The sequence below is a fragment of the Oryx dammah genome, unplaced genomic scaffold (assembly GCF_014754425.2).
Source record: "Oryx dammah isolate SB20612 unplaced genomic scaffold, SCBI_Odam_1.1 HiC_scaffold_9, whole genome shotgun sequence".
NCBI classification, from domain to species: Eukaryota; Metazoa; Chordata; class Mammalia; order Artiodactyla; family Bovidae; genus Oryx; species Oryx dammah.
Genome location: NW_024070193.1, coordinates 3,019,249 through 3,090,807, shown reverse-complemented (window position 1 = coordinate 3,090,807; position 71,559 = coordinate 3,019,249). Strand labels below are relative to the sequence as shown.

At 49.2% G+C, this 71,559-nt stretch overlaps 1 protein-coding gene across 1 annotated transcript; it reads right to left on the bottom strand.

Moving 5' to 3' along the window:
• Positions 1-18,795: 18,795 nt before the first annotated feature.
• On the bottom strand, positions 18,796-69,172 carry CUNH3orf20 (chromosome unknown C3orf20 homolog). Its single transcript, XM_040247265.1, has 15 exons — positions 68,271-69,172; positions 67,247-67,387; positions 63,099-63,218; positions 53,505-53,643; positions 52,234-52,518; positions 45,680-45,832; positions 44,792-44,912; positions 40,813-40,944; positions 35,555-35,678; positions 33,987-34,239; positions 29,169-29,472; positions 27,061-27,168; positions 25,840-25,982; positions 19,514-19,648; positions 18,796-18,892 (listed from the first exon to the last, which is right to left on the bottom strand). The coding sequence occupies exons 1-15, from the start codon at positions 68,740-68,742 to the stop codon at positions 18,796-18,798; spliced, it is 2,727 nt and encodes a 908-aa protein (XP_040103199.1). The 5' UTR covers positions 68,743-69,172.
• Between the last annotated feature and the right edge of the window lie 2,387 nt (positions 69,173-71,559).

Genomic DNA, 71,559 nt, shown 5'->3' with positions numbered 1-71,559 from the left:
CTCGATGGACATGAGTTTGGGTGAACTCCGGGAGTTGGTGATGGACAGGGAGCACTCGGGTGCTGCAGTCCATGGGGTCGCAGAGCTCTCTGAGTGCAGACATCTATATCTATTTTGTTCACCACTGTGTCCCCTCCAAAAGTAACTTTATTGTTTCTCCCAGCCTGAGTTGTGCAGAAATGGGTTAGGCTGACCCATAGGTAGTGAGCTCCCCATCAGAAGAGGTGAGCAAGCAGAACCTGCCTGGCCACCTAGAGCTTTCTGTGCAGGAGACCCCAGCATTCATGTGTGGTCCTCTCCTCAAGGTGAGATCCAGAAGGGCCTCTGGATCAATGGGAGACCTCCCGGGGCTCCCAGGGCTGCGAGGGGCCTGCACCTCAGCCAGCTGGGACACCAGAGCGCTCCAACTGGGTCAGCTTCTGTTTATGTCCTCGTCCTGGCCCATCTTGAGCCTGGCCCCACCCCTAGTCAACTCCAGTCCAACCTCAACTCCCCCCACCAGCATGAGGTCCTCATGTTTTGGAAAATCCACGGGCATCACACCAGACTGAAAATATCTCAGAATATCGTTTTCGACTTCCTCCCGCCCCCGAGGCCCCCAGCCTGGGCGGGCAGCAACCTTTCCCTAGCTGTTGACTTTCAAGAAAGGCTTTTCCATCGCTGCGACACAGGGAATTTCCAGTATTTTTCTTCCTCTGCTCTATATTTTTTTTCCCTTGGCGTTTAGACGCTTACATTGTGTTGTCCTGACACAGCTCAGGCAGTGTTTGGCCCCTGAGGCCTGGGCTGGGTCAGCGAGGCTGGACTAGCAACCCCGGCTCCTTGGGCGCAGGGACAATGCCTCCATAATTCACTGAAAACTCCCCTCGGATGACTTTTTCCTGTTGCTGATTGTCTCCGCGGTCCAGGCCCACACAAACTGCTTTTTCCTGCAGCTAAATTTAAAAGAGCCAGACCCTGGAAACAGTGCACCAGGCTGGCCTCGCCGTGGGGGCAAAGTCGGGGGGAGGCTGAGTGGAAGTGGAGCCCACCGCCTGGAACGTACACACAGACAGGTGGCCGCAGCCCATGATAATTTCATCCTTGGAGCCTCTCGGGCATGAGTCACAGACCTTGGGGTTCAGAGGAGCCTCTTGGTTCTGCAGCAGTCAGAGAGGCCCCCTCTGGGCTGTCCCAGGGCAGGGCAGTGGGCAGGGCTGGGGTCCACAGGGCAGTGTCAGACCCCAGCCAGCCCTGGATTCACAGGTCTCAGGAGGAGTGGAGCAGGGGGCCCTGGGCGACCAGGATGGGTGAGCCCCTCTCCACTGGGGGTATGCAAGCAGAGGGGGCATGGCTCCCACCAGGGAGGCTCTCAAGGGGTGATGGGCTGGGTGGGAGGCAGGGAGACCAGGGCCCTTCCGACCTCTGGAGCTCTGGCCTTGACCCTTCTGCATCAGCGGCCTTGGAGGGTCAAGCAGGAGTGGAGGCCACAGCGTGGCTCATGCCTTTTCTTTTTAAACACTTATTTACTTGGCTGTATTGGGTCTTAGTTGCAGCGCTGGGGATCTTTCACTGCGGTGTGCAGGCTCAGTAGGAGGCGTGCATGGGCTCAGTCGCCTTGCAGCGTGCGGGGTCTTAGTTCCCCGATCAGGGATCGAATCTGTGGCCCCCGAGCTGCAAGGCGGATTCCTCACTGCTGGGAAAGTCCCTGACCTGTGACTTTTGACAAGCGGGGAAGCCAAACTCTCTAGCTTTGATTTCCGGCTCCGCCGCAGACCTGCTGTGAGATCTCTGGCAAGGTTTTTTGCCTAATGGTGCCTCGGTGTCCCTATCGTCAAAAGGGGAATCATAAAAGCACCTGTATCACAGGGTTATCAGGAGAAGTAAGCACATTAATACCTGGAAGTTGCTCAGAATAGTGCCTGATGCAGAGTAAATGTGGGGGAAAAAAAAAAAAAAGATGAATATCAAGGGATTTTGAGCAGAGCCTTCACCTTTCAGAGGCCAGAAATGGCAGCCCTACGTCCCAAGCACGACCCTCTCTGTGATTCCCAGTAAGTCCCCAGTGCCTGGGGACCTGGGTTGGGCTTTAACAGGCTAGATGTGTGGTGGGGCAGCTGCAGGGCTGGCAAGAGGCCCCGTCCCGAGCCCCCCGCCCCATGAAGCCCTGCTTCCTCCTGCCCCCTTTCCCACGTGGCCCTTTCGTGGGGCCTGGGAGCCCAGCCTGGCTCTGCTATCCCTGTGCCACCCTGGATCGCCCGCCCGGCCACCTCGCAGCCCCGTCACTTCTCAGGGTTGGTCCCTGGGTCCCAGGGCTGCTGAGGGGCAGAGGGCAAACAGACGGCGCTGCGAGCCCTCACGCAAGATCGGGGTGGCCGGCGTGAGGTCAGTGCGGGTGCGGGCAGGTTGGGCCTCATGGAGACGCCCCCCAGTGGACTGGGGACCGCAGGACACCAACCCAAGGTTCTCGGACGGAGAAGAGCCTGCCGAGATTGGAGGGCCGGGAGCAAAGGCTGGATCCCACTTCCTAGAGGAAATGGCCAGGGAATGAGAAGAAGGGCACAAGTGTCACAGACAGAGGCAGACTCAGCGACAAACCTCTCAGCCACCCTACACACGTGCCAACTAAGGGACCCTCCCCAATAGCTGGAGAGCGACGCATCACTGCCAAGATGTCTGCAACATTTATTTATCAAATCTCTATCTAGTAGACCCATTCACATTTTCAGCTGAGATGGAATGAAGAGAAACTTCGATCACTGTTTGGATTTGCCATTCATACAAGGTCACCGCAGACTGCGGAGACGGAATGTAGAGTGACCCTGTTAAATTCTAGCCAAACACTGTTGCTTGCAAAGACCCTGAGCTTCAGGCCAAAGTCCCTTGGTTAAGAAGGCAGAAGCAAGTGTGACAGAAGTGTTAAAGATGGGGTCGCCCACTGGAGACTGGTGTTGTAATGGGAGGGCGGGAACAGCAGGGAAGGAGTTGCTTTCTCCCTCTGTGCTTTGACCCAAAATAAACTGCTTACAGCTGGTGACACAGCTGAGAAGCGTCCTTGAAAGCACTGGCGAGGTGAAGACTGCAGTCATCCTCAGGGAGTCCCCTCCTGAACTCCCACCCCACGTGACCGGCAGGCCAGCTTAGGGGAAGGGTCCTGGGCCTCAGGCTGGGAGACCCCGGGGTCTGAGCACGCCCTCCTTTACAGCCTGCAGCTCCAGGGCTTCACGTCCCCTGAAAGCTCCTCCTGAGCGGAGAGGCCCCCTTGCTCCCTCTTCACCTGCGGAGGCGACGCACGCCACCGGACCCGGGAGAGGTGGCCTCAGCCCATTCCCCTGTGCGGCTACAGGGCACAGTCCCTCACCCTCGCCCCCAGACAGCCTCTCCACTGGAACGGCACCCCCATCCTTCCAGAACACTGGAGTCACACCGAATCCCCTTCTCCTCTCTGCAGCCCAAACCCAGCCTGTTAGGAAATCCTGTTGGCTTCATCTTCAAAACACATCCACACTCTCCCAGACTCCTCCTCGACCCCAGACTGTTCTTCCCAGCACTGGAGGAGGAGGGACTCACGTTAGTATTTCTGGGGGAAATTGTTGCTTCTTCTTCTTCTGACATTCTCCTCTCCTTCCCTCTTTTCTTTCCTCTTTCCCCTCTGAGTCTCTTTTCCCATTTCCAGCATTTTAATCTCATGTGAAGAGTTGACTCATTGGAAAAGACTCTGATGCTGGGAAGGACTGGGGGCAGGAGGAGAAGGAGACGACAGAGGATGAGATGGCTGGATGGCGTCACAGACTCGATGGACGTGAGTCTGAGTGAACTCCGGGAGCTGGTGATGGACAGGGAGGCCTGGTGTGCTGTGATTCATGGGGTCGCAAAGAGTCGGACACGACTGAGCGACTAAACTGAACTGAACTGAATTTCTGTCCTAAGCACAAACTTTGTATTCAAAAGGCTTGAGTCCAAATCCTGGCTCTGCTGTGTACTGTGCAACTTTGGGCAAGTTATTTAACTTTTCGGTGTTTCAATTTCCACTTCTGAAAAATGGAGAGGCTAGAAAAGTAAAGTCAGAGATACTACCTGAGGTCAACACTTAGTTACTCTAAAGCTAATCAGATCAAGACAGGAAGGTACTGGCAAAAGAATAGACAGATTGGTGCAACAGAAAGGAGAGCCCGGAACAGACCCACAAAGATATAATCAACTGACCCTGTCAAAACAGCGAAGCAACACAATGGGGGAAAGACAGTCTCTTCAACAAATGGTGCTGGGAGACAACTGACCGCCTACACGCAAAAAACCAACTAGACCCAGACCTCACAGCCTTCTACAAGAACTAACTCAAAACGGGCACTTCCCTGATGGTCCAGTGACTTAGACTTGAGCTCCCAATGCAGGGGGCCTGGGTGCGATCCCTGGTCACGGAACCAGATTTCACACACCACAACTCAAACTAAAGATCCCACGTGCCACCAGTGAGACCCAGTGCAGCCAAATAAATAAATACACAAAAAACAAACATTAAAAAAGGAATGAACTCACAACGGGTGACCGACCTGAATATAAACTGCCAACTATAAAACTCTTAGAAGGTAACAGAGCGGAAAATCGGAAAGACCCTGCGTACGGTGATATCTTTCTAGATACAACACAAAAGGCACCATTCCTGAAAGAAAGAACTGATAGGCTAGGTTTCACTCAAATTAAAAACTTTCACTCTGCAAAAGACAGTGTCAAGACAATGAAAAGGGACACTGGGAGAAAACAATTTGGAAAAGACACCTAAAAAAGACTTATTCAGAATACGCAAACAACTCTTAAAACATAACAACAAATCAGCAACCTGATTGAATAATAGGCAAAGGGGGCTTTCCTGGTGGTCCAGTGGTTAGAAGTCCGTCTTGCAATGTAGGACACATGGGCTCGATCCCTGGTCTGGAAAGATCCCAGCGGCCACAGAGCAGCTGAGTCCATGGCCCACATCCTCCGAGCCCACACTCCAGAGCCTGCGAGCCACAACCACGGAGCCCTCTGCTGCAACTCCTGAAGCCTGCACGGTAGAACCTGCGCTCTGCGACAAGAGGAGTCACCGCCACGGGGAGCCCCCGCCCCACAAGCAGAGTGTAGCTCCTGCTCGCCACAACTAGAGAAAACCCGAGCACAGCAACAGACACCCAGCAGTCAAAGTAGATAAAATGACAAAAGCAGGGGAAAAATATAGGCAAAACATCTAAATCAACACCTCACCAAAAAAGATACACAGATGGCGAGTAAGCATATGAAGAGATGCCCAAGATCGTACACCATGATGAAAGCGTAAGTTAAAACAACGAGATAATACTGCGCCCTGGTAGCATGGCCCAAATCGGGGCACCAACACCACCAACGTGGAGCGACAGGAGCAACCAGCCCCTTGCTGGCGGGAGGGCAAAGTGCTTCGACCACTTTGTAAGACAGGTGGTGGCTTCCTACAGAACTGAACACACTTAGCGACTTAGCAATCGCCTTCCTTGGTGTTTACACAAATGAGTTGAAAAACTGTTTTCAAAACATAAATGAAAACCTGCACATGGATATTTCAGCAGCTTTATTGCTCATAGCTGCCCGAATAAATAAACTGTGGCCCATCCAATGACGACATATTATTCTGTGCTAAAATGAAGTGAAGCACTGAAGAACTGATGCTCTTGAACTGTGCTATTGGAGAAGACTCTGGAGAGTCCCTTGGACTGCAAGGAGATCCAACCAGTCCATCCTGAAGGAAATCAATCCTGAATATTCGTTGGAAGGACTGATACTGAAGTTGAAGCTCTAATACTTTGGCCACCTGATAGGAAGAGCTGACTCACTGGAAAAGACCCTGATGCTGGGAAAGACTGAAGGCGGGAGGAGAAGGGGACAACAGAGGGTGAGATGGTTGGATGGCATCGCCGACTCAAAAGACTCAATCAGTTTGCGTCAACTCCGGGAGAAGGTGATGGACAGGGAAGCCTGGCGTGCTGCAGTCCATGGGGTCGCAGAGGCAGACAGGACTTAGTGACAACAACAAAAAGAAATGAGCTACCAAGCTATGAAAAGACAGGGAGAAACCCTACATGCGTATAATCGAGTGAAAGCAGCCGATCTGAAAATGTTACAAACTGTATGATTCCAACCACATGACATCCTGGAAAGGAAAAAACCCTGGATGTGAGGCTCGAGGGCAAGGAGCACAGACGGTGCTCTGTGAAACTACTCTGTGATACTATATGGTGGATTCAGCATCACGACGTCTTCGTCCAAACCCGCAGACTGTACATCACTGAGAGTGAACCCTAATGTCAACTACTGGCTGGTGTGATACAGGCGTGGCAGTGTAGGTTCACCAGTTGTAACAAGTACACCTCTCTGGGGTGTGGGGGTCGTGGGGCTGGGGGTGCAACATTGATGGGGAGGAAGGCTGTGCCTGTGTGTGTGGTGGGGACTGGGAGAGAGTCGGGAGTAAATGCGAACTGTCTGTGCTTTCTGCTCAGTTTTGCTGTGAACCTAAAACTGCTCTAAAAAATAAAGCTTATCTTTAAAAAAAAAATTAGAAAGAGTTCCTTCCTTCTGGCTCTAACGTCACGCCTGAACGGGGGCACATGAGGACAGCTCCTAGTGCAGAGTCTGAAAGAAGTGTTCATTAATTCGAAGACCAAACGGTGGGGGCTTCTGATTGGGCTGTGGAGCACTGTGCACACAGGCCTGCCTCTGGGAACTCTGGCTCGTCCTTTTCCCCCAAGAAACCATCTCTGCTCTTTGCTATGAGCAGCCCCCCTGCTCAAGCCTGCACCCCAAATTCTCACTGTAGACGGGTCCTGTCCCCAGTCCTCAAATCCAGTGGCTTTCAACTTTGTGTGACTCATCTCCCAGGGAAGAAAGGTTTTACACAGTGAGGACAAAGAGCCCGCAGCCATGGTGGCTGCACGGCTCCTGAGCACTCCAGAGCTCCTCCTGCGTTTCTCCCGACGACGGAGGCATGGGACAGACAGGGAAACCGAGGCCGGAAGGTGGCGCGATGTGTTCGCGGTCACAGGCCCGGGCTGGGCCTAGGCTTCTGACCCCTATACTCGAGGTGACTGAGATAAAGCTTGTGGCTTCACTAGCCACTATGAACCGTTTCCTATCCCAGCTCTCTTTTTAAAAATGCGGATCACAGCCCCATAAATGGATTTCGCAGCTCACTCGTGGGTCGTCGCCTGCAGGTCCCCAGCAGGATGTGCTGCTTGCTGAGACTCCGAGGACCGGGGGCCCGTGCCCACTGGGTCCTCCCCAGCCTACCAGCACCCGCTCCCTGCTCCACTCATGCTATTTCACTTTCCTCCAGCCCCACAGGGCCAGGAACGGAAAGACCCCATTTCTCTCCCACATGTGAGCTGACAGCTCCGGGCAGCTCCCGTCCCTGAAGCCCCAGAACTGAGGAAACAGCGGAGGGCCCACCCCCATCTCCCCAGTGGGGAAAGTCATTGTGATGCAGCCTGCAGAGGAGTCTCATCTAGAGGGGCTTTCATTTCCGCAGGCTGAGCTGGGGGGCAGGAGGAGATGGCTCACAGATAGGGAGCGATGCTGGGCTGGAGCTTCAGTCCTGCTTCCAGCAGCCAGCCAAGCTCATTAACCCTTGACGGAGCTGGCGGCTGGGAGGCAGCTGGCACGCCGGCCCCGCCGCGGCCCCCGGCGCGGGGGCCCTTCAATTACTTATTTATTAGTAAATAGTTACTCTCAGCCACGTGCACTGAGCACGAGCTGAGCCTTTCCTCCACATTATCACATGGAATCCACCCACAGCCCTGGAAGGCTGCAACTGGGATCGTCCCCACTTTACAGAGGGGAAAGTGGAGGCCCACAGTCCAAAGGCCTGGATGGGAGGAGTGCAGGGTTTTGTTTTCTGGAGGGGGGAGACACTTTCGGGTTCCCAGGGAGGGATGTCAGGACCTCAGAGAACTCCCCCCACCCAACCACAACCTCTCTCAGGCGAGCTCCCCGCTCTGTCTCCCACCTCTCTGTACTCCTGGCATTAATGCTGCTGTGCTGTGCATCTCAAGAGGTTCTCATCCACTCCCGCTGCGCTTTATGACCTGCACTGCTGCGCGGGCAGCCTGGCCCACTGCTCCTCACTGCACCTCTGTGAAGCCATACTGGGTCTGTTATTTGTCTATCGATTCTTGGTTGGCTGTTCTACGCAGATGAGTGACCACCTGCAAACAGTGATCATTTCATGATTTCCTTTCACACCCGTGTAACTCTTTGCTATGGACGTTTGTGCTTCTCCTCAAAGTTTATATAATGGAGCCCTAACCTACAATGTGGTGGTATTTGGAGGTGGGCCTCTTAGAGGCAACCAGATTTAGATGGGGCTTCCCAGGGGGCCCGAGTGGAAAAGAACCTGCCTGCCGATGCAGGAGACGTAAGACATGCAGGTTCGATCCCTGGGTCAGGAAGATCCCCCTGGAGAAGGGAATGGCACCCCACTCCAGTCTGCTTGCCTGGAGAATCCTGTGGACAGAGGAGCCTGGGGGGCGACAGTCCACGGGGTCGCAGAGAGTCGGACACGACTGAGCAACTTAGCACAGCACATCGCACAGGTTTCAGATGGGGTCATGGGGGCGGAGCCCCATCAGGAGACTAGGGCCCATAAGAGAGGAGACCAGCGATGTCTCTCTGCATGCACACACCGAGGAAAGCCAGGCCCAGGGAGAGGAGCCTCGCCAAGAGCAAGAAATGGCACCCACTCCAGGATGCTTGCCTGAGAAATACCAGGGACAGAGGACCCTGGTGGGCTGCAGTCCACGGGGTCACAAAGAGTCGGACACGACTGAGGGCTGAGCACCGAGCGCACGGAGGTTTTGACAGTAGTATACTCAGCTTGCTCCTAACTTCACAGAGCAGCAGTTAGAATTGGACATGGAACAAGTGACTGGACAAAACAGGGAAAGGCGTGCATCAAGGCAATATCCTGTCACCTAGCTTATTTAACTTCCATGCAGAGTGCACCATGCAAAACGCTGGGCTGGATGACTCCCAAGCTGGAATCAGGATTGCTGGGAGAAACATCAACAACTTTAGATATGCAGATGACACACACCACCCTAAAGGCAGAAACTAAAGAGGAACTAAAGAGCCTCTTGATGAGGGTGAAAGAGGAGAGTGAAAAAGCTGGCATAATCGCCAGTCTAGGTTCAATGCAGGATACAGGATGCTTGGAGCTGGTGCACTGGGATGACCCAGAGAGATGGTATAGGGAGGGAGGTGTGAGGGGGGTTCAGGATTGGGAACTCATGTACACCCGTGGCGGATTCATGTTGATGTATGGCAAAACCAATACAGTATTGTAAAGTAAAATAAGGTTAAAAAAAAAAAAAACAATTCAACATTCAAAACATTAAGATCATGGCATCCAGTCCCATCACTTCACGATAAACAGGTGGGGTAAAAGTGGAAATAGTGACAGACTTTATTTTCCTCAATCACTGCAGACAGTGACTACAGACATGAAATTAAAAGACACTTCCTCCTTGGAAGAAAAGCTATGACCAACCTAGACAGAATATTAAAAAGCAGACATCACTTTGCCGACAAAGGTCCATCTAGTCAAACCTGTGGTTTTTCCAGTAGTCGTTCATGGACATGAGAGTTGGAGCATAACAAGGCTGAGTGCCAAAGAATTGATGCTTTCGAACTGTGGTGTTGGAGAAGACTCTTGAGAGTCCCTTGGACAGCAAGGAGATCAAACCAGTCAATCTTAAAGGAAATCGACCCTGAAAGTTCATTGGAAGCACTGATGCTGAAGCTGAAGCTCCAATACTTTGGCCACCTGATGCAAAGAGCCAAGTCACTGGAAAAGACCCTGATCCTGGGAAAGACTGAGGGCAGGAGAAGTGGGCAGTAATGGTTGAGACGGATTCATCAACTCAATGGACATGAGTTTGAGCAAACTCTGGGAGATAGTGAAGGGCAGGGAAGCCTGGCGTTTTGTAGTCCATGGGGTCGCAAAGAGTCAGACACAACTGAATGACTGAACAGCAGCAACAACATGCTAACGTCTCAGTTCAGTTCAGTTCAGTCGCTCAGTCGTGTGCAACTCTTTGCGACCCCATGATTCGTAGCACGCCAGGCAATGGTAAGAAGCTGAAAGCCTTTTCTGTAAATTCAGGAAAAAGACAAGGATGCCCACTCTCACCACTTCCATTTAACACAGCATTGGAAGTCCTAGCCACAGCAATCTGATATGTGAATTCAGTGAAGTTGTGGGATACAAGATCAATATACATAAATCTGTTGATTTTTTAAATATATTCTAATAATAAGTTCCTTTGCTATTTGCTTCTCTGCTTTTCACAGCTATTTGTGAGGCCTCCCCAGACAGCCATTTTGTTTTTTTGCATTTCGTTTCCATGGGGATGGTCTTGATCCCTGTCTCCTGTACAATGTCACGAACCTCATTCCATACTTCATCAGGCACTCTATCAGATCTAGGCCCTTAAATCTATTTCTCACCTCCACTGTATAATCATAAGGGGTTTGATTTAGGTCATACCTGAATGGTCTAGTGGTTTTCCCTACTGTCTTCAATTTAAGTTTGAATTTGGCAATAAGGAGTTCATGATCTGAGCCACAGTCAGCTCCCAGTCTTGATTTTGCTGACTGTATGGAGCTTCTCCATCTTTGGCTGCAAAGAATATAATCAATCTGATTTCGGTGTTGACCATCTGGTGATGTCCATGTGTAGAGTCTTCTCTTGTGATGTTGGAAGAGGGTGTTTGCTATGACCAGTGCATTGTCTTGGCAAAACTCTATTAGCCTTTGCCCTGCTTCATTCCGCATTCCAAGGCCAAATTTGCCTGTTACTCCAGGTGTTTCTTGACTTCCTACTTTCACATTCCAGTCCCCTATAATGAAAAGGACATCTTTTTTGGGTGTTAGTTCTAAAAGGTCTTGTAGGTCTTCATAGAACCGATCAACTTCAGCTTCTTCAGCGTTACTGGCTGGGGCATAGGCTTGGATTACTGTATTGAATGGTTTGCCTTGGAAACGAACAGAGATCATTCTGTCGTTTTTGAGACTGGATCCAGGTACTGCATTTCAGACTCTTTTGTTGACCATAATGGCTATTCCATTTCTTCTAAGGGATTCCTGCCCACAGTAGTAGATATAATGGTCACCTGAGTTAAATTCACCCATTCCAGAATAGCAAGAAGAGATAAGAAAGCCTTTCTCAGCAATCAATGCAAAGAAATAGAGGAAAACAACAGAATGGGAAAGACTAGAGATCTCTTCAAGAAAATCGGAGATACCAAGGGAACATTTCATGCAAAGATGGGCTTGATAAAGGACAGAAATGGTATGGACCTAACAGAAGCAGAAGATATTAAGAAGAGGTGGCAAGAATACACAGATTTGTACAAAAAAGATCTTCATGACCCGGATAATCACGATGGTGTGATGATCACTCACCTAGAGCCAGACATCCTGCAATGTGAAGTCAAGTGGGCCTTAGAAAGCATCACTACGAACAAAGCTAGTGGAGGTGATGGAATTCCAGTTGAGCTATTTCAAATCCTGAAAGATGATGCTGTGAAAGTGCTGCACTCAATATGCCAGCAAATTTGGAAAACTCAGCAGTGGCCACAGGACTGGAAAAGGTCAGTTTTCATTCCAATCCCAAAGAAAGGCAATGCCAAAGAATGCTCAAACTACCGCACAGTTGCACTCATCTCACACGCCAGTAAAGTAATGCTCAAAATTCTCCAAGCCAGGCTTCAGCAATATGTGAACCGTGAACTTCCAGATGTTCAAGCTGGTTTTAGAAAAAGCAGAGGAACCAGAGATCAAATTGCCAACATCTGCTGGATCATCGAAAAAGCAAGAGAGTTCCAGAAAAACATCATTTCTGCTTTATTGACTATGCCAAAGCCTTTGACTGTGTGGATCACAATAAACTGTGGGAAATTCTGAAAGAGATGGGAATACCAGACCACCTAACCTGCCTCTTGAGAAACCTATATGCAGGTCAGGAAGCAACAGTTAGAACTGGACATGGAACAACAGACTGGTTCCAAATAGGAAAAGGAGTCCGTCAAGGCTGTATACTGTCACCCTGCTTATTTAACTTATATGCAGAGTACATCATGAGAAATGCTGGGCTGGAAGAAGCACAGCTGGAATCAAGACTGCTGGGAGAAATATCAATAACCTCAAATATGCAGATGACACCACCCTTATGGTAGACAGTGAAGAGGAACTAAAAAGCCTCTTGATGAAAGTGAAAGAGGAAAAGTGAAAAAGTTGGCTTAAAGCTCAAGATTCAGAAAACGAAGATCATGGCATCTGGTCCCGTCACTTCATGAGAAATAGATGGGAAAACAGTGGAAACAGTGTCAGACTTTATTTTGGGGGGCTCCAAAATCACTGCAGATGGTGATTGCAGCCATGAAATTAAAAGACGCTTACTCCTTGGAAGGAAAGTTATGACCAACCTAGACAGCATATTAAAAAGCAGAGACATTACTTTGTCAGCAAAGGTCCATCTAGTCAAGACTATGGTTTTTCCAGTAGTCTTGTATGGATATGAGAGTTGGACTGTGAAGAAGGCTGAGCACTGAAGAATTGATGCTTTTGAACTGTGGTGCTGGAGAAGATTCTTGAGAGTCCCTTGGACTGCAAGGAGATCCAACCAGTCCATTTTAAAGGAGATCAGTCCTGGGTGTTCTTTGGAAGGAATGATGCTAAAGCTTAAACTCCAGTACTTTGGCCACCTCATGTGAAGCACTGACTCATTGGAAAAGACTCTGTTGCTGGGAGGGATTAGGAGCAGGAGGAGAAGGGGACGACAGAGGATGAGATGGCTGGATGGCATCACCAACTTGACAGACGTGAGTCTGAGTGAATTCCAGGAGCTGGTGATGGACAGAGAGGCTTGGCATGCTGCGATTCATGGGGTCGCAAAGAGTTGGACACGACTGAGCGACTGAACTGAACTGAATAATGAGTTATCAGATAAAGATCTTTTTTCTTTTCTTTTTTTTTTCAGAAAAAGAAAGTAAAAAAAGCAAGTTCATTTAAAATCACATGAAAAAGAATAAAATACCTAGCAATAAACTTAAACAAGGAGGTGAAAGATCTATACTCTGAAAACTATAAAAAACTGAAGATGATACAAAGAAATGAAAACATATCCTGTGCTCTTGGATTGGAAGAATTAATATTAAAATGGACAGACCACCCAAAGCCATCTACAGATTTAATGCAATCTCATTAGAATACTCATGACATTTCTCACAGAACTAGAACAAACAATCCTAAAATTCATATGGAACCACGAAAGACCCTGAATTGCCAAAGCAATCTTGATGAAAAAGAACAAAGCTGGAGGTATCCACTCCCAGACTACAAAGCTGCAGTCATCAAAACAGCGTGGCAGTGGCAGAAAACCAGCCAGATAGATCAGTGGCGCAGAATAGGCAGCCCAGAGATAAAGCGATGCACCCACGGTCAATTCTTCCACTCCAAGGGAGGCAAGAATATACAGTGGGGAAAAGACAGTCTCTTCAAAAAGTGGTGCTGGGCAGCTCCATGTAAAATAAGAAGATGAGAACATTTCTCAAACAATATACAGAAATAAATTCAAAATAGATTAAAGTCCTGAATGGAAGACTGAAAACATAAAACTCCTAAAAGAGAACATAAGCAAAATACTCTGACATAAACTACAGCAATATTTTTGGGGTCCATTTCCTAAGGCAAAAGAATTAAGAACAAATATAACAAATGGACCTAACTAAACTTAAAAGCTTTTGCACTGCAAAGGGAACCATTGACAAAACAAAAGACAACCTACAGAATGGGAGAAGCTATGTGACCAACAAGGAGTAAAAATCCAAAATACATAAACAGCTCTTACAACACAATATAAAATAAAATAAAATAATTTTCCAAATGGGAAGATTTGAATGGACCTTTTCCCAAAGAATATAGATACCAAGCACATAAAAAGATCCTCAATATGCTAACAGAGACATGCAGGTCAAAGCCACAATGTGGTATCACCTCACGCCTGTCAGAAGAGCTAACATCAAGAAGTCTACAAATAACACATGCTGGAGAGGATATGGAAAAAGGGAACCTTAGTACACTGTTGGTGGGACTATAAATTTGGGCAGTCACTATGTAAAACAGTATGCTGCTGCTGCTGCTGAGTCGCTTCAGTCGTGTCCGACTCCGTGCGACCCCGTAGACGGCAGCCCACCAGGCTCCCCCGTCCCTGGGATTCTCCAGGCAAGAACACTGGAGTGGGTTGCCCTTTCCTTCTCCAATGCATGAAAGTGAAAAGTAAAAGTGAAGTCGCTCAGTCGTGTCCGACTGTTCACGACCCCGTAGACGACAGCCCACCAGGCTCCCCCGTCCCTGGGATTCTCCAGGCAAGAACACTGGAGTGGGGTGCTATCGCCTTCTCTGGTATGAGGTTCTTTAAAACACTAAAAATAGAAATCCCATATGATTCAGCAATGCCACTCCTGGGTCTATATCTGGAAAAAATGAAAACACTAATTTGAAAAGAGACATGCGCCCCAACATTCACAGCAGCGCTATTTACAACAGTCAAGACACGGGAGCCACCCAAGGGCTCATGAATGGACACAGATGCCACACACACACACACACACACACACACAGAGGAGTATTACTCAGCCATAAAAAGGAACAGAATTCTGCCACTGGCAACAATGCAGATGGACCTAGAGAATATTATGCTTAGTGAAATAAGTCAGAGAATGATAAATACTGTGTATCATTTATATGTGAAATCTAGAAAACAGGAATGAATGTATGGGGGGGGTGGGGACAGCCTCACACAGGAAACAAGCTAGCAGTTTACCAAAGGGGAGGGAAAGGGGAGGGCAAAGGACAGGAAGGAGAGCAGGAGATACAAACTACCACATGTAAAGTAGGTAAGGAATAAGGATATACTGTATAGCACAGGGAATTATAGGCATTATCTTTTAATAACTTTTAATGGAGTATAATCCGTAAAAATACTGAATCACTGTACTGTACACTGGAAATTAATATTGTAAATCAACTATACTTCAATAAAATTAAATTTAAAAAAATACTGAGTCTTCTACTACACAAATTATATATTTCTATTTATTTGCCTTTAATTGTTCCTGTTTTTAATAAAATTGAAGTAAAATTCGCAGTTTTTACCACTTTAAAGTATACAGTCCAGTGGCTTTCAGTATCTCGAATGTTAGGCAAGCACAGCACTAATTCCAGAACATGCCTATCACCCCCCAGAAGCAGCCCATACTTTTTACGCAGGCAGCCTTCATGCTACATCCCCTAGTCCCTGGCAACCACTAATCTGCTCTCTGTCTCCAGCGATTTGTCTACTGTGTATATTTAATGAGTGTGGATCCATACAATATGTGGCTTTTGGGGTTTGGCATAATGTATTTGACGTTCCTCCACGTGAACCTTGATCCTTTCAAGGTTTGTTTTCTTATATTTCTAAAATTAAGGTGCAGTTTATATATAGTAAAAAAAAAAAATCACCGCTTTAGGTGTATACTTCCATGAGTTCGGACAAATGCATACAATCAGGGAACCTCTGCCATCATTAAGATATAAAGTAATCCCATCACTGCCCCCTTCCGAAATTCCCTCCTGTCTTTTGATGTTATCCCCTTCCAACCACTTATCTATTTTTTCTTTCCCTATATATATATAATTTATTTTTTATTTTACTTTACAATTCTGTATTGGTTTTGCCATACACTGACATGAATCCACCACGGGTGTTTCTTAGTTTATTCCCATCCCGACTGCCTGGCTTTTCTGGGGTCTCCAGGTCTTCTGATTGGTTAGAACTTGAGTATCTCTCAGTGGTCTGTTCACAGTGCCCTGGAGTTCTTTTTGTTGTTGTTGTTTTTTAATTTATTTAATTGGAGGCTAATTATTTTACAATATCGTAGTGGTTTTTGCCATACAGTGACATGAATCAGCCATGGGTGGACATGTGTTCCCCATCCTGGAGTTACCTGGCTTCATGAAGCCACGCCCTCATCGTGTGCAGTTTAGCTTTCTGTGGAGATTCAAGGAAACCTCTGTGCAGACTCCTAGAGCCCTCTCTGCATAGCTAGCTCCCTTTGATAAGCCTGCACCCAAATTTCAGCCCCTCCTGTCTGCCCAAACTCTCATCTCTCTCCTCAGCTTGGCAATACTGGCGCACTGTGCCTGAATTCTCCTTCCCTAGACCGTGATCTGGAAAGCATCTTTGGCAGAAAGCTGGAATGTGGTGGGGGGGGGGGGCGCGGTGGGGGGGGGAGAGACACTGTAGAAGTGACTTCCTCTTGTCCTGGTTGGTTGTGCCAGAAGGACCTCTATCAGTTACTCCAATGTGTCTGGAGGCAACAATCAGTCATACCTTTTTTTTTTTTCACTTTTTAAGAAAAGACTTATTTATTCTTATCTTTTGGCTGTGGTGGGTCTTTGCTGCTACACACGGGCTTTCTTTAGTTGTGGCGAGCAGGGCCTCTTCTTTGCTGCAGCGCGGAGGCTTCTCATTGCAGTGGCTTCTCTGGAGCAGATCGGGCTCTGCCGCTCTGGCGCAGCAGTTGTGCACAGGCTGAGCTACTCCACAGGGCTGAGCTGCTCCGAGCCACGCGGGATCTTCCCAGAGCAGGGATCCAACCGGTACCCCTTGCACTGCAAGGTGGGTTCTTAACCACTGGACCACCGGTGCTGGAAGCCCCCACCTCTTTCTGTTTCATAATATCTTGGTCCTTGCGTACATTTTCAGATCCTTCTGTTTATTTAAACGTTGACATGTATTCACTTTATGTTGCCGACACTTCCAGCGTCCAGAGTCTTGGGTGTTTTGGTGTCTGGTATTTCTTGTCACTCACTTTGGCTGCATTTTTAGAGTTTGGATTATGAGCTCACATTCAGCTGGTCTCTCTGAGGAAGCCTGAAGAAAATACCTTCTATTCTAGTCACACAAGAGCTACGACTTCCTCAGATAGTCTCACACCTTCCCACCACACCTGATTTGTGGACTGCACTGCTGTGGGCATGATGCCGTAGCCCCCTCCCCTGCTGTTTCCGTGGAGAAAGGGGGCTTCCCCTTTCCTGCCTCCTCCCTAGGAGACGGCTGGATTGGGTAGCACTGGACAATTCTTTGAATGTCTGGGCAATCCCCTTATTAACCTTATTAAGAGGTTAAATTCAAAGAAGGTTCTAACTTTCTGTATTCAATTCTTGTCTCCACACCTCTTCCTAGTAGAGTTACCAGAGGCAAGTTACCCATTCCACCAGTGGAAGGCACCCCTGCTCACGCCAGCTCACTTTTGGCCCGATTTCAGCGTGGCCAGCACCCTGCGTGGGGCCCGGGGCCACCCTTTACAGACGGGTGTGTGTCTCCTGTGCAAGCAGCCCTGAAGCGCACAGCTGAGCATGCCGGCCCCGAGGGCGCATCTGCGGTGGAAGTTATGTGGTGAGCTGACCTCTCCACTAACCCTCCCCTGGAGTCCTGCCTGAGAGGCTGGAGGGCCCTCTGCGCCAGGACAGGGGCTGACGGTGCCTCCCCGTGCCTTTGGGTCCTCCTGCGTTCTTGTGCTCAGGAGGGGAGGAGCGGGGAGCGGCAAGACGCCAGGGACCCCTGACAACTACCAGGCCCTTAAGGTCAGAGGATGCAGGCAGAACACAGAACACAGAACATAATTTCAAATCCATTCTTAGGGGAACAAATGTATAATTCAAAAAGGTCTTTGACTGATACAAAGGATAAAAATTAAACGTCAAAGAATCGAACGTAAACAGCATCTATTCACAGAGGGGCGCAAAGAGCTACACGTGGAGCTCGCCCGGACCAGGGCCTGAGGTCTCTTCTGGGCTTGCAGAGCAAGGCAGAGCCTCTGGAGTCCTCGCCCTGCTGGGGAGTGGCTCTTAAGAGCCTGTGACAAGTGGACCCACAGCTGCTGTCACATCGGCCCCACTCAGGGACCACCAAGAAGGAATCGGAACCACAGAGGGGGCTGCCATCTCTGAGCTCAGGGGAGGAGGATCCAGTCCATAAACGGGTACCGGGGCTGGGCTCACGGGACGCCCGCACGTGGAGGCCATGGGGCTCTGGCTGTCCCTGTGCCACCAGGGGCCCCAGGGTGCATCCCGTCCCTGCCCTGTCACCTCCCCCCAGGCTCCTCTCCTCCCCACCCCCGCCCCTCAGCCCGCCTCCTCCCTTGTTTCTCCACACACACACACCCCCGCCCTACTCTCCCTTCTCAGGCGCTCCGTCCCTTCCTCTGTCTCTTCTCCCACCCGCCTGGCTTTCTCTCTCTCTCTCTCTCTCTCTCTCTGCTCCTTCTTCTTCTTCTCACCCTGTTTTCCACCTGGGCCAGAACCTGGGCCCTTCCCTACCCAGCAAAGGCCACTCGGCCCCACACTAAGCAAGGCTTAGTCCCACCTGAGAGCTCCCCAGGGTTTACGTGTCATCGGCTCAGCCCCCTGGAGACCTTCGCTTCCCTGGGAGGCTCCTGGGCCGACTGCACCGGCCACAGAGGAAGCGCTGGGTCGAAGCGCCGTATCTCTAAGGCCTTGGCCTGGAAAGGGCCGTCAGGGCCTCCGGCTTCGTAGGAGCCAGCGCGTCCCACGGCCGCACCCTGATGCTGGCGGCACGCTCGTTTATTAGGCTGAGTTCAGAGAAGGGGTGGGAGGCTGGAGAGGCAGGGCGGGGGTGGGGGGGCCCAGGAGGAGCGTGGGAGGGGCTGCATCTGGGCTGCGCTCCGGGTGGCCACGGGGGTGGCATCACTTCTTGGAGGCCTGCTTCTTCCAGGTGGCTGTCTTCTTATTGCTCTTCCAGGCTTTGTTGAGAGCACGCAGATCCCAATCAGCCTGGATCATTCTAGAAACCAAAGCAGAGAGAAGCAGGCGCTGGGTGACGGGTGGAGAGGGCTGGTCTGCCAGCACCCGGACCTCCCTGCCTGAGCCGGGGGGCGGGCCCCGCCGCCTCGCAGCTGAGGCCCCTGGGTGTTGCTCCGGTCGGGGGTCCTGGTGACACCTGTGACCTTCCTGGTGCTCAGTTTGGCTTTTCTGTCTTCATGAAAAATAAGAGGTTTTCACGCAGAACACGATTTGCTTCACCGTTACCATGGCCAGTGCGCTGGATCTTGAAGGCCTAGGATGTTTCTTGCCAGGAGGCAGCAGGCAGTCTCAGAGCAATGGGCCTGGGCCGTGGGGCTTTGCCAAAAAGTCTACCAAAGGCCTTCATCTCCACCATCCAGAGCACTGCCAGCAGCACCAGGGAGCCACCTCCAGGGCCAGCTGGACATCATGCTGATAAAAAGGGCCAGACGTCCTGGATTCCTGGAGGACCCACGCCCGGGGGGGCAATGACCTGCCCAAGGTCACTTGGGCCCACGTGGCCTCTGCGGCCTGTGGTGGAGCCGGGAGGCCTTCCATGAGCCACACCCATTCTGCAGACCACAGGAGGGTCCCTGAGCCCTGGGCCGGGGTGGCCACCTACTTCCTCTCAGCTTCGGTGGAGGGCTCCTCCAACTTGTCCCCCAAGGCCAACGAGGAGAGGCTTCCTTGGACGTCCCCCAAGACCGCTTTCTTGGATGAGGCGGGGTCTTCCAGGCTCTGGACGGAGGCTGAAACGCTGTGGGGGAGGCAGGGAGGGAGGGAGCACTCAGTGGAGGCACAGCGGGGGGAGGGGCCCAGGCAGCCGCCCTGGCTCTTCGCCAGCCTGTCAAGGTTCCGGGTCCGAGAAAAGGGCGCTGGAGCTTCTCCTCCCAAGGTGGATGGAGGGAGGACCCCCTGGGACCCGAGACTCCCTGGAGCTCAGTTTCCCTGGCTTCTGTTTACAGCTGGACCTGCCCTTAACCCTGTGTCTGCCACATCGGGTACACCCAACGCTGACTACTGGAAGTCGGCCAAGGGGGCTCCGCAGGGCAAGCAGAGAGAGGCAAGGAGGCCCAGCAAGTTGGTCCCCATGTACCGGGTTAAGGGCTGACTGCGTCCCCCCTGATCCTCAGGCTGGAGTCCTAACCGCTGGGACCCCCAGAACGTGACTTCATTTGGAGATGAGGAGAGACAGAGCCACACCGGAGCAGTGTGACCTCTCATCTACCTGGGGTCCTCACAAAGCGGGGAGTGTGGACGCAGACATGCCTGGCAGACGCCTCGTGAGGACAGCCGTGCAGCCCGGCCCGGGAGCCCCCAGGAGCGGGAGCGGGGCATGAACAGACCCGTCCCTGGTGCCCACGGAGGGAGCCCGGCGGCCACGCCTCCGTCTGACCTCCGGCCTCCTGAGACTCCGGATGGCACCTGCTCAGGCCTATACAGTGCTCACCCCTCAGCGCACCTCAAGGCTCTGCAGCCATCACGGATGATGCACACTCCCCTCGGAGAGCCCAGCCTCCAGAGGCGGCTCCCTGGTGGGCTCCCCTGGGCTGAGGGCAGATGGCGTGAACGGAGGGGGCCCTCCCTCCTGGCAGCTTCAGGGAAGGCCTGGCGGGGGCGGGCTTCTCCCTGGCACTGGGCCCCACCCTTCACGGCGCCCTCCTTGGACCGAGCCTGGGGGTGCAGCTGAGGAGGAGAGGCTCCCCATACCGGGCCCGGCCTGCTGCCAGCTGCCCCTCCTTCCACTGGGGCTCCTCCGCCTCTTCCGATGTAAGCATGCTGTCAAGCGGCACAGCCGGGAAGCGCAGCCCCTCATGGACGGTGGCACTTCACAGTTTACAAGCCTCTGCTTCAGTTTATACGGAACACTACAGTTTATAGAGCCTGGTGAGGATTTCATGGGCGCTTACAGCACTGTGCTCCCTGTTGGAAACGCACTCTTCACAGACAGCTGGTGAGCTGAGAAGGGGTTCTGGCATTTACGAGTGTCTTGTGGTCGACAGAGAGCTTCACAGGGTGCCTGGTACCTTACAGTTTGTGAAGCACGTTCCTAGCTCCCAGCTCAAGGCCATCTCCAAGTCTGGGTCGAGGGCACGTGGAGTTGCAGGACGCTCTGGAGTCCACGGGGCACGTCAGTGTTCACAGCCCCTGTGGCTGGTGGGGCAGGCGACACCTGGCAAAGGGCTCGACCTTTCAGATTTCACCTGAGTCTGCACAGTGCTCCCGGGCTTACGGGGCACACGGCAGTTTACAAAGCAGGCTGTCATCGCAGAGCACATCACCTCTTAGAGCTTCTTGTTCTCTTGACTCCCTGCTCCGAGACGGTCCTGGGAGCACGGGGTCTCCTCCCTACTGGTAGCGGGCAGGTGGCTGTCTGATGCCGTGTACAGGGCACTGCCCGGCCCCGCCTCTCCTGGCACCTGCCTGCCTTCTCTGCTCCCTACGCCAATGGAAGGGCTGCAGGAGGGGGTCCTCGCCTGCCAGGCCTCTGTAGGGGGCTCACCTCCTGGAACATCACCCAGCGGCTGGGAAGAGCCGCAGCTTCACTGTCCTCTCCCCACCGCCCCCTGCCAGGCCCTGTGGGCAGGCCCAGGTGGCAGCAACCACAACAGCGGTGGGCGGATCTGTGTCTGTGGCCCCGAGTGTGGGCCGAGCTGCCTCCCTGGGCCCACGCCCTCTGAATCCGGGTGGCAGCAGAGCTTCCCTGGTGGCTCAGGCAGTAAAGAATCTGCCTGTGATGCAGGAGACCCAGGCTCAACCCCTGGGTCAGGAAGACCCCCTTGGAGAAGCAAATGGCAACCCATTCCAGTATTCTTGCCTGGAGAATCCCGTGGACAGGTGGCGGGCTACAGTCCATGGGGTTGCAAAGAGTCAGACATGCTTAGCAACTAAACCACCACAGACAGAGGTGGCAGGAAAGCAGAGCCCAGTGGGTACGTCTCCTGAGACTTCCTGTGCTAGACACATGGCGGGGTCCCCACGCCCCCACCCAACCTGCCCCTGTGCCACGGAAGGGCTGTGGCTCGTCATGTCTTAGGAACTCAAAGCACCACCAAGTGGAGAGGCGGAGTCAGGCAGAACAGGAAGGACCCTGGGTGAGGGGTGACCAGCGGAGGAGTCACAAGAGTGGGGGTAACCCTGATGGGGAGGCGCCCCCACCCGAGCCCTCCACAGCCCCCAGCCACGGAGCTCACCTTGAGGAGGCCTTAGCGCCTGGGGCCTATCAAGGGCTCCACCTCCTTTGGCCTTGCCCCTCAAAGCTGCCTGGGCTACCCTCCTGCTCAGACCACCCCCGCCCCTGGCTGCCAGCTGCACCCGCGGTCTGGGAATCTGGTGGCCCAGCCTCCATCACCCCCACCCTGGGGGGTGTCCTTCCTGCCCCAGGTCGTGTCACCACCCTGCCCTGGTCCTCTCTGCAGCCCAGCGTGCCTCTGCCCACAGGTACCCATAGCAGGGCCTGCCAGCAGCACAGCCTGCCGTGGCCACAAGGAGGCCTGCCCGAGCCTCATGAGGGTGGTGGGAAGAGCAGCCGGCGAACACCCAGGTGGCAGCAGCTCAGACTCGTGAGGCACCACCTCCGCAGGACGCCACCCTGCATCCTCCCAGCTGTCCTTCTGACCCAGCTGCTGTCTCCCGGCCCCGGGGTCTCGTGACCGTGCCAGCCTGCTGAGCCCTCCTGCAGTGGGGGGCCCTCTGTGCCTCCCATCAGGAGCCCCCTCACATGCCGAGCTCCTTGTGCCACTGCCTGAACCCCACCGCAGAGCCGCAGTGTGTCAAAGAGAAGCCAAGGGGGTGAGGAGAGGGCGGGCCAGTGCGGAGGCGTGCTGAGTACAAGGCTGCCGGGGCCAGAGGCTCACCATCTGCTGGCTGTCTGTGGTCTCCAGGCTGGCCCTGGCTCCCAGCTGCGGCTCTGGGTACTGGGCCAGGAGCCTTCACTGGGCCCTGTGTAGGTGGCCCTGTCCTGGGGGTCAGAGATGACAGCTGGGGCCATGCCCGCAGCGTGATGCTCCTCCCCTGCCTCCACTCAGCCTGGGTGGCTGTGTGCTGAGGGGCCTGGGGAGGCTCCCTCCTGGGTGGGCCTGTGTGGGAGGAAGGAGCCGCAGCACGGAGCAACCCAGAGACCTCCTGAGGGAAGGCAGGCTCACCCTGCGGTGCGGGCTGCGGGACTGATGTGGACCGGTTGGTGGGGCATGGAGGGGATGATCCAGTGGCCGGAGGGAGAACGGGGTCTGGTGCTATCGGAGCGGAAAGCAGAGGGGGGCTTTGAGACCAAAGCAGCGCTCACCCCCAGGAGCCCACGAGCTGAGGAAGACAGCCCCTTCCTCCCCGCTGCGGCAAGCACCCACAGAGCGTCTCCATTCCCCTCTTTTAAAACTGTGAAAAGTAACATAAGATTTACCACCTTAACAGTTGTTCAGTGTACAGTTCAATAGTATGATGTATATAGCATGATGGACGTTCACATTGTTGGGCAACAGATCTCTTGAACTTTTTCATCCTGCAAAGTTGAACCTGTCCCTGTTAAACAAGCCTCCCCACCCCCCGGCCCTGGGCAATCACCACTCTACTCTGTCTCTACGGACCTGACTGCTGTAGGGGCCTCACGTAAGTGCAATCGTACAGTATTTGTGGTGTGTCTGGCCTATTTCACAAAGAAATAAGCGTCCCGCTTCATCCACGTTGCAGCAGGAGTCACAGTTTCCTTCCTTTTTAAGGCCGAATAATACTCCACTGTGTGGACAGACCACGCTTTGTTCATCCACTCATCCATCGATCGGGCGGCTTCTCCAATGCTTAGTGCACTTCACTCCCTTTCACGCCAGTTTCCGGCCCTATGGATGAGCAACGGTAGTGCAGACCCAGGTCTTGTCCACCTCCAAATCCCTAGGGCCAAGCGCAAGGCTGGGCAAGCGGCAGCTGATTAGAAACTGACCGAGTGGCTTGACGTTCAGGCTGCAAAGAGGTGGCCTCTGGAGAGAGGGCTCTCCCATCATTGGAGGCGTGCAGAGGTGGCTGATCATCAGCAGACACCCTGTTTGCCAGCCTCTTCTTGCTCTGACCCGGCCTCTGACGCCCTGGGACAAAATCAGCCCTCGGTCTTCATTCAACAGACATTTCCCAAGGGCCTCCTTTGTGCTGGGCCCTGAGAAGAGGATGTGAAGACAAGAAAGCGGGGGTCCAGGGCTGCTGGGGCAGAGCTCCCAGCCCTCTGACGGCTCACACAGGCCGAGACCTGCAGCCACTTCCCACACACTGCCTGGGCCTCACGGAAGGGCCGGCCTCTGGTGGCCCTGCCCCCCAGGGCTGTAGGAGCCTGGGGCCTTCCCGGGAGCCCTGCAGCACCCCCTCACTGACCATGCCCTGGGCACCCCCACTCTTGTGCTGTTTGTCACAGTCAGCCTCTGAGAGGACCCAGCTCCAGCCATGGTCTGACTGCAAGATGCGAGAGACCCCAGGCAAGAACCACGGGGCTGAGCCCAGTCAGAGACAGTAACAAACGATTCTCTGGCTTCACACAGCTAAGCTGGGGTGATTTGTTTCGAAGATACAGACAGTAGGAACTGTTGTCATGGCAACGTCTTCTGGTAGAGATTCCATTCCCTTTTCCCCTGAGCGCTTTAAAACTGTCAACGATAACAGGCCTTTCGAGAATTAGGAGGCGTCCTACTGGTTTATAACATTTTCAGGAATCTGCCCCTTTCCAATTGCAAGAACCTGGACTGTGTGCATGTTGGGGGGGGCGTCGGGTGTGAGTACGCACACATGAGTGCACACCTGTATGACTTCCCCATCATTTCTCAAAAAGTGTTGTAAACACGCCATCGATTCCCTTCAGAGCCCTTGAACATAGCAAAGTAGGGACCTGGCACTCATTTTAGCACTAACAGCAGCGCTGGGCACTGTCGCTTGCAGCCTCTCAGGAAATGCGGGGGAGCGTCTGGCCGCCGCCGTCCAGGACAGGGAGCAGCGTGCTTCTCCTCACCTTCCCACTTGACAGACACACAAGCAGAGGCCGAGGGAGCCTAAGCGCTTGGCCCAGATCACACAGAGAGGTGGTCTTTCTCCTGCCTCCCCCGCTCCTTTCTATCTTAGGCATACGCAACGTCTTCCCTCTGTAGCTCATCCTTTCGAGGACGGCTATCCCTTGTGTAACAGTCTTTGGCAGCTCCAACACCCCTCAGTGGAGGACCGGCCTTCTGAGCGTTTCTGAAAGTGCCTCCGCCCCATGGCCTTGGCTCATCTTCTGTTTGGCCCCTCCAGCCGTGTCTCCCCTCCTCCTTCTATCTCGGCGTTATTTTTACTTACACCTCGCAGCCCCACTGCCTCCATCCTCCCTTCACCTGGGATTCCCGATGAGCTTGTCTCCAAGGACCTCCAAGCCCCCCACTTTGAGTTTCAGCCACAGCTTTCCTCTCCGCACCGTCAGTGTCTGCCCTTCCACCGGCTCCTCCAGCTCCTGCCTTCCCCACTAAGCACCCCAGGATTCTGGGGTCGCGGGCTGACCTCCAGGTCCCTCCAGGAGTGGATTTCTCCCCAGACCTCTGTAGGGTCAGGCAGACATTCTGACAAGGCCCAAACTCAGCGCCCTGGGGAGACACTGGCGTCAGGACTAGAAAACTGAGGGCCTACTAGGAGGAGCGGGCTACCGGACTCAGCACGTCGGGGGTGCAGTCAGAGGCAGGCCCGTGATGGCGGGCAGGCAATGCTTCTTAGGCAGGTGCTGCCCGAGCACTCAAGAATCCGTGCAGACTCCCAATACCATCGTCAGCAGCGTCATAACCCCAGGCTTGTCCCTGGACCAGGCGATACGCTCTTGCCGCCGAGACACCTACCTTTGTTTGTTCCTCCCGTGCCAAGGGGGCCCAGGCACCTCCCACAGTGCCAGCCCCTCCCTCCCAGCCACCCTGCCCTGCGCCCAACCCTCACCCCACATGTTTCATGCTTTACCTGAATTTGTAGTTCTCAGGCAGGAAGTAGCCCATCTTGCAGTCCTGTCGAGCCTGGAAGATCTGTTTCAGCAGATTCTGCCTGCTGAAGCCATAGCCGTTCAAAACGCAGCCCCCAAAAAGTAGCTTTCCCCCAGCGAACATCTGTTGACACACAAGAAGGACCCAGTGCAAGCTGCCCTCAGCGCTAAATCTCAGGATGGGCCGCTGGCTCTCAGAGCCTGTTCCCGGATCCGAGCCTCCCTTTGGTGGCTCCAGGGAAGGGTGTGCTCTTGCCCAAGTGCCCCAGTGAGTGTGGCCGAGCCTGTTCCCTAGCCAGACCTCTGGGTCAGAGGGCGGCCGCACCATCCCAACCTTTGCTCCCTGCAGGCCTGACCGGCTAAATGCCCCTTCGCAGAGCCCTGGGGCGAGAAAGTGTCTTTCTTCTCAGAGGCCCCCGACCTGCTCTGCCTCTAAGCCACTTATCCCGTATGGCTGATCATCTGGTCCTGGCGGACGGGGGCCCCCTGAGGGCAGGAAACGTAGTTTCTCCTACTGTTCTCTGAACCCCTACCCTCTGTGTGTCAGTCTCAACAAGAGAGGCCTGTCTGAGGTTTCTGTGCAAGGGTACCTGTTTGCTGCAGCCCAAACCAACAAGGAAACAACAAGCATTCAACAGAAGGAACACAAGTAGAGAAACAGAGAGATTCTTGTGCTGCAGGTAAAAATCGTAATTAAAAAGCAGGATCTCAAAGTCAGAACATTCTTGGACAGGCCAGATACCAAAATGAGAGCAGGGTGTGCCCCAGGGCTCCCCACAGCGGCGGTGCCGGCAGGCACCCAGTGCGAACAATGAGGCCATCTGGGGGAGATGATGGAGTGATTCTTTTTCTAAACTGCATTTTCCAAAATCTCTACAACGAATACACATGCTTATACGATATCCTGTATTTAGAAAAACAGTACTTAAAAGTAAACAGGTGAAGAGGATTTGTTTCTTTGGGTGAAGCATCCCCTGCCCCTTCAACCTACGGGGATGGGGACATGTGGGGTCAGCCTGGGGTGGGAGGCTGGGTTCGGGCGACAAGGGTCCAGGCTGCAGCCCCAGCTCAATGTGCTGGGGGCCTCTCGGTCTGTGCTCCTCTCTGGGCCTTGGCCTGGCCCCTACGCCTGCGATTCTGCGAGGGTAGCGGCTGCAGAGGCCAGGGTGGTGGGCAGCAGGCAGCCCTGGGCCCTGGCTCACCAGAATCATGCCCTGCATCACAGCGTACTTCTTCACCAGCAGGGGCGGGTCCCTCTGCAGCGGGCCATCCAGGTCGTAGCGCAGCAGGCGGTAGGGGTCGTGCCGGCACTGCCGAGAGAGAAAGCAGTGCCTGTCGCCCCATGCCAAGGAGATGCACTGGGATTCCCATGTTCTCAGCCAAGTTGGGCTCCCCCGAGCCCCGAACCACAGCCCCCCTCTAACTCCTGCCCAAGGGTCCTTCAGCCCCTGCTGTGACCATCCCTTGACCCCTCCCTTGACCATCCCCAGAGGATGTCTTGGGTCCATTCAGGGCCCTCTACTGGTGAAGGTCATCGCAAACATGACTGCTCACACCATGTGACATCCACGAGCCAGCCTCCTGGGGTCTGCAGGATTTGTTTCTCCCCTTTACCTGGGAGAAGCCCTGCAGAGATCTGCAGGTGGGTCCTGTTCCTGGGGGTCCCCCTTTCCAGGACCCCTCCTCACTCTATCTACGCCGGCTGGCCGCCTCTCTGAACACCCCCCGTCACCCAATCCAGCCAGAACCTGAACTGAACGTACACTTCTGGGTACAGCCTGGTCAGTCCAGAGCAGAGCTGGTCTCTCTCCTCTCCTCCTTGGATGCCACAGACCCACTGATATGACTGCTGTGTAATGCGATGTCTTCTGATTTTATCTGTCTTTTGTTCCAGGTGCCCCCAAGCTTTCCTGTCTGCCCTTTCAGTGTAAAATGTGAAACTGCACCCAGGATTCTAGCTATCAGAGCAGAGGAACATCAGGGAACATTTCTGCCTTAACCGAAGACCCCAGAATGGTGGAACCAGAGTCGCCGTGAGGTCCAACACCACCCCCAGGCCTGTCCTCTGTCCTCAAATCCCGCTGCTCACTCCTGCACTGCTTCACTCACCTCGAGCCAGACCTGTGCCATTCACACTGCCCACACTGGGCCACCACGCCTTCCTGGACTTCCAGACAATTATTCGTGAACAACAAATAGCCCTGAGATAAACTAAAGTCAACGCTAATCTCCCACATGGCCAGGGATGATATCCATACATGGGCAGATGCAGAGCAGGTACTCAGTAATAATGCTCATGGGATCTAACGAAACTGGAACTGGCTCCAGAAGATACATGTGGCTTTGATGTATGAGCCCCATAGGAAGTCTTCTGGCATCTGATCAGAAAGGTTCCACTGCCAAGCCCTGAGCCCTGGCTGGCATGCAGACCCGAGGGGGGGACACTCAGGGGTCAGGGAGGCGGCACCCCAGGGAAGAGGGCTGGAGGGGATACCCCCAGGGCATACATGGAAACTTAGCATCAGGGTTGCAGCTGGAAGAAGAGAAGGCCCAGGGCACCGAGGCTCTGCAGGCAGTCAGCAGGAGGACACGGAGCACTTGTGCTCACACGTGCTCACACCTGGGCCCTCCGCTTCCCATGGTCTGAGGACAAGATCACCCCGTGGAGCATGCCAACCCTGCTAGGAACAGCTAAGACTTGGGAACAACTCTGCAGAAAGGGGTGGGTGGATTCCACGCTCCCCTGACTGACTGACCCCTGGGACTTCAAGCACAGTGAGCTGGAACCTGGAGCAGCCACTCCCTACACACCTTCGCACAGGCCGCTGCCTCCACTGGGAACACTCACCCACCAGCAAAAGCATCTCTTCCTGGGAGCCATGGGCTGACCCTCAGGCGGGCGGCCCTGTTTTGGGATCCTACAGGCCCTGTCCTCTCAGGACCCTCGCCAGGGCTGCCATGAGTGACCCCCTGGGCGCAGGACGCACACCGGGGTGCTCGGCACGAACACTCCAGAGCCCTGAGGGTTCCATGGCGAGCACGGCTCCTCTAGATAGTCTAGTGCATGGCCACCACGTGCAGCTTGTGGTCTGGAAAAAACGGCAGCACCCTGATGGGTCTCAAGGTCAGAACAGGGCCCCACCTCGAGTGGCGACATTCCTCGGGGACAGCAGGGTGAGTGGGAGCGAGTAGGAAGAGCGTGTTCGAAGGCCCAGGGGAAAGGCGATGGAACAGGGCCCCTGGGCGCCCAGCCCACCCCAGCCCCGGGGGTCTCCCCTCCCCCCGCCTCCTGGGCCTGCACGGGACTCACCTGGATGCAGGGAGAGGCGCGGCCCTGCTGCCGGTGGCTGTAGAGCACGTCCAGCAGCCACTGGAGCTGCCCCGACCTGGTGGGGTTCTGGCCTGACACGACCCCGAACACCAGCACCTGACTGGGGTCTCGGGGCGCTGACAGGAAGCGCTCTAGCTCCACGTCGGACACCAGGGGTGCCCGCACCAAGCACCTGCAGCCGGCCCGGATGTCCTCTTTGCTAATGAGCTTCCGCAGCACCAGGGGGCAGTCGGAGAGTGAGGCTGCCCACCTGGTGGGGCTGCGAACCTCTCTGGCCTTCGCTCTGCCAGGAAGAACAAGCAGGTGGCACTCAGTGGGCAGGGCGCAGGCTCCAGCAGCCCAGTCCCAGATCCAGATTGACAAAGGTGACGTGGCCGCAGAGCTGGAGTCGAGATCCAGGCAGTTCTAGCCTGGCCTCCACCACTACTGTGCAGCTCTGCCTTCAAGGGGCCCCTGACCTCTCTGTGCCTCAGTTTCCTCTGGTGCAAAGCGGTATTCACAAGGGAATCCATCCATCCAGCAGACTCTGGAATCATCCTGAACACCTTTCTTTCTCACACATCTCATGTCCCATCCAGTCTATCAGCAAGCTTGTCCACTCTACTTTCAAAACAAATTGAGGGTGCGACCACTTTCCCTGCCCACACTTCTAGAACACACCTAAACCGTCAGCTGCTCTTGCCTGGCTGCCTGCAAGTGCCTCCTCATGGGTCTTTCAATTATCCTGTCATAACCAGGTGGCTCAGCTGGTAAAGAATCCACCTGCAATGTGGGAGCCCTGGGTTCGATCCCTGGGTTGGGAAGATCCCCTGGAAAAGGGCAAGGCTACCCACTCTAGTACTCTGGCCTGGACAGTTCCATGGACTCTATTATAATCCATGGGGTTGCAAAGAGTTGGACACGACTGAGTGACTTTCACTTCACTTCTTAACCAAGTCACACCCAGACATGGACAACTTATGATTATCAAAGGGGAAAAGAGTGTCAAGGGATAAAATAGGAGCTTGGGATGAACATATACACACTACTGTACATAAAATGGGGCTTCCCAGGTGGCCCAGTAGTAAAGAATCGGCCTGTTGGTGCAGATTCGTGGGTTCAGTCCCTGGGGTGGGAGGATCCCCTGGAGGAGGAAGTGGCAACCCACTCAAGTATTCTTGCCTGGAAAATTCCATGCACAGTGGAGCCTGGTGGGTTACAGCTCATGGGGTTACGAAGAGCTGCAAATGCATGTACGTACAAAAGATAAACAACAAGGGCCTATTCCATAGCACTGGGAACTCTACTCGGTGTTTCGTAATAACCTGTAATTCTGTAGTATTATCTAAGGACACTAACCTGAAAAGGTGTGTGTGTGTGTGTGTCGTATGCCTGAAATGTTATTAATCAACTGTGTTGTTGTATTTAGTCACTAGATCGTATCTGTTTGTGACTGCACGGACTAATGCCCACCAGATTCCTCTGTGCATGGGACTTCCCAGGCAAGAATACTGGAGTGGGTTGCCATTTCTTTCTCCAGGGGATCTTGACCCAGAGATTGAATCCTCATCTCCTGCACTGGCAGGTGGATTCTTAACCACTGAGCCAGCAGGGAAGCCCATTAATCTATTACACTCTAATTAAAAAATGTTTAAGAGCCAAGTCACGCCATGTCACTACTCTCTTCCAGCTCCCATCTGCACAGGATAAAAGCCAAAGTCCGTGCAGTGCCCTCCCAGCCTGCGCTTGGTCTGGCTCCTCTCTCACGCCTCGTTCTCCTCCAGCACTCTCACCTCTGCTCGCCGCGCCAGCAGCTCTGGCCTTTCCTCGCCCTCCAACCTCAGAGCCTTTGCGCCTGCCGCTCCTGCTGCCTACTTGGCTTCACCCCCAGGCAACCACCTTCTCACCTTCTTCATGTCTCTGTGCAAATGTCACCTTCTCAGCGACACCCTCTCTGACCGTCCTGTTAGGAACTGCATCCTTCCACCACCAACAAATGTCCCCTGGCCTTGCCTATTTTCCTTAGCACTGCTCACAATCCAAAGCGATACACATTTTGCCTATTTATTTTGGTTATTTCTCCATCCCAACAGAACAAAAATTACATGAAGCCATGAGTTTGGAGAGTTCTACTCAACAGGATAATAGTAAAGACTCAATTGTTGCTGTTCAGTGGCTAAGCTGTGTCTGACTCTTGTGACCCCATGGACTACAGCACACCAGGCTCCCAAGTCCTTCACTATCTCCCATAGTTTGCTCACATTCATGTCCATTGAGTCGGTGATACCATCCAACCATCTCATCCTCTGTCATCCCTTCTCCATTGGCCTTCTATCTTCCCTAGCATCATGGTCTTTTTCAATGACTTGGCCTTTTGCATCAGGTGGCCAAAGTATTGAAGCTTCAGCTTCAACATCAGTCCTTCCAATAAATATTCTGGGTTGATTTCCCTTAGGGTTGACTAGTTTGATCTCGTGGCAGTCCAAGAGACTCTCAAAAGTCTTCTCCAGCACCGTAATTCAAAACAATCAATTCTTTGGCACTCAGTCTTCTTTATGGCTCAGCACTCACATCTGTACACGACTACTGGAAAAACCACAGCTTCGACTAGATGGACCTTTGCCAGCTAAGTAATGTGCTGCTTTCTAATATGCCATCTAGGCTGGTCACAGCTTTTCTTCCAAGGAGCAAGCGTCTTTTAATTTCATGGCCACAGTCGCCATCTGCAGTGATTTTGGAGCCCAAGGAAATGAAGTCTGTCATGGTTCCATTGTTTCCCCATTGGTTTGCCATGATGGGACCGGATGCCCTGATCTTGAGTTTTTTGAATGTTGAGTTTTAAGCCAACTTTTCCACTCTCCTCTTTCACCCTTGTTAAGAGGCTCTGTAGTTCTCTCCACTTTCTGCCATTAGAGTGGTATCATCTACATAACTGAGGCTGTTGATATTTTTTTCCCAGCAATCTTAATTCAAGCTTGTGATTTATCCAGCATAGCATTTCACATGATGTACTGTGCATAGAAGTTACATAAGCAAGGTGACAACATACAGCTTGTTGCACTCCTTTCCCAATTTGGAACCACTCAGTTGTTCCATGTCTGTTTCTAACTGGTGCTTCTTGACCCACATGGAGGTTTCTCAGGAGACAGGTAAGGAGGTCTGGTATTCTCAACTCTTAAAGAATTTTCTGCAGTTTGCAGTGATCCACACAATCAAAGGCTTTAACAACAGTCAATGAAGCAGAAGTAGATGTTGTTCTGGAATTTTCTTGCTTTATGATTCAACAAATGCTAGTAATTTGAGCTCTGGTTCCTCTGCCTTTTCTAAACCCAGCTTGTACATCTGGAATTTCTCAGTTCACATACTGTGGAAGCTTAGCTTGAAGGATTTTGAGCATAATGTTGTTAGTGTGTGAAATGAGAGCAACTGTATGACAGTTTGAACATTCTTTGGCATTGCCCCTCTTTGGGATTGGAATGAAAACAGATCCTCATAAAATAAAATGGACAGTCTCTGTGGACCTACAGGATCTAGCAGACATACACAAACAGCAATTTCACATCCAGGAATATCCCAGCTAGAAAGAAGGACGTACGCAAACACCAGCATGGTTTGTCATTACCCAAACGGTAAGCAACTAAATATTCGTCAACATTAGGATGTACAAAATTTTTAGTGTAATCCTACAATAGATTATTACATAGCAATGAAAAGAGGCAGAATTTTGCCACACAGAACAACATGGATAAATCTCACAGTATAACATTGAGCAAAAGAGGCCAGAACCGAAAGGATACATACTGAATGGTTCTGTTGAAATAAGTTAAAAAATAAACACTAAAGGGAAATTCTATTTCTTGGGGCTGATGGGGTATGCTCACTTACAGATACACACTGAGCTATACACTTAGGATTTTTTTCATTTTCCTGTATTTTATAAAATTTTAAAGCATATGAGATACCTCGATCCTATGCATTTTTCTAAGTTTCTTGAAACCTCGTGAATCAGATGGTGTCATTCCTGCCTCACAGTTGCGGAACGGCTTCCTCTGAGGCTCACGGGTCCGCCTGGCCGGCTCCTGCCTGCCTCTCTGCGCTCACTGGGTGTCCCTCTCCCACCTTCCTGACGATGCTCCACCCTGGTCTCCTCACTCTCCCTTACTCACAGCAGACTCGTTCTTGTCTCACGGTCCCTGTGCTTGTTTCATCCTCCGCCTTATGCTCCTTCCCCATCCTTTTTTCTACTCCTTCAGGCCTCTATTGACATATCTCTTCAGAACTGCTTCCCCGGCTGTCCACCTAGGGGCACACATCCCGCCCCCCTCCCCAGCCACTCGCCATGCTTGGGGCTGGCTGGCCTTTGACCGGATGGCAAGCACCATAGTCTTTGCAGCGCCGGTGGCCTCAGTTACAGTGACGAACCATTTTTGTCCTCGCAGGAAAGCGACTACAGACCACAGATGAATGAGTGGGCGTGGGCATGTCCCAATAAAACCTTACTCATGGGTCCTGACATTGGAATTTCCTATCATTTCACATGTCACAAAAAACTCTTTTGATGTTTTTCTTCCTAAGCATTTAAAAACATAAAAATGACTCTTCGCTAGCCCATAAACAAAGCAGGCAGTGGGGGCCAGACTTCAGCCCTGGCCGTAGCTTGCCAGCCTATGCTCTAACCCTTTCTACTTTCTTCCCAGGCTTTATCCCCATCTAAGATATTTTGGCTGTTCACAGGTCTCTCTTCTATCTTTTCTCCCTCGGGTTTGTCCACCGTTGTGAGCCTCCTAACCCTCTTAGCATCCGACACATGAAGCCCACCTGCGTGGAGCCACGGCCTTGGTGTGGAACTTGCTGGGCTTCTTCCTCGTGGGGCTCACAGGAGCCGACTCAGGCTCTTCCTTTGAAGGCACTTCAATCAAGGACTCGGGGCGGGCTGACTGCGACCGTAGTAAGAGCGTATCTCCTGAGTACAGACTCAGCTTGGTGCTGCGTTCGGGGAAGAGCCCGGACTTCAGTCTGGTCCGACTGGCTTCTGCCTCTTCCTTTATTGGGTATTTGATGGTGAACAGACCTGTGGACAGAGGACCCTGGGGTTGCTCCCCTGGCTACCATGCCTTCTCTAAGGCTGCACGATTGCCGCTCCTCTCTGGCCTGCACTCCCTAGAGTCTGATGCAGGACTGCCCCCACTACTGTTGTCTGGCCCAGCGCTCCCACCCCAGTGCGGGTAGCAGGCCACTCAGAGCCGGCCGAATGCAGGACCACATCAACCTCGATTCTGGCCCTCTGTCAAGAACCCAGCTCTGATCCCTCCTGCCCCGTGGGCCTGTGTTTCGCTCAGCTTTGTGTTCTTACAGTACTCAGTGTAGAGGCTGGGTGCCCAACATGTTCCCGCTCGTCCCGGTGCCTCCAGCTCTGTTCTTTGCTGTACTGATTGTCTTTTGTTTTCTCTACTAGACTGGCCAGAGACCTCCCATTTCTTCATTCACTTACCAAACGCTTCCTCAATGTCAGGCACTGGGCATAACGATGATCCCGCACAGGGCTCCCTGCCTCTGGGAGCTCCAAGCAGGAGTTGGGGACAGGGGTGGGAAAGGAAAGAAATACTCATAATGCCAGGTGGGAAGACTTATAATTAGAGCACAGACAAAGTGCCGTGGGAGCCCAGAGGCGTGGGTGACAGTCTGCTAGAAGGCACAGGAAGGCTTTCCAGAGGCAGGGCGGAGCAGAACTGAGTATCTGGGGACAAGGAGCAACTCCCCAGGGAGGCTGTGGGGGGGCACCACAGCCCTTGTGTGCCCAGCCAGGGGATGGCATGGGGTGGGAGAATCAATGTTTCTTCATACCCGGGCCCATGAGCAGTGAGGAAGAGAGCCCAGACGTGGGAGGGGTCTCAAGGCCACCCATGCCAGCCCTGGAGAATCCGCAGGCCTGACAGGGTCAGCCTGGTGACTTGGCTGTTTTCCTCTCTTATACCAAGACCTTCAACAAGGAGAGGAACAGGGGGTGCAAGTGGATGATGGATGATATGGGAGATGGAGCCAAAAAATGAACCCTGTGTGGGTGGGTGTGAGGACAGAGAGAGCAACAGAAAGACCAAGAGAAACCCAGGAAAAAAGCAATCACGTGGAGCACAGAAAAAAGCAATCACATAAAGACGCACAGAAAGCTCTCAGAAGCTGAGGTTGGCAAAGGCCGCCATTATCAGCTGAGCGGCCCTGAGGAAGCTCCTTCCCCACTCTGAGCCTCGTCGTCCCATCACTAATGGGGAATCCTGCTGCGCCATCTCCCTGGGGTGGTGAAGAGCTGTCCTTGGAGGTGACCTGAAGGTGGCCCAGGATCTGGGAAGCCCTGGGACAGGACTGCACCCCCGTTTCTGCCTCCCTACCTGCCGCCAGCAGGATGGAGTTCATGAACTGGGACACTGTCTTCTGAAACCGCCTCTTGATCTCTGCCAGGGCCCGGCTCATCTTAGATATCTTTTCGTCCATGATGCTGATTCTGCGGGTTATCTAGGGAGAGGCCAAGGGAAGGGCATCAGCAGCAGCCCCACCGGGAGCCGTCTGCCCGGCCCAGTGACCATAGGCATGGCCCGGCACAGAGGATGTGCCGTCCCTGCAGGGGACCCACCTTGTCCCCTCGACCCAGCGAATTCCTGCAAGCTGACTCAACCTGCCCCAGATGTTCCCCCTCCCCCAGGGATGCTGGTTGCTCTGGGCAGAACTGTTCCTTGCCTTGGACCCCCACTGTGCTCTCGATGGGGTAAGACAGAGGTTAGGTAGCCCTTTGTGATCAGCTGCGTGAGAGCCTGTCTCCCCAGCCAGACTCCAACCTCCTGGAAGACAAGCATCGGCTCTTGGTGTCCCTTGTATCTGGGAGCCAAGCATATAGGAGGCGCTCAGTTTATGCTTGTTGTATTAGGAATAACTGGATGGCCAAATGCCTCTCGGGAGCCTCTGCTGCCTGCATGACCCTCAGAACCCTTTCGCCCCGCTGGCAGCTCTCAGCTAGGAAGCCACAGTGTGCCAGGGTTCCCCTGACTGACTGGTGCCCATGGGCGCCAGGCCAGGCCTCTAGCTCAGTTTGGGATCACTGCAAAGGGCCACCTCCTGGGAGGCAAGTTGAGGCCATCCTGCAGGCCAGCCTCTGCTTCTGCTGGGGTGGGTCGAGGCTCAGCTTCTGGAGGTCATGCAATCAGTGTCTGACTTTTTTTCCAGGAAGTCCTGGCCAACTCGCTAAGCCAGCAGTAATCACTCTCCATGCTGAGCTTGCACACCTGCTCATTCCTGGCTTTCCTGCCCTGGATTCTGATCACCTTTTACTTTATCCCTAAAACTTCACCAGTCCCCTGAAGCAGGGTCCATGATGTCTGTATCTCCCACTTCACACAGAGGAGGTGGGAAGTAATTTTTCCCCTGAAGAATTGAAGCCTCAATTAGAGAATAGGGTGGGCGGTGGACAGATTTTTGAAGAACAGTGACGTCAGCTACATGTCCCTCTTTGTCCTGCAGGCAAGGCTTCTGTAAAGAATGCCCCAATTAACAGCAAAGCCTCAACCATCCTTCTGATGGTTGGTCCCAACCTCTGTCTCTGGGCTAATTTTATTTATTTTTAATTTATACCCAGTCTTGCTTCCAAAAAGGATTTGAGGCAGTACTGGGTGAATAAAGCATTTAAAATGAAGCATTTCCTTGCTTCCAAAGTGCTGCCTTGATAGAAATATTTAGTGAGGAGCCTGAGTGCAGGGCCATAAAATCTGGGACTACCACTCTGCCTGTCACTTTGATGGGTGGTTCCTTCCAGGGTAATGTGTGTCTGGGGAACCATTTAACAAGTGACAGGGACTGTGAGGGAAGAGGCCACCTTACCTGCATCCCTCAGCTTCCCTAGATGACTACAGGTTTGCTGCTGGGTGACAGGTAGCCCCAAATACACACACACACACACACACACACACACACACACATGATGGAGCTGAACTGAATTTTAAAATCCCAGGAAAGAAGTGTGGGAAAGTTGGGTGGGCCTTCACACATCACGATACAAATGGGGACTCTGAGACCCAGGAAGGGATGGTAGATGAGATGGCCCGAGGCCCCCTCCTAGACAAGGCTCTCTCTCTCAAGATTTCACATAAAAATATCAAGATGCTTAACCTGCAAGCGAGGCTTGACATTTGGAAATCCTGCTTCCCACAACAAGCTTGATAGTTCCTCATTTGTCGTTTTTCTGGTCAAAGGTTATAAAATCCAGTACACCACCCTGCATTCTCAAAGAGAAGGGGTTGTGACGAGGACGCTTTGGGGCAAGTCAGTTTCCTCTGTCAACAGTAACACCTAGACTGTTACCTAGAATGCAGTGGTTTTCAGAAGCTGTCCTAATGTATTTGCCTGTTTATCCCTACACCAAATGTCCCCAAGACAGTTATGCATTTTGAGTTATGACATCCGTATCTGATTTCAGTGCCTTTAGACCATGAAAGTTTTCCACCTTGCTTTACATCGCTGGATATGTTCCAGTGTTTCCTACTTTACAGTCTATAGGAACTTAAATCTATATCCTGCTGTTGTGTGAAAATTGTATATCTAAATCTTAAGTATGTTGAATTGGTTCATAGTGCTCTTCATGTCTACTGTATCCTTCTACTTTTTCCAATCTATTAATTCTGTTAATTTTTGAGTTTCATATTGAAACTCCAACTAAAATCTTAATTTCTCTACTTAAAAAATAACTAACATATAGTAGAACTGTATGTAAGTTTGTTCTGTATTTTTCAAATCTCCTGTAAATGTGTTATCATACTTTTATAATTTAAAAAAATAAAAAAGAGTTACAGTGTACTTGTTAATAAACAACTTTCAGCTTCCTTCTGCACCGTCAGCCTCTGCAAGCTTCCTGTAGTGGGAATTCCACCTTTAGATTCCTGCTGTAGATCTGCTAGAAATATAAGGCAAGCTGCACATGTGGTTTTAAATGTTCCTGAAGCCACATTAAAAAGTTCTCAGAAGATGAAATCAATTCTAATAACATATTTATCCAACACAATATGTCAAAAATATGATGACTGCAACATGTAATCAAAATAAATGCTCAGTAAGAACTGTGACATTCTCTTTTCATACTGAGTCTTTGAAATGCAGCATGTGCTTTCTCTTCCCGCCCATCTCAGTCTTGAGTTGTCACATTTCAAGTGCTCAATAGGCATCTGTGACTCACAGCTACCGTGTTGGAACACAACGCTTTGGACCTCTAATTCTAGCTCATGAAGACTGCATTTAGTTAAGGAAACATAAGACGTGAATGACTGTGGGGCTTTCCGAGGCCCAGAGGGCATGTTTGGTATGTGGACTTAAGAGTGACTTCTCTCGGCTGTTTCATGAGGGTCTTTAACTGCTTACATCGTGGTTCTCAGCCGTGATCCAACTTTAAAAGATTATCAGATAGGAGGGTACCAGAAAAAAGATGCATTACTGCAATTTTACAGGGACAAAATTTTTCTATTACCTACTGCCTTGATAAGTCAATGCACATTTAAAAAATACAGTATAAAAAGGTTTTCAAGAACTATAGACATGGGACCGCATAGAGTCTGTGTACTTAGGCACCCAAGAGTGACATTCAGAGTACGAACAGGGGACTAAACTGACAGAATGGCCTCAGCACTCAGCATAGTCATCTGTCTCAGCCCAGAGGGACTCAACACCCTGAGGCTGCTTTGGTCTTTGGTGTGGGGAGTGTGGGCTGAAGTAACAGGTATCTGAGTTTCCCGGCTGCTTGAGGAGACCCTTGAAAGAACCCAGCACCCCCTCAGCTTCCCTCGCTCCCCTACACCAAGCTGGAGAAGCTGCATCACAACCACAGGAATGCTTTTGCCCCTGCCATTAGACTGAACGTATCTCACAGACAAGAAGGAGTGAGGCCTCTTAAATATCCTTGGCAGGCAATCTAGCACATGGCAGGTGCCAATTTATATTTATTGAATTAGACAATCAATTAAAATAGTTGAAATGCTACCAAAACGAAAGAAAAAAACAGTGCAGCGCGTCCCATCTTGCTCAGATAACACTGCTGCTGCTGCTGCTAAGTCACTTCAGTCGTGTCCGACTCTGTGCGACCCCATAGACGGCAGCCTACCAGGCTCCCCTGTCTCTGGGATTCTCCAGATAACACTGGTCTCCAACAAATGTCTGCCTCACCTGTGCCCACAGAAAGGGAAACTGGGACACTTCTGAGAGTGAAACTAAAGTGAAAGTTGCTCAGTCGTGTCTGACTCTTTGCAACCCTATGGACTATACAGATCATGGAATTCTCCAGGCCAGAATACTAGAGTGGGTAGCCATTCCCTTCTCGAGGGGATCTTCCAAACCCAGGGATCGAACCCAGGTTTCCTGCACTGCAGGTGCGTTCTTTAACCAGCTGAGCCACAGGGGAAACCCAAGAGTGAAAGGGACGGGACTAATAATTTCTGGGCTGACAAGTATGAACCGGGACTGGGCCGGGGAAGACTGGGAGGTGTGGTCCCCCTGCTTCCACTCCAAGCAAGCCAATCCCTTGTGTGTAATGCCAGTGGCTGCTGCCCCCACGAGTCCTTGGCTACCCCACTGTCTCACAATGAATGTCAACTGTTCTCCTCTGGACTTTAAACTCCTGGGGGATCAGGGACTTTGTCCCCTTCATCCTATCCATCTCTCTGCAATACTATGGACCAGGCACAGAGGAGGTTCCATGAAGACCCAGGGAATGAAGAACTGGGTTTCCAGACTCTGCCACTGTCTCACCTGCCCCTTAGCAAGTACTTCATCTAGAGCAGTCCTCATACTGAGTCCCGGGGCAATAGACCCAGGTAGGAATCCCCAGTTCAGTAGAGAAGGCTGGCTTATAACTAAAGCAGTGCTGGAATGAGGGGAATCACAGCTGGGAGGGCTGAGTAAGGGGCCAGGAGGACTCTACCTGGGACAGGTAAGGAGGTGGTGGAGAGGATCAACACACAGGCCCCATAATCTTCCTTCAGGAACACAGTCCTGCCTACTCATTTGCTCAAGTGGTGTACCAGGGACTGATCATACCCTTCGGCTCCTGGGTTGGACATGACACTCAAGCCTGGCCAGTGAGAGCATCACACACTCCTGGCCACAGAGAACATTCCAGGCATGGGCACCAGATGGAGCCAATGATGTTAGTGTTGGCACCTCTACTGGAACACACAGCAAAGAGAGGTTCTTTTTCTCTTGGGAAAACCAAAGCTGGAAGAACAATGAGCCCGGAGAGGCTCATGACCATCTGGTAACCATAAGGTGAGAAAAACTCCTTGAGAACAAAGCCAACAAAGAGGAGGGCACAGCGAGGGGATGGGAAGATCTTACAGCACCCTTTGAGGGCCTGGATCTAGTCATGTCTGATGCTGCCTACCTACAGACTGACTTTTCAGTTTACTGAGCCTACACTGTCTCTTCCCATACTTAGGCTAGTCTGCACTGGATTCTGAGGCACCTGAATGACACTCAACACAAGTTTCAGAGAGAAGGCAGTACTGAAGTCTGACACTGAATGGTGAGCAGAAGTCCACTAGGCAGGGAAAGAGGTCAGGCCTTGTATGGGGTGAGATGCTCTGGGCTCAGCCCCGGGCAACTGGTCTATGAGCCTTACCCGCTTATCGTGCGATATCCCGTGGGGACAGTTGCTGGCCGATATGGGGAGCGTTACTGTCTCATTCATGGAGGTGAAGGTGACCGTCATGGTGTCCTGCCCGAGCACCGTCAGCTTCATTTGCTCGTTCACCTGTGGATGAAGGAACCAGGACTCGGTGGGTCCCTGCTTCTGCTATCCCACCTACTGCTCCTGACACACCGCAAAACACAAAACCCCTCTCGGCCTGGGGCTGAGGGAGCCATGAGATCTTTCTGGTTATTATGTTAGAATCTTGCTTTCACGGAGAAGATAAAAGAACCCCTATTTCTCTTTGCGGAATTAGCAGAAAAAGTAAGGATGTTTCTTCACCACTGCCCCTTCCCTTTCCAACCCAAACCTGTAAGCAGCTGTGAAGGAGACGGAGGGATCCAACAGCCGAGTCAGCTCTTACCAGGTTGATTTCCCCCACAGAGATGGGAAAAAATACAACAAAACAACTATCCAAAGGCTCCTAAGAGTGAGCAAAAGCAGGCAGATTTCTGAGTCAAAACTTAAAAGGACCAACATGGGATGAATTCCCTCTGGCCCAAAGAACCAAAGGACAAAACCTGGGGCAAACTACAGTCACAGAAAAATAAGGAGAAATTTACAGAAGGGATAGAGAAATAGACTCTTGGGTGTTATTAATAATCAGGCCACAGCTCTAGCTGATCCCTGGACCATGTGTGAACAGTGCAGACTCAAGGCAGCTTACTTCCAGGGAAAGAGAACACTGAACTGAGATTTGAGCTGCTGCCCACTACTGGTAAGACAAAGTTTGCACTATAAGTAAGTCCACTGCCTATTAAAACAAAAACAATCAACAGATCAGAACTCAGAGACTCTAAAACATAACATCCACAATGTCGGCAATCCAAAACAACTCAATATGTGAAGAACCAGTCAAGTGTGAGCCATTCTCAAGGCAACAAATAACCAATCCTGTCTGATATGTCCCAGATGTTGAAATTAGCAGACAAGGCTTTATAGCAGCTAATTTAACTATGTTCGATAAAGCAAACAAAGATATACTTATGATGAAAAAAATTAGGAAATCTCAGCAGAGAAACAGAAAATATAAAAAGCAGCTAAATGGAAATTACAGAGTTGAAAGTAAATACCTGGAATTTCTAACCTTCACAGGATTAGCACAACAGCAGAATGGAAATGACAGAATAAAGTCAGTGAACTTGGAGATACATCCATGTAAATTATGTAATCTGAAAAATAAACAGAAAAATATTGAACAACAACAAAAACAGCAGAGCTTCAGGGACCTTCAGGACAATCTTAACACGTCTAAAATACATGTAATTGGAGTCTCAGAAGAGATGGAAAGAGATTGGAGCACTCCCCCCAGCCCCAAATAGGGGCAGAAGACTCCCCAAATTTGATGAAAGATGTGAATTTACAGATTAAAGAAGCTCAGTAAACCCCAAACAGAATTTATAGGAAGATAACCTCATGCAGACACATCATAGTCAAAGTTATAAAACAAAAACAGAAAAGCTTGAAAGCAGCTAGAGAAAATGAACAATGATTTAAATGACCACAGATTTCTCATCAGAAACTATGGAGGACAGACACAATGGAACATCTTTAAAATGCTAATTTTTTTAAGAAGTCAAACAGAATTCCATACCCGACAAAAATATTTTTTCATAAAAACATTTTCCATGTGAAAAACAACAGAATTTGTTGCCAGAAGATATTCATTTCCAGAAATGCTAAAGGAAGTTCTTCAGGCTGGAGAGAAATGATACCAGGAGGAAAATGGATTTTCAGAGAGGAATGAAAATGCTGGGAATGGTAAACATCTGGGCAGAAACAAACTAGCCACTGCAGCCTTCAAGACAGCATGCAAACTCCTCGGCCTGACATCCAATGCCTCTTGCCTCCACCCCATGATACATACAGCTCCTGGCTTCTTTTCTTTCATGAAAAGCACCTGTGAACTTTTAACAACGCCGCACTGACGCCTAACTTTGGACATACTATTCCTCTACCCAGAGTCCCTTCCCTCCTTCTTATCTGTATCTATAGTATGCACACTCGGGTCACACCTCAAGGCCACCTTGTCTTCCAGGCCAGCCCTGACTGCACCAGACTCTGCCGTGCATTTGTGTATGCAGCTCTAGGGCCTAGAAGAATGAATTGAAACACACTGCTGAAACACGCCAGTGACGTTGCAGCAGCACCCCGCCCACCACTGTTTCAGTTCTCAAAAAAGCAATGTGAGGCAAGGATGGAGGCTCTGGTGACCCATCTTGTACTGATGAGACACGAAGACTCAGAGAAGCTGAGTGGTTTTTAGAAAGCTGCACAGCCAGGGTTCAGCAAAACATTAGTACTTGACTCCTCAGATCCTCATCCCAGTTCTCTACTTGGCCACAGTGACAAATAACATATGGTGCCTGCTTGCAAGCAACTTGCAATCTTTTTGAGTTGTAAACTTTTCATACAACTACAAAATGTTAAATATTAAGGCAATAACAATACACCTCTGGACTGGGGAGCTGGGACCTGGTCAAGCAATAAAAAGACTTGTGAAAACTACAAAATCCAGAACCCATGGCAGACCAAATGAATCCGGATCTCTCTGGAGCTGTGTCTGGGGTCTGTTAAAAGCACCATGGGTGATTCTGATATTCGGCCACAACTGAGAACTTCTTCATTGCATAACTAATTGTCCAATGACTGAAATTCCTCATTTCAGTGTGGGTTACCTTTTAATCCAGATAGTCGGCCCTGGAAGAAGAGAGAAATGGGCATGAACTGGAGAGCCACAAAGATAGGAAGTCTGAGTAGTGCTTTGAAGGAAGAATGGTTTGGATTGGCAGAGAGAGAAGATGTATTTCAGGCCAATGGGGTGGGAAAGGCGAATCATGTTCAAAGACTTGAATGTTTCTAAACAGAGGTATGGACTACAGGAATTGGCTTATAAGAATGAGAATCTAGCGGCCAATTTAGAGGATGAACAGGAAGGGCATGAGATAGGATGTGTGAGCCCCACCATAAACTCCAAGAGTGATTCTGTCTGTAACTCTAACCTTGGGTGAATTCTATGTTCTATGATCTTTCTCTGAATCCCAACCCACGAGCTAATCCCTGTCTCACAATGCTTACCCTCCTCTACCACATATTATTCCCCTAGACTTCTAAGTTCCTTGAGGGGTATAATCTACCTTTCTATCCCCAAGGTTGATGATTTTAAACAATGGGTGATTTTTGCCCCTCAGAGAACCTCTGGTGCTGTCTGGAGATATTTTTGGTTGTTATAACTAGGAGAGTGGGTATCACTGGCATCTGGGGTGATACTGATAAATATCCTACAATGCACAATTATCACAAAGAATTAACCATCTCAAAATGTCAGTGGTTCCGGGGATGAGAAACTCTGCCATAGGTAAAGTGATAAGCACACCTAATTTGCTTTATTAGTAAATTAATGTTATCAGTTGTTATTTAGTACTAGTAATTCATCGTTAACTTATTACTTAGTAAATCTTTGAAGAACAACAACAACCAAAAGAATGAAAAAAGGATTTTTGTCTATCAGCTACCTTTAATGCTCACGTTTTTTTTATCTCACAGATAGTAAATTACAAAAACAAACACTGATGAGGGCCAAAATAATATAACTTTTCTTACTGCCACATTAGACATTAAAAATAAAACTATCAACTACTGCAGCAGTTAATTCCTAAAATAAATGACATTTTTAACTATAAAACATAACATTGTTAATAATAAAAAATACCATAGGAAGAATATTACTAAGAAAGGTCAGTACAACAGTTTCTGCAGGCAACTGAAAAGTTCACTTCAGCCAACCGTGGGCCACTGCCCGTCAACGTGGGAACCTCTGGATGAGATCACAAGCTCCTAGAGGCCAGGGCTCCTGTCACACAGGCAGCCTCCTGGCTCTTAATGCCCTACCTCTGCTCCCCACCCCTACCTTGTATTCCAGAGAGAGTAAAGTCTCCGTCTTAGAAGTCCAGCTCCACTTGTGGACTACGTAGCCCTTGTGGTCGTTGGTGATACCACCTTCCTCATCCAAGACCAAGACGTATGGGCAGCTAGGAGAGATACATAAATGAGGAGCTGCCTCCATGCCCCTGAAGGAAGCCCTCATCCCTACAGGCTGTCAGCAGGCAGGACACTGAGACTCTGCCCTAGATGGAAGAACTGTGGACTCTTGCAAGTAGCCCCACTTCCCCCGCCTAACATGGTCTGAGGTCCCTTCACATCTGTTGATGCTACTTGGGGGAGTCTGCTAGGAAGCACAGGTCTGAGGGAGATGGTGGAGACCCAGGCTAAACCCAAGGGAGATAGAAACGGAATGTGTGCCTGCAGCCCAGGAGCTTAAGCGTGCAAGATCTCAGGCACCGAAATGGGAAACGGAACATACATCTCATGAAAGTAAGTCATTCCTCCCAACACAGCTCCTTAAGAGTACCAGACAAAATCCACATTTGGCTGTCAAGAATATGTGCTACCCATGGCCTCTGCTTCAATGTTTCCTAGTATAAAACACTTCTCTTCCCTAAAGAATTCTTCCATGAACCTAGCTGACAGTCGAGATCTTAGTGTTCTGGGGGAACAAGTGGAGTGGGACTTGGGGCTTTTCCCCTCTCAGTGGCTGTGACACGGATCCAGCAAGTAGGGGCCTCAGGGAACCTGTGTCCCTGAGGCACCACTTGGGCCCTGCCATGGTGTCTTCCTAGATCTCTGGATGCGGACTGGCCCCTCCTTTCACCAGGGGCTCCTACTTTCTCCCTCAGTGCCCCACTTCATTACCCTCAGAGATTCTTCCATGGGGCCAAGACTCCTCCCACCTACTCACCGGGCCTTTAGGTTGTAGTGAACACAGCCCTGGCCTTCAGCATTGAACAGGGCCAGGAAGGAGAAGCTGGGTGTGTCATTAAAGAGGCAGGTGATGGCTCTCCCTCTGCAGCACGTGGGGATCTGACACACGGCGATGTTTCCAGAGGGATAGCTGGCAGAAATGGTTAAGTGGAAATAACAGAAACTCTCCAGGTTCTGCTCTCAGGTGCCTCATGGAAAGCACAACATTGTAAAGCAACTTTCCTCCAATTAGAACATAAATTTTAAAAAAAAAATCCCAATATATGCATAACAGGAGTCCCAAAGATGAAGTAGGGGGACAGAAAGAATGTTTGAAGATATAATGGTTGAAAACTTTTCATGGAAGATATGACTGTTTATGTTCAAGAAACTCAACAAACTCCAAGTACAATAAATTCAAACAGAGCCACACTGAGACACATTACTATCAAATGGCATAAAGACAAAGACTCTTGAAAGCAGCAAAAGAAGAGACTTACCATGTACAAAGGATCCTTAATATGACTGGCCAATTTCTCATCAAAAAACAAGGTGGCTAGAGGTACTGGGATGTAACATTTATTTTTTTTTTTTTTGTTTTTGTTTTTAAACTGCAGTTTATTCAAATATAAATAGGGAGGGGGGATAATAATCACACTACCCTTAAAGTTTGATGCACATTACATAATCTACTACACGTATGGATGTGCAGTTTCTAACACTTCATTGTCTCTAAACAGGTATTGCTGCTGCTGCTGCTAAGTCGCTTCAGTCGTGTCCAACTCTGTGCAACCCCATAGACGGCAGCCCACCAGGCTCCCCTGTCCCTGGGATTCTCTAGGCAAGAACACTGGAGTCGGTTGCCATTTCCTTCTCCAATGCATGAAAGTGAAAAGTCAAAGTGAAGTCGCTCAGTCGTGTCTGATTCTTAGCGACCCCATGGACTGCAGCCTACCAGGCTGCTCCGTCCATGGGATTTTCCAGGCAAGAGTACTGGAGTGGGGTGCCATTGCCTTCTCCATGGGATGTAACATTTAAAGAGCTGAAAGAAAAAGCTATCAACCAAGACTTCTATATTGTGTACAACTATTCTTCAAAACGAAGGAGAAATTAAAATTTTCCAGATAAACTAAAGCTGAGGGAGTTAACCACTAGTACACCTGCCCAACAAAAAATGCTAAAAGGAGTTCTTAAGGCTGAAATGAAAAAACACTTATTGTTGTTTTTCAGTCACGAAGTCATTACTGACTTTTTGCAACTCCAGGGACTGCAGCACGCCTGGTTCCTCGGTCCTCCACTATCTCTCAGAGTTTGCTCAAATTCATGTCCATTAAGTCGGTGATGCTATCTAACCATCTCATCTTCTGCCTCATCTTTCTTCTTTTGCCTTTAATCTTTCCCAGCATCAAGATCTTTTCCAGTGAATCAGCTCTTTGCAACAGGTAGCCAAAGTACTGGAGCTTCAGCATCAGCCCTTCCAATGAATATTCAGGATTGATTTCCTTTAGGGTTGACTGGTTTAATCTCCATGCTGTCCAAGGGACTCTCAAGAGTCTTCTCCAGCACCACAATTTGAAAGCATCAGTTCTTCAGCACTCAGTCTTCTTTTATGGTCCAGCTCTCACATTCATACATGACTACTGGAAAAACCATAGCTTTGACTATATGGAACTTTGTTGGCCAAGAGATGTCTCTGCTTTTTAATATGCTATCTAGGTTGGTCACAGCTTTCCTTCCAAGGAGCGTCTTTTAATTTCATGGCTACAGTCATTGTCTGCAGTGATTCTGGAGCCCAGGAAAATAAAATCTGCCACTGCTTCCACTTTTTCCTCTTCTGTTTGCCATGAAGTGATGGGACTGGATGCCATTATCTTAGTTTTCTGAATGTTGAGTGTTAAGCCAGTTTTTTCTCTCTCCTCTTTCACCCTCATCAGGAGGCTCTTTACTTCCTCTTCACTTTCTGCCATTAGAGTGGTATCATCTGCATATCTGAGGTTACTGATATTTTGCCTGACAATCTTGATTCCAGCTTGTGATTCATCCAGCCTGGCACTTTCCATGATGAACCCTACATATAAGTTAAATAGGCAGGGGGACAACTTACAGCTTTGTCATACCCCTTTCCCAATTTGGAACCAGTCCACTGTTCCATGTCCAGTTCTAACTGTTGCTTCTTGACACAGACACAGGTTTCTCAGAAGAGAGTTAAGGTGGTCTGGTACTCCCATCTTTTCAAGGATTTTCCAGAGTTTTCTGTGATCTGCACACTCAAGGCTTTAGTATAGCCAGTGAAGCAGACATAGATGTTTTTCTGGAATTCCTTTGCTTTCTCCACGATCCAATGAATGTTGGCAATTAGATCTCTGGTTCCTCTGCCTCTTTGAAATTCAGCTTGTACATCTGGAAGTTCTCAGTTCAGGTACTGTTGAAGCTGAGTTTGAAGGATTTGGAACATAACGTTGCCAGGATGTGAAAACACACTTGAAAATGACTCAAAGACATACAAAACATACACAAAGAACACTGATAAAGGTAACTACATAAGTAAATATATGATTCAGTATTATATTATTTTTGGTTTATAATTATTTTTTTCCATATAATTTGAAAGAATAATTATATAAAATAATAATTGTAAATCTATGTTAGTGGTACACAATATATATATAAAGAGTTAATTTCTGTTAATAACAAAATAAAGGAGGAGGAATGGAGCTGTATAGGAGCAGAGTCTTATATGCTACTGAGGTTATGTTGGTATTTACTCAAACTAATTTGTTGTCAATTGTAATCAATTTCTTGAGGCTATTGTTACTAAGTACCACAAATTCGGTGTCTTAAATAGCAGAAGTTTATTCTCTCATGGTCTGGAGTCTAGAAATCTGAAATCAAGCGCTGATAGGGCTATGTTCTCAGAGGCTCTGGGAAGAACACTTCCTTGCCTCTTCCTATTTTTCTGGTGGTTACCAAGAATCTTCAGGATTCCTTTGTTCACAGACGCATCATTCTAACCTTTATCTCAATCATCACATGATCGTTTTCTCCGCATGTTTGTTTTCTCTTCTTATAGGGACACCAATAGATGAGAACTCAATTCTAATCCAATGTGACTGCATCTTAATAATTATATCCCATTATACCAGGGAACCACTAAGAAAATAACTAGAAAATATGGAGAAAAGTAAATCAAAGAGCTATGATATAATTCAGCAATCCCACTCTTGGGTATGCTGCTGCTGCTAAGTCGCTTCAGTCGTGTCCGACTCTGTGCGACCCCAGAGACGGCAGCCCACCAGGTTCCCCCGTCCCCGGGATTCTCCAGGCAAGAACACTGGAGTGGGCTGCCATTTCCTTCTCCAGTGCAGGAAAGTCAAAAGTGAAAGTGATGTCGCTCAGTCGTGTCCAACTCTGTGCGACCCCAGAGGATGGCAGCCCACCAGGCTCCCCCGTCCCTGGGATTCTCCAGGCAAGGGTACTGGAGTGGGGTGCTAGTGCCTTCTCTGACTCTTGGGTATATATCTGGAGGAAAATATGGTTTGAATGAGCACCTCAGTGTTCACTGCAGCATTGTTTACAACAGCCAAGACATGGAAGCAACCTAAATGTCCACTGACAGATGAATGGATAAAGAAAGATGTGGTACATACATACAATGGAATATTGCTCAGCCATTAAAAAGAACAAAATAATACCATTTGCAGCAACATAGAGGGACCTGGAGATCATACTAAGTGAAATAAGTCAGAGAAGGACAAATATCATATGATATTGCTTATATGCAGAATAAAAAAAAAAAGTACAAATGAACTTATTTACAAAACAGAAATATAGTCACAGATGTAGAAAACAAGCTTGTGGTTACCAGGAGGGAAAGGGTGTCGGGGGAGATAAACTGGGAGATTGGGATTGACATATACACACCACTATATAAAAAGTAGATAACTAAGAACCTACTGGGTGGCACAGAGAATTGTTTTCAATACTCTGCCATGACCAATACGGGAAAAGAATCTTAAAAAGAGTAGATATAGTAAATCAACTATATATCAATTTTTTAAAAGATGAAAAAAATTAAAAAGAGTGGAGATCCACTTCACTGTACAGCAGAAACTACTAACACTGTAAATCAATTACATTCCAATAAAATTTTAAAAAATATTTGTATTAAAGGAGAATGATAGCAAATCAACAACTGAACCTTCCACTGTAATGAACTATTAAAAGGAAAGCAAAGTAAAACTAAAGCTAGCAGAAGAAGGAAATAATATAAGAAGAGAAAACAAAGAACAGAAAAATAGAGAGAACCCAAAAAAACCCAAACTGTTTCTCTGAACAGCCCTGTGAAGTTAGCAGAACTCTAGCTAGACTGAGGGGTGGGGAGGTGGGGAGGAAGGCTCAGCCCAACAGTCACACTTGTGTTTTGGCCTTCGTGCCACAGTAACACAGACGCTGTCCAAGATCACTGGGTCTCACTTTGTCATTTTATAATGGAGAGGAGTAAGTCCCAGAGGGATGCAGGGGCTTGGGCAGGGTCACCAAGAACTGGGCCTAGAGCCCAGGCCTCCTCCTCCGCTCCTCCCACAGCCGAACTACATTAATGGCCAGGATGTGATGAGCACTGGGGATTCAGGTCAAGCACACCCGCGTCAATGGCTCAGGTCTCCAGCAGGAGACATTCGGGATTCTGCGGCAGGGGAGCGAGTATGGATCCCTACAGGCTGAGCTGGGTGCGGGCCCCCAAACCCCTGATCTATACTAGTTCACCCTTTCTGGTGGCAGCTTAACTCACAGACACAGGCTTCGTGAGCTCTGGGGAATGGTCCCATTCAATGCAGTGTGGAGTCAGAGGGGGAGCCCCATGACCCCTGTGAGCAGCAGCTGCCTAAGAAGGAGTTCAACATACAGGGTGCCCTGGAAGTGGGGCTGAGCAGAGGGTGATGAATGCACTCATTTATGGCCAGAGAAACAATAGGACTCCTGTGACAGGCACTGCAGTTCTCAATGCCCAATTCAGTGGAGAGGAAGCCAAAGAAAATGAGGGGCCATGGCCGGCAGACCTGCTGAGCTGCCTGTTGAGACAGCTCAGAAAGCCACCCTCTCTGCCAAAGGTGGTGAACCCTGTATGCTTAGTGGTTTTATTAGTAAAATGAGGTTTCCCCCTGGCTTCCAGAACCCCTGTCCTGCTCTCTGTGGGAGGGAATAATCCTGAAAGGCATAAAAATGGTGCTGGGAAGAGGGCCCTGAATAGAGGTCAGGAGACCCTGGACCCACGCCTGGCTCTGCCAACAGTTTCCCCTGTGGCATTGGGTGAGTTGCCCGTCTGGGTCTTGGTTTCCCTGTTGCTACAACGAGGGACAAGAATGAAAAGACTGGTGTCTCTTTGCATCTCGTCCAACTTAGGCTGCAGAGTCTGGAGTCAGCACTCTGCCCTCTCTGGCCGCAGAGCCTTGCTGACAAACAGGCTGTGCATCTGAGTCCAGTCCAGCTCTAGAGCATGTTGGGGAGAGGGCGACAGGGCCCCCGTAAGGAGCATAGGCTGCAAGGTGCCTTCCTGATACACTGTTTCTCCCCCGGACTGTTCTCCAAAGGGAGCCCTCTCTCACCATCAACACCCAAATTCAAACTCCTTTCCCTCATTTCAGAAGAAAGCACTCATAGTCAAGTTGTTCCCTCCAAGGTCAAGTGGCACCTTCATTCTATTCATCATCACATATGATACTCGAAAAACATTTGTGTAAGAAAAAAGCAATCTGACTCCATTCACTCTAAAATACGCATAACCCTCAGCATTTACCCAACGAGGATTTGCATATTAGAAATCTCACTTTTCGTCAGTCTAGCGTTCTGCAATCCAGGTACACAGACAAGCTGTGGAGGTCTGCAGACCCCCTGCAACCACAGGCCATGCTTCCGTGCATGGCTCCATGCATGTTTCCAGGAAGAGGGTCTACACCTTTCACCAGACTCTCAAAGAGGACATGTGTCCCCCTGGGCCACTCCCACACCCCAAGGCTGCGACCCAGCTGCCCATATGCTCATGAGCACAGACAGACCTCTGCTGCAGAGCAACCCGGGCGGGCACATGCCAGGTGGGGTTCTGGGCTGTGGATTAGACTCCAAATACATGGATCTTGTGGGCAAAGTATTCAAGAACCACAGGGCTCATCCAGTGAGCCTGGAACAGAAAGATGAAGACTCTCCCACCTGGACTGAGGGTCTCCTATCATCTTGTCTCAGCTAGAGATGTTCTGTGTCTCTAACCTCTTGTTGCCTGGGAGAACCTCGAAGGCAGAGACCACTGCTATACCCCAGCGCAGGCTGACACGCAATCATACACAGCTGGCCCTGTCGCATCCTGGTTGACAGGACCTGAACTGGAGGCTTGATTCTTAGGACTTCTTCCTCTGACCTGGACAAATTCTTAATACCCCAGAGCACCGGTCACCAGGCTTCTCTGATCAACTGAAAAGCCAAAGGAAACACCCCGGCTTTTTCAAACCCTGGTGTTTTCCGGGCTGAGCTGCGGGGAGAAAGGACTGAACAGAAGGATACTAAACAAAGGAGGACCCATCGTAGAAGGAGTAATGCAACTTGATGAACTTTCTGGGCCCCTTCCACTCCAGAGAGTGCTGGCCGGAGTGGAGGTGGTGGGCGGAAGGCTGGTGAGGGGTGGGAGCATAAGTCTGAGCACCCGGAGGGTGAGGGTGGTGGGAGCTCTGGGTCTGAGCATCCCCTTTGGGGGTCAACATTAGATGAGGGGGCATCTTTGCCCTGTAGTTGCGTATGATGATGGGGTAGAAGATATTCCTCCCTTTCCACGAGACCCTCTCGGCTTCTCTGCAGGGAAGGAGATCAACATGTCTTCTAGCCACTTGGCTCTGACTCACCAGGGAGGCTCCCTGTAGCTCCTCCCCAGCTCCCAAGACTCCCATCCCATCTCCCTGTGCCCAGAGGACCTTCTCCCACCCCAACACCTCATCCTCACAGGTAATGCTTTTAGGAAGAACTGGGAAGGGCTGTACCCCTGTCAGACCACTCCTGGCCTCATTTCCACCTTTTGCACAGTGGTGGAGACCCATGGGGTGGGCCTGTGTACAAAACGGGATGGGGAGCTGGAGGCTTTGATCCCCTCCCAATCCTGAGGTTACAAAGGAAGACAGCTTCCTTCTGAAATGCCACAGTTATGAGCAAACTGGGTGGCTGCCCTCTACCCAAGCTCTACAGCTGCAGAGACAGTCGCCCAGGAGCTCCAGGACACATATATGCTTAGATGTGACTACGTTTGAAGTCCTTCATGGGCCTTGTTCCAGGGAACAAAGCAAATGCGGGTTCACCTGCTAGGACTCATGACTCACAAAATCATATCATTAATCACCCATGTAGATATGTTTTGTTTGAGAGGTGTTTCTTTTTTTCCAAAGAGAACATCTAACAAATTATGTTAAAAAATAAACATGCTTAACTCTAAGGGTGTGTAAATTATAAGAAGCCATGCAAAGGGGTCTCACTGGTGAGGAGGCAAAAAGCATTGCCCTGGGTCAGGCTCACTGAGCTGGAGGACCTGAGTCAATGCTTTCCTACCATGCACTTGGGGTACCTCAGCTTCATCTGCAGAATGAGCATAAACCCACCTTCTTCATAAGGTTACAGCAGGACTGAGAAGGACAAGGAGTGGCCAAGGACTAGCGATGTGCGTGTGAGGGCCCACAGTGGCCCCTCCGCCGTCGCTGGGGGCGCCGGGAGGCCAGCACGCCCAGGACGCCCCTTCCGCGCACACAGGCCGCGCCCTCCTATCCCAGCTGCCCCCGCCCTGAGGCGCTCACATGACGCGACACAGCTCCTGCAGCTTCTCCCGGGCTTCAGGGCAAGGGTCGCTCAGCTCGATGACCTCGGAGGCGGAGGTTCTCGCTCCCGCTGCTCGCTGCGGGGATGCCAAAGCATCCTCCGCATTTTTGGGTTTGCCTGCAGCTGGAGACGAAGAGGTTAAGGCCGGTTTGAGACAATGGTTTCTCAAGATGCTCCCGTTTACCTGGGGGGAGGGGCTGGGGAGAGCAGCAGGGCTGCATCCTTTGAGTCAAAATAACTGGGAATCATTTATGCTCCCAGAGGCAGGAACTCCCAGCAGGTCTTACGAAACAGGCGTCACTCTGTGAGTCAACCAAGTGGGTGTCAGGAACATTCATGCAGGATGGTGAATCCAGCCACGTTTCCCCAAGCGCGGCCTGGTTCCGGATAGGGAGAGGACACCTATGGCTGCAGTGGATACAGAAGGGATTCCTTGTGATACTTCTGACTTAAGACAAAAAGTCTCAATTCCAGCTCAAGGAATGGGCTTCAACACTTCTGTGATGCTGGCTTATCTCAGCCTTCAGCAGAGGGCAGTGTATGGACTGAGACTTGGAGTGTGATGTTTTGGAGTTTTCTGCATGTGTTTGTGGTAAAATACATATAACAAAAACTTACCAACTTCATTTTTAAGAGGCCAGTTCAGAGGTATCAAATACATTCACGGTGTTGTGCAACTGTTATCACCATCTATTCCCATAACTCTTTACATTTTGTAAAACTGAAACTGCAGCAATAACTCCCCATTCTCCCCTCCCGCCAGCCCTTGGCAACTGCCAGTCTAACTTTCTATCTTTATGACTTTGACTATTCTAAGTACCTTGTATAAGTGGAGTCATACAGTATTTGACTTTTTTGTGACTGGTATATTTCATGTGGTATAATGTCCTCAAGGTTCACTGATATTATAACAATACTGCAGAATTCCCTTCCTTTTTCATGCTGAACAATATTCCATAGGTACAGACCAAATTTTATTTTTTGACCACACCATGTGGCATGTGGATCTTAGTTCCCCAACCAGGGATCGAACTCATGCCCCCTGCCCTGGAAGCATGGCATCTTGACCACTGGATCTCCAGGGATGACCCATGACCAACTATTCTTTATCCATCATTTACTGATAGACAGTTGAGTTTCACCCATGTTTTAGCTACTGTGAATAAAGCTACTATGAACACTTGTAGAAACGCCTCTTTGAGACCCTGCTTCTAATTCTTTTGGGTATATGCTGAGAATTGAAATCACTGGATTATATGGTAATTCCATGTTTAATTTTTGAGGAACTGCCATACTGTCTTCCACAGTAAACCTGGCTGTACCATTTGACATTCCTACCAACAGTGCACAAGGGTGCCAACATCTCTGCATTTTCACCAGCACTTGTTTTCTGGTTTTTGACAGTAATCATCCTACTGGGGGTGAGGTAGTATCTCACTGTAGTTTTGATATCCATTCTCCCAAGAGTTAGTGATGTTGAGCCTCTTTTAATCTGTCTATGGGCCACCTATATCTTCTTTGGAGAAATGTCTATTCAAGTCCTTTGCCCATTTTTGAATCAGGTTGTTTTTTTGTTCTTGAGTTTTAGAAGCTCTCTATATATTCTGGATATTACTCCCTCATCAGACATGATCTGCAATTATTTCCCGCCATTCTGTGGACTCTCTTTTTGTCAATAGTGTTTTCTGATGCACAAAATTTTAAACATTCGTGAAATGCAGTGTGTCTGTGTTTCTCTCTCTTGGCCGATGCCTCTGGTGACACATCCAAAGGAATGAGTCATTGGGTCATGGATTGGATTACGGAGTCACTGAATCATGAATCATTGTGAAATCCAACGTCATAAGGTTTTTGTCTCATTTTCTTCTAAGCGTTTTACTGTTTTAGGTCTTACATTTAAGTCCCTGATCCATTTGAGTTAATTTTTATATATGGTGTTAGGTAAGGGTCCAATTTCATTCTCTTGCATGTGGATATCCAGTTTTCCCATCACCATTTGTTGAAAAGACTATCTTTTCCCCATTGAATGGTCTTGGAACCCTGTCAAAAATCATTTGCTCATACATGTAAACATTTATTTCTGGGTTCTCTACTCCATTTCATCAGTTAGTATGTTTGTCACAGTGACAACATCGCACTATTTTGACGAGTGCAGCTTTGCAGTGAGCTTTGCAATTTTGCGAGTCCTCCAGTTTTACTGTCCTCTTAAACTATTTGTTTGCTTTACTTATGTATGTGGCCTGGGTCTGCTGTGGCCTGCAGGATCTTCTGTCTTTGTTGCAGCATGCACGATCTTCCGGTTGCAACATGTGGGATCCACTTCCCTGACGAGGGACTGAACTCAGGTCCCTGCATGGGGAGGACAGGGTCTTGGCCACTGGGCCACTAGGGAGGTCCCCTGTCACTCTTTTCAAGATTTTTTCTGACTACCCGGTGGTCTCTTGAGATTTCTTATAACTTTCAGGACGAGTTTTCCTATTTCTTCAAAAAACATCTTTAGGGGACATCCTTAGTGGTCCAGTGGTTAAGGATCTGCGTGCCAACGCAGGGAACATGGGTTCCATCCCTGGTCAAGGAAGATTACACGTGTCATGGAGCGACTAAGCCCACGTGTCACAACTACTGAGCCTGCATTCTAGAGCCCATAAGCTGAAACTACTGAGCCTGTGTGCTGCCACTACTAGAGCCTGCATGCCCTAAGGCCAGTGGCAACAAGAGAAGTCACTGCAACGGGAAGTCAATGCACTGCAACGAGAGGAGCCTCCACTTGCTACAACCGGAGAAAGTCTATGCAGCAACAAAGACCCAGCACAGCCTAAATAAATTAATTAATTAAAAAAAAAATCTTTGGCATTTTGATAGTGGCTGTATCGCGCCTTAGACTACTTGAGGAAGTACTGACATTTTAACAATGTCACATCTTCCAATTCATGAACATGGAATGTGTTCCCATTTATGTCTTCTTTAGTTTCCTAAACCAATGTTTTATAGTTTCCATTGCACAAGTTTTTCATTGCACAAGTTTTTCACCTCTTTTGCTAATTCCTAAGTGTTTTGACTCTTCATGTTACTTTTGTAAATGGGACTGTTTTCATAATTTCCTTTTCAATTGTTTACTGTTCATGTATAGAAACAAAGCCAACTTTTGTGTTGACTTTGTAGCCTGCTACTTTGCTAAATTCATTTATTAGTTCTAACAGCTTCTTTTGTGTAGAGTATTTAGGGTTTTCTCCATATAAGAAAAGCTATGACAAACCTAGACAGCGTATTTTAAAAGAGACATTACTCTGCCAACAAAGGTCCATCTAGTCAAAGCTATGGTTTTTCCATTCATCGTGTATGGATGTGAGAATTGGACCATAAAGAAGGCTGAGCGCCAAAGAATTGACGCTTTTGAAGTGTGGTGTTGGAGAAGACTCTTGAGAGCCCCTTGGACTGCAAGAAGATCAAACCAGTCAATCCTAAAGGAGATCAGTCCTGAATATTCATTGGAAGGACTGATACTGACGCTGAAATTCAAATACTTTGGCCACCTGATGTGAAGAGCTGACTCACTGGAAAAGAACCTGATGTTGGGAAAGACAGAAAGCAGGAGGATAAGAGGATGACAAAGGATGAGATGGTTGGATGGCATCCTGGACTCAATGGAGATGAGTTTGAGCAAGCTCCGGGAGACGGTGAAGGACAGGGACGCCTGGCGCGCTGCAGTCTGTGGGGTCACAAAGAGCTGGAGGTGGCTGAGCGACTGAACAACCACCATATAAGACCATATCATCTGCAAACAGGTACTTTTAACTCTTTCTTTTCAATTTGAATGCCGTTTATTTTTCTTGCTTAACTGCTCTGGTTAGAGCTTCTTGTAACATGTTGAACAGAGGTGAAAGCAGACATCCTTGCTTCGTATCTGATTATAGTGGAAAAGCTCTCATCTTTTACCACTGAATACGATGTTCACTGTGCAGTTTTCATATATGACTTGTATAAAGTGGAAGTAGTTTCCTTCTATTCCTAGTTTGTTGAGTGCTTTTTTTTTTTATCATAAGAGGAAGTTAAGTTTTGTCAAATGCTTTTTCTGCATCAACTGAGAAGATCATGTGGATTTTTATCCCTTCATTCTGTTAATGTGATATATTACAATGATTGAATTTTACCTGTTAAATCATGCTTGCCTTCCAGGAATAAATCCTGCTTGGTGTCATGTTATATAATCCTTTTAATATGCTGCCAAATTCTGTTTGCTAATATTTTGCTAAGGATTTTGACATCAATGTTCATCAAGTATACTGGTTTCTTGTAATTTTCTTATAGTGTCTTTGGCTCTGATATCAGGGCAATACTGGCCTCATGGAATGAGCTGGGAAGCGTTCCCTCTTCAATTTTGGGGAAAAACTTTAGAATGATTGGCATTAGCTCTTCCTTGAATGTCTGGTAGAATTCATCATTGAAATTTTATAATTTCCCATGTGTTACCTTTATGCAGATCTTTATTTCTCCCTGTGAGTTTGTGGTTCTGTCTAGTGCCCTTTCATTTCACTTTGCAGGACTCCCTTGAAGGCTCTGTTCCTTTTTCTTCAATCTTTTTCTGTTCTTCAAACTCAGTAATTTCCATTGTCCTGTCTTTGAGTTCATGGATTTTCTTCTGTCTGCTGAAATCTGTAGTAGCAATATTTTATGCTTATTTCATTTAAGTGTTAGGTGGCAGGAGGATACGATGACGTAAAACTGTGGAGGTGATCATCCGTGGCTGAATTTCCAGAAACATCTATTCAGATCCAACGTGCTTCTGACCTTTGCTGCCCACTCAGCTGGAGCCATATGCTCTCCTTTGATATATGCAGGATCATCTTCACCTTGGTCTCAAAAACAAAATGACACTTCAGGCAAGGGGCAGTGCTTAGGCGCTACCTGAGCCATGAAAGCTTCAGAATGGCCTCCTCCTCACTGTCAGCCAAGACTTGAGGCTTCTGGCTGGTATCTGGGCACCATCTCTGGTACCTGCCGCCTTCACGGGTTCATAGTCCCTTTCCTGACTCCTCCAGCCACCAGACCAGAGACCCAGCTACCTGCTGCTAAGCTCCTAGAACACCTTCTGGCCTGAGCACTCATTTCTGGCTTGCCCCTGGTTGGTTTGGATCCCAAAGTATGACAACCAGAAACAACTGTTGACAGACTTCTCTGAGTTCTCTGCCCGAAGAGCAGGGCTATGCTCTAGAAATAGCTGTTGTCCACTCGGAGAGTAGGTGCAACTCCCTTTCATGTCTGTGTGACCCTAGAATGGTAAAGAGGGCCAGCTGGCAAGGTGTGACAGCATGAGCACGCGGAACAGGTAGCAGAGGTTCCAAACCCAAAGTGACTTAAAACCACAATGACTCTACAATATGTTCTTTAAAAAAATATTTTTTAAATTTGACTGTGGAATCTTTTCAGTTAGTTCAGTTCAGTTGTTCAGTCATATTCGACTCTTTGTGACCCCATGGACTGCAGCATGCCAGCCTTCCCTGTCCATCACCAGCGCCTGAAGCCTGTTAAACTCATGTCCAATGAGTCAGTAATGCTGTCCAATCATCTCATCCTGTCGTCCCCTTCTCCTCCTGCCTTCAATCTTTCCCAGCATCAGTATTTTTTTCAGTGAGTCAGTTCTTCACATCAGGTAGCCAAAGAACTGGAGCTTCAGGATCAGTCCTTCCAGTGAATACTCAGGACTGATTTCCTTTAGGATTGATTGGTTTGATCTCCTTGCTGTCCAAGGGATTCTCAAGAGGCTTCCCTAACACCACAGTTCAAAAGCATCAAGTCTTCAGTGCTCAGCTTTCTTTATGGTTCAACTCTCACATCCACACATAACAACTGGGAAAACCATAATTTAACTAGATGGATCTTTGTTGGCAAAGTAATATCTCTGCTTTTTAATGTGCTGTCTTTGTTGGTCATTGCTTTTCTTCCAAGGAGCAAGCGACTTTTAATTTCATGGCTGCAGTCACCATCTACAGTGATTTTGGAGCCCAAGAAAATAAAGTCTCTCATTGTTTTCCCATCTATTTGCTATGAAGTGATAGGATCAGATGCCATGATCTTGGTTTTCTGAATGTTGACTTTAAAGCCAACTTTTTCACTCTCCTCTTTCACTTTCATCAAGAAGCTCCTCAGTTCCTCTTCGCTTTCTGCCATAAGGGTGGTGTCATCTGCGTAACGGAGGTTATTGATTATTTATCCTGGCAATCTTGATTCCAGCTTGTGCTTCATCCAGCCCATCATTTCCCAAGACATACTCTACATATAAGTTAAACAAGCAAGGTGACAATATACAACCTTGACGTACTCCCTTCCCAAATTGGAACCAGTCCGTTGTTCCATGTCCGGTTCTAACTGTTGCTTCTTGACCTGCATAGAGATTTCCCAGGAGGCAGGGAAGGTGGTCTGGTATTCCCATCCCTTTAAGAATTTTCCAGAGTTTGTTGTGATCCATACAGTCAAAGGCTGTGGCATAGTCAATGAAGCAGAAGCAGGTGTTTTTCTGGACCTCTCTTTGCTTTTTTTATGATCCAACAGATGTTGGCAATTTGATCTCTGGTTTCCCTCCCTTTTCTAAATCCAGTTTGACCATCTGGAAGTTCTTGGTTCACAAACTGTTGAAGCCTCACTTGGAGGATTTTGAGCATTACTTTGCTAGCATGTGAGATGAGTGCAATTATGCATAGTCTGAACATTTTTTGGCATTGCCTTTCTTTGGAATTGGAATGAAAATTGGCCTTTTCCAGTCCTGTGGCCACTGCTGAGTTTTCCAAATTTGCTGGCATATTGAGTGCAGCACTTTCACAGCATCATCTTTTAGGACTTGAAATAGCTCAACTGGAATTCCATCACCTCCACTAGCTTTATTCGTAGTGATGCTTTCTAAGGCCCACTTGACTTCACATTCCAGGATGTCTGGCTCTAGCTGAGTGATCACACCATCGTGGTTATCTGGGTCGTGACGATCTTTTCTGTACAGTTCTTCTGTGTATTCTTGCCACCTTTTCTTAATTATCTTCAGCTTTTGTTAGGTCTATACCATTTCTGTTCTTTATTGTGTTCATCTTTGCATGAAATATTCCCTTCGTATCTCTAATTTTCTTGAAGAGATCTCTAGTCTTTCCCATTCTATTGTTTTCCTCTATTTCTTTGCACTGATCACTGAGGAAGGCTTTCTTATCTCTCCTTGCTGTTCTTTGGAACTCTGCATTCAGATGGCTATAGCTTTCCTTTTCTTTTTTGCCTTTCACTTCTCTTCTTTTCTCAGCTATTTGTAAGTCCTCCTCAGACAACCATTTTGCCTTTTTGCATTTCTTTTTCTTGGGGATGGTCTTGATCCCTGCCTCTTGTACAATGTCACAAACCTCTGTCCATATTTCTTCAGGTACTCTGTCCAGGAGATCTAATCTCTTGAATCTATTTGTCACTTCCACTGTATAATCGTAAGGGATTTGATTTAGGTCATATCAAATGGCCTAGTGGTTTTCCCTACTTTCTTCAATATAAGTCTGAATTTTGCAATAAGGAGTTCATGATCTGAGCCACAGTCAGCTCCCAGTCTTGTTTTTGATGACTTTATAGAGCTTCTCCATCTTCAGCTGCAAAGAATATAATCAATCTGATTTCAGTATTGGCCATCTGGTGATGTTCATGTGTAGAGGCATTTCTTGTGTTGTTGGAAGAGGGTGTTTGCTATGACCAGTGCATTCTCTTGGCAAAACACTGTTAGCCTTTGCCCTGATTCATTTGGTACTCCAAGGCCAAACTTGCCTGTTACTCCAGGCATCTCTTGACTTCCTACTTTTGCATTATAGTCCCCTATGATGAAAAGGACACTTTTTTTTTGCTGTTAGTTCTAGAAGGTCTTGTAGGTCTTCATTGAACTGTTCAACTTTAGCTTCTTCGGCATTAGTAGGATCTTTTCCTTGCGGCGTATGAATGCTTATTTGTGGAGTGTGGGATCTAGTTCCCTGATTTGGGATTGAACCCAGGCCTCCAACACGGGGAGCATGGAGTCTTAGCTATCAGACCCAGCAATATGTTCCTTAAGATAGAGCACTGTAGAGTGAACATGGGTATAATTAATAGTTATGTCAGGACAACAGCATAAAATGGGACTTGAGTGGATAAACTAGGACACGTGGCTACTTATAAACTATTAGGGAAGGTTAACCACCCATCCTAGCACTCATGTGTGAGAATAATTTCTGAACAACATCAGGAACCTGTAAGAAACGCAGCGTTGTGGAACATACATCCTAGTGAGAGTGACGCAACGTCATAGGGTGATCACATCTTCAGGTGGCAGAGGAAAACAGCTACATCGACCAAGAGATCAACAGACATATGGAACTTTTGTTTTGAAACAACCTTACTCAAGGCATCACCCTTGAACTGAAGTCATTAGGCAGAAAAATCATGAATTCAGTAAGGGTCCTGAGGAGACTCTGTTTCCCCTCAAAGTAACTGAGGAGGTAGTAGCTCAGGAGGAGACAGGATAAACCAGGAGAATATAAAGTGGGACGCTGGAAGTGATGCTCAGACGGGGAGAAAATGCATCAACAGGGGTAAAGGAACAGGGGGAACAAGAAGCTGAGGATGTCAGCTCCAGCAAGGAAAGTGTTCTTCGTCTTAGAATCCACACGTGCAGCCCTGACATTCAGAAGAGTGGCTGACAACTAGCGATTGCTCAACAAACATCTGTTCACTGACAGAAAAAGTGAGAAGATTAGCTTGATATGAAGAGTGAGGCCTGCAGGAAGGCAAAACTCATGACCATCCAAAGTAGGCTCAGGAATAAAACCCGAGCTTCTCAACTTCCAGCCTGACCTCCAGGGTCTGCGGGAATCACTAGACAGTCTTTGAGCTTCCCAAGCGTCCTCTGTGAACACAGTCCCTCCCCTACCCCACCACTCTGCCATCACAGCCTGGGGGCTCCTGGAAGATCCAAAGGGAGAGAAGCCCCTTCTCTGCCCTCTCCAGCCCCAGCTCATCCCTCCTCAAGCTCTGACTGCATGGCCAGTGCTACGCTCTACGGTCTCACCTGCCACCAGCTCTTTCCTTTAAGCTTTTCCTTCTGCTCTGTCTTCTGCAGTAGAATAGCAGCAGCCCCTATGTCTGTTTTCTGCCCACATAAACCGGCCCAGTTGGGTACACACGCTAAGGTCTGGTATCCAAACACCTCTGTTCATGTATGGGTTTCCCTCCCTTCTGGGTGAGTACACAAGTCTCTAGGCAGAGGTGGTGAGTATGGGATAACGTAGTAGGTGGAAGATGTGGGTTTGGCAGGGGTGCTGCTCCAGGTGAAAGGAACCACATTAACAGAAGTGGAGGGCTTGTAAACATTCAAACAATGAGACTGCAGGGTGGACGGACTGGGTTGAGATATGTCACCTTGTGGGGCACACAATCTTTTACAGCTGCTGGGTCTCCAGCCAGGGCAGCTACCTATCCTTCCTGTCAGAAAACCAAACCATCTCATCAGCCTCACGGGAAATCTTCTAGCCACCTCCCCACCCCACCCCCACCACCAAAGATATGGGGGTGGGGATCACGGTTACCTGTTTTCTTCTTGAATTCCCTTCCAGTTGAGAGGGAAAAGCTCAGACAGCCAGTAGAGGCCTCGTAGACAAGCTGATAAGGCGAGTTCACGCCCATGGCTGGGATACTCGTAAAGGAATCTGGAATGGAACAGAGAGGGATGCTGCTTACAGTTTTTTTAATTTTAATTTTTTAACCAAGAGTACAATAGTGAACTTTCTGTCCTAGTCATATGGTAGGCCAGATATTCTGAAGTGCCCTGTTGTTACAAAACCACAAATTCTGGAAGAAAAAGATTTTTTACTGCTGGAGAAGGCTCCGAGTGACTAAGAGAAATCTTTAAAAAGTCTCCACTACAGTGTCCCCCCTGCTTAGCCCCCAATATCTCTCAAGAATGAAATGACATCAGAGCAGGGAAGAGAAGGCAGGCACAAAAGGTGACGTTACTCTAAGGATAAATGCAGATTTAACTGCTACACTAGGTCAAGAGACTAAACATGGGGCTAGCCAGAAGAGAATTGAGAGTTATCTGTTCCCCTTCTCCAAGCCACAAAAATCAGATGCTTCTGCAACAAGAGATCAGTCTCTTGCAGAATCACACCGTCATGTATGAAATCACTTGATAGCAGACCACTTAAGAATTAAAATTTAGCACCCCTTTACTTGTGGAAAATCTTGGTCACTCTTCCACAAACTTCATCAAATCATTTGCTTATTCTTCCCCCAAATACAGTCATTTCACATGCTGGGCATGAAATTGTTGGGAAATGTCAAGTAATTCATCACAGCTCATTCAAATTCATCAAGAAAATGGCAAACATGACCTTCTAAATAGACAAAACCTGTACCCAGAAACTGCACATTGAATGATATGAACCAAAGATGATCACCGTCACTGGTAACCCAAAGCCGGAAATTAGGACCACATGAAAAGAACTAATAATAGCCAATTCTGAGAAAGATGGAATAAAATCAGTCAGTCCTACTGGTGCAGAGAAAATTCACCAAGAAAACAGTATTTAACAAGAACTATATACATCCTGAGACCTTCTGCCCAGTAATCCTCTCTCCTGGGAGAGTAATCTTAATAACCAACACAACAGTGATAAGAACCAATATGCATGAAGTTGCATATTACAATGCTTATTATACTAATATTATTAGTATTAAATTATACTAATAGCAAGAAACCTGGAAGCCTAAGCATTCGGTTAATTATGGAACATGGACATCAGAAGAACTCTACACTCACTTAGAATGAGGCATGGTGGAATACACCATGTCTGTTAAGTAAAGGAAACTGAAAAATAGAAAAATTACAGTATCCTTAGAAAAATACATATACATACACAAATACACACACACAGAGAAGAACCGCAAAGGGAACTGCAAAAGTAAAAAAGAGCTATTATATAAAAGTGGCAAGACCATGTTTTCTTTTTGTTGTTCTATTTTATAATATGGCCATCAACTAAAAATCAAGCAGCAGTCCAGTTTTCTTTCCTGACATGTCAGGACTAGACAGGAGAAAAGACAGGAAGTAATTTTATTACTAAGGAAATACTGCCTTAGCAATGGGTATACTCTAGTTACAGCATTCGAGGAATGCCACTCCAGACTCAGTTACAGCTTGGGTCTACCTCAGCCGTCGGAGGGAAAAGAAAAGCAAAACTCACGCAAAGCAAATCACTAGGCATTGGAATCTTCTTCTTAAAGCCCTCCTAGGATGAATGCTTTCCCAGAGGAAACAGATTGCCCCCTCATTTATATTTTGCCATTCAGATTTTCTTTTCAAACTCTAGGTTTATTTGAGGGAGCATCAGGAATAGATGTGCCAACAAGTAAGAGATACTTCCTGTGGGAGCGTGATGCAGGAGAGGCTTGCTCAGCACTCCTCTGATGCAGACAAACATCACCATCAGGCTCCTCCACCCCTGTGTCGCAGGTGAAAGCGTGTGGCCCTGAGAGATGCTTACATACCCTGTGAGGTGGAGAGCTAGAGGGATGACTGCCTCATTTTCAGGGTCGGGAAACAACGTTCAGCAAGGAGAGCACAGCTCGCAGGTTTGAGGGTGGGTGGCTGGGCCAGGCTACCCGTTCCCCTCCAAAGGACTCGCCTACCCACATGACAGACCACCAGGCGGCTGTCTCCCAGACGAAGTAGCGCTCCAGTGGAGTGGAGCTCCAAGCCCCATGTGGAGTGCAGGGTTCAGAACTCCACGTCTGCTGGCAACCTCCTGCATGAACAGGGCATAACCAGAGGGCCTGCTGTTATCAGAGCAGAGCTGACCCTGAACACAACGGGCAGAGTGCATTCTCTTAAAACAGAAAGAAACCCGGGTGTGTGCACACTCAGTTGTGTCTCTTTGTGGCCCCATGAACTGTAGCCTGCCAGGCTCCTCTGTCCATGGAATCTCCCAGGCGAGAACACGGGAGTGGGTTTTCATCTCCTCTTCCAGGGACTCTTCCCCACCCAGGGATCAAGCCCACATCTCGTGTCTCCTGAGGTGGCAGGTGGATTCTTGACCACTGCGCACCCTGGGAAGACACTCCATGGTAAACAGTTGGGGGGTGCTTGATCGGGACTTCACCTTAGGAAAGGAAACCAAAGTTTACCAAAGTAACCTTCTCTAGCTTATATTTACCATAAGTCCACTGATATTGTAGGCACATGCCTAATTCTTATAAGAAGTAAAAACTGTTGGTTTTTTCAGATGGTGTGATTTTTTTTCTGAATGGTTGTACGACAGCAATAAAACATGAGTCCCTTCACATCTGCCTTTTGCAAAAAGGTCCAAATTTGTTTGTACTGTTAACCCTTTGATACCCAAGTCATCCCTTCTGCATGGAGTGGTCGCCCTGGCCAACTCTCCTGCCCTTGGCAACTAGTTTTGCTTCTCCACATCACTCATGGGTGGCTTCACGTGGACACCCAGCAGCTCTCTAACATCATTCTCATGGAGTTCATGAAACCCCACATTTCCCCTCAAGCCTTGCAGGTTTACTGTGTAATTTATTTGCCCTGTGTGTTCATGTATTATCATCAGATGTTTAGCCTCTGACCATCAAGGGCAGCCTGACAAACAGTCAGAGGACAGGGAGAGACACTAAAAAGGGGATGGATTTTATAGGTTAGGGCAAATGGTTATGGGTTATAAATTTATTACGCTTCCCCATCAAGGTTCCTAACAGCGAGGACTTTCGGGCATTTGAAATGAATTCCTCTACATCCACCAAGCTTAAGAGATACAACAGTACAGATGTTACTGAACTGCTGTCTTTTAAATCATAGCTGTTCCCCTTCCCACTATCAGAGATCACGTCCTCTAGCTCTATGTCTATTATTTCAGGCCCTCTGATTATTCCCATTCAGCTTTGGTCCTTATACTTTGTATAATGTACTCAAAAGCAGTATGCTATAATTTTGTTATTTTACACTTTATTTAAACAGCATTATACCAAATGTACCTTCTGTAACTTGCTTTCTTTTCTTTGCTTAACACCATTTTTTAATCTATGTTGATGTGTGTGCTTCAGTGCTTGATTCATTTCCACTTCTCATTATGCTCCATCATCTAAAGACTGTAATTTTTCTCTTGTTGATGAACATTTAGGTTGTTTCCGTTTTTTTTTTTTCCATCCCAAACAATTCTGCAATAGACACTGTGATATGACTTCTTCTAATGTGTGAGAGTTTCTCTAGGGCAGTGCAGTTCTCACGTGTGGCCTGGTAAGAATCCACACAGGCCATGACCAGGTGAATACAGTAACTGAGGAGAAACATTTAGAAGCCTATGTGCCAACCTGATGTTCCTGTGACAATATCATGTTTGGAAACGGAGTGATCCACAAGGGACTGGAAGTTTTACCAGTGGTCCTTCACTGAAGAGCATTCAAGAGGCAGGGCTCTAGGGAATGACTCAGCGGAGAAGCTGCTGGGCGGTACGATGCCAGAGCATCTCCCACCTTGCAGACACCACCACCCTCTTCTCCACAGGAACTGCGCCGATATGCACACTCAGCTGCAGCAGGTGAGAATCCACACTGCTTCGCATCCACCTCAGCTCTTGGAAACATCAAAAGTTAAAGCTGGGGACTTGACCTTTCCACTGCACTCTTGTTGGTATTGTCTGACCTTTCACCTAAGAGCTGAAACTCAGGTACCCACCTTTCCCCGTCTGTCCAGCACTGCCACAGTTTCTCCCGATGGTGCCAATCAGGAAGTCAAAAGCCATCTCTTTGGCATTGAGGTGCAGGAGCTGGCTGGCCTCCACAAAGCGCTTTGTAATGTCCAAGGGGTTGGCATCTCCTAAGAAAGTCATCAAAGGCAACTACTCACTTTTCTCCAGGGTGGGGAAAGTGCTTCTAGAAACGGGCTTCCCTAAGTGGCCCTGAAGTGAGGGGGAGTGAAGATCTATTCCCAGGGTAAGGAGGTGTGAGGGGCTCCTAATGAGGGCCTTGAGCTCTAAAGATCTCCAGGTGGCCCCTAGCTCTCTGCCCTCGTCCCCTTCTCTCCCCACCCCCAGGCCTGGAGACTGATGCTTTTGTTGCTGTCGTTCTGTTGCTAAGTCGTGTCTGACTCTTTGCTGCTCCATGGACTGAAGCACGCCAGGCTTCCCTGTCCTTCACTGTCTCCTGAAGTTTCCTCAGACTCATGTCCATTGAGCTGGTGATGCTATCTAAGCTGATGCTACTGGTATTTAAATAACAGCACCCAGAAGGCTTCATCAGTGATGAGTTCCCAGGTCTCCGATAGTGGGATGAGAGACCCTGATTGTGGACAGACCCGGGTTCTCACTACTCTCCTGCTTCTGGCTACCAACCAGCCCTCCCAATTCGCCCCCTCCTCCTGGGTGCTGCCTGTCTACCACTGTATCATTTCCACAAACTGGGCCCTTCAATACCTCGGACCTCACACTATGCTCACCGTCAACCTCTCAACCTGGGCTTGGCAAAGCTGGAGGGATGGGAGGACAACGTGGGGAAGCGGGGGAAGAGGATGGATGATTCCTGGGGGTGGTCTCAGGAAGTAGTTGAGTTGCAAAGCAGACCCTTGGCTGCCACTTCTCCACAGCACGTCCTTGTAGACCCGTCTAGGGAGGGTATGGTGGACACACACACCTGCCCAGGCCAGACCCTCTGGGCCCAGAAAAATGAGCCACGCTTCACAGAGCCAGCCTTGGCCAACTTACCAGACACAGACTCCAGCATGGCCTTCATCTTCAGGCTGAGGAGCTCGGTCAGCAGGTGGATGGACTGCCGCTGGAACCTGTGCAGGGTCTCCTGGCTGGACTGCCTGCGGCGGCCGTGGGTAGGAGAGTGCATGAACTTGGCCGGCCCGGTTGAAGGGGGCAGCATCGGTGGCGGGAGAACTGGCGGGGGCGGCTTCTTCTGGACGGGGGCCTGCAAGGCGGCTGATTCCATAAGCACCACGGGAGGGGCGCCAATGCTGATCTCCAGGCCCAAGATGTCGGAGGGGGTAGGGATCATGGGGTCGGTGATCAGCTCCTCCCAGGTGAACTCAAAGATGTTTCTGATGCCCTTGGGTACAGAAATGCCTGCACTCCGGCAGCCGACGAGCAGCCTGGAGATGTGGGCCAGCAACTTGGGGGCCGTGGCAGTGTACTGCAGGTACAGCTCTCGGTTACTCTTGACGTCGTTCATGGCACTAGAGCAAGCACACTTCTAGGTGATGCTGTCCATTCTAGACAAAAGGGACCTTCAGCTGTTGGCAGCTTGACAGCCTGAGCGCTGAATGGGAGCCTACGTTCCCACCTAAGGTCAGGTCTCAGGAGAGATGGACGTGCTAAAACGGCCCTTACAGGTCACTGAGCCGGTGCATCCTACGTGGGAGGGCAGACATATTACTGGTCACTATCCCTGGCAAAGGGATGCCACCCAACCCTGCTTCCCCTCCCGGAACGCGTCAGAGACCAACTTAGTGAGCCATGATGGAGGGGCCTGGGGAGAAGCAAGTTCCCCACGTGGACCCTGGGCTAGAGGAAGGGAAAGGAAGGGGAAGGGAAAAGGTTCCAGGGCACCTCTAGGAGTCAGAGATCTGAGGATGGAAGTTCTTCTTCTGGTCTCTCAATAAAAACCTGCAAAGATAAAAAAGATGATTGGTCCTCGCTGGGGGAAGGTGACATGGAAACTCCCAGCTGCGAGGCAAGGATGGGCCTGGATTCAACCCGCACCTCCAAGGGCAGAAGGGAGAGCGAGGAGGATGAGCTTTCTAATCCAACGACTAGTGTCACTTACCACATCTCACCAAACCTAGAACTTCAGGCAACTCCCGCTACTGCGGCCTTCTCATCAGTTCTACCACTGGGCCTCCTAACACGCACTCCCCACCGCATCCACACCCTCATCTCCTGCCAGACAGATGCACCCTTCCAGTCCTCGCTCTGTGTCCCCTGGAGGCACCGAGGTTGCCATTCCAGAACCGCACTCCTGGTGCAAACCCTCAGTGTTTACAGTACGCTGCCCTGGTTTCATAAGGCTGTTATCACTCCAGTTTCACCAATGGAGGAATTGGGGGCTTATGGAGACGGAGCTCTTGGTCAGCAGTTGTCTGTCTGCAGACTCTTGGCATAGAGACCTTTCCAAACATGACTCCCTCACAGCCTCCCAGTTGCCTGCCCATCAGTCAGCAAGAAAATCTCCAAGGAACAAGGGTTCCATAGAGCAAACCCTTCTGACATTCTTCTGGTCTGCAGATAAAGTGGCCTTCTACATCTATTTGCTGACCCTCTGGCAGCTCCACTCCTCAGCTTTGGAGACTCAGAAAAATAGGTTCGTTTTTGAACTGATAAGTCTACGGAACAAAGAGACCACTCAGAATCGTCATCTGGGCAACCAGACAGAGGGATCTGACCCTAGCAGGCAAGGCAGATCTGTTTTAAAGCCAGGACTCAAACGAAGAGAAGATGAATACAATCTGTGAAATGTTCACTGGTTTGAGGAACCCCGTCCCACCCCCTACCAGTTCCTTTCTTGTGACATTAATCTGGAAGACACGCCTTACCAACAGATAAACTCTGGCTTTTAAAAGTTTTATTGAGATACAATTCACATACCATACAATTCACTCTTTTCAAAGTGTACAATGGGTTTTAGTATAGGTGCAGTTGTGCAACAATCACCACTAATTTTAGAAAATTTTCATCACCCCAGAAAGAAACCCATTAGCACTCACTCCACTCCTCCTCCCCCCAGGCAACCACTAATCTGCCGTCTGTGTCTACATATCTGCCTGTTCCAGACATTTCACAGGGATGGGATCATACACTATGCAGTCTTTTGTTAACTTGCTCCTTTCATTTACAATTATGTTTCTGAGGTTCATCCATGTTATGGGAAGTGTCAGTCCTTCACTCGTATATCTCATTACACGGAGAGACCACAATTTGTTGATCCATTCAGTGTTTGACGACACTTTCGTTGTTCCCACTTCTGGCTGTTACGAACAGTGCTCCTGTGAACGTTCAGGTGCAAGCTGTTGTGCGGATGGAGGCTTTCACTCTCTTGGGTTGGGAGCCGGGAATGGAACTGCTGGGTCGCATGGTAACTCAACGTTTAACATTTTCAGGAACTATCAGGCAGCTTCCCGAAGTGGCTGCACCATTCTACAGTTCTTTTTGCAAAACCAGTATTGTATGAGGGTTTCAATTTCTCCATGTCCTTGTCAACACTTGTTATTATATTGTTTTGATTCTACTGACATCCTAGAGGGTATGAAGTGCTATCTTATTATGGTTTTCATTTGTACTTCTCTAGACAGCATATTAAAAAGCAGAGACATTACTTTGCCAACAAAGGTCTGTCTAGTCAAGGCTATGGTTTTTCCAGTGGTCATGTATGGATGTGAGAGTTGGACTGTGAAGAAAGCTGAGCGCCGAAGAATTGATGCTTTTGAACTGTGGTGTTGGAGAAGACTCGAGAGTCCTTTGGAAAGCAGGGAGATCCAACCAGTCCATCCTACAGGAGATCAGTCCTGGGTGTTCATTGGAAGGACTGATGCTGAAGCTGAAACCCCAATACTTTGGCCACCTCATGTGAAGAGACTCATTGGGAAAGACCCTGATGCTGGAAGGAATTGGGGGCAGAAGGGGACGACAGAGGATGAGATGGCTGAATGGCATCACCGACTCAATGGACATGAGTCTGGGTAAACTCTGGGAGTTGGTGATGGACAGGGAGGCCTGGCGTGCTGTGATTCATGGGGTCGCAAAGAGTCGGACACGACTGAGCGGCTGAGCTGAACTGAAGTGACTAATGATGCTGAGTATCGTTCTGTGTGTTTATTGGCCACTTTCATATCTTCTTTGGGGAAAAGCCTTTTCAGATTGAAAAACTTTTTTTTTTTAAGAAATGTCATTTTAAATTAAATGCACAAATAACTTCCATTTGTTACCATATATTTCTCTCTTCAGAATTCAGCTGGAGGGGACCACGTGACTCCGTTCTGGCCTGTCAAAGGCA

Excerpts from the sequence above, each read along its gene's own strand:
- CUNH3orf20 (XM_040247265.1), bottom strand. The coding sequence starts at position 68,742 with ATGAACGACGTCAAGAGTAACCGAGAGCTGTACCTGCAGTACACTGCC. Across the intron at positions 45,833-52,233 it reads GATGGGTCCTCCTTTGTTTA|CTATCCCTCTGGAAACATCG; the intron begins GTATCCTTCTGT and ends CATTTCTGCCAG. Across the intron at positions 34,240-35,554 it reads CTCCATCCTGCTGGCGGCAG|GTCTGTTCACCATCAAATAC; the intron begins GTAGGGAGGCAG and ends CTCTGTCCACAG.